This window comes from Mytilus galloprovincialis, chromosome 10 (genome assembly GCF_965363235.1).
Source record: "Mytilus galloprovincialis chromosome 10, xbMytGall1.hap1.1, whole genome shotgun sequence".
Classification (NCBI taxonomy): Eukaryota; Metazoa; Mollusca; class Bivalvia; order Mytilida; family Mytilidae; genus Mytilus; species Mytilus galloprovincialis.
Window position 1 is genome coordinate 83,439,107 of NC_134847.1, and position 72,089 is coordinate 83,511,195.

General features: G+C 31.7%; 2 protein-coding genes across 7 annotated transcripts; one reads left to right on the top strand and one right to left on the bottom strand.

The window, feature by feature from the left end:
• The first annotated feature begins 12,004 nt into the window (after window positions 1–12,004).
• On the top strand, window positions 12,005–19,115 carry LOC143048610 (2'-5'-oligoadenylate synthase 3-like). The gene is made up of 5 exons (XM_076222394.1): window positions 12,005–12,256; window positions 14,376–14,652; window positions 15,288–15,457; window positions 16,715–16,893; window positions 18,164–19,115. Exons 1-5 carry the CDS (start codon window positions 12,074–12,076, stop codon window positions 18,255–18,257), a joined length of 903 nt encoding a protein of 300 aa, XP_076078509.1. The 5' UTR covers window positions 12,005–12,073; the 3' UTR covers window positions 18,258–19,115.
• On the bottom strand, window positions 19,114–56,227 carry LOC143048607 (leukocyte tyrosine kinase receptor-like). 6 transcript variants are annotated; one of them, XM_076222387.1, is made up of 20 exons: window positions 55,605–56,222; window positions 49,026–49,151; window positions 47,391–47,589; window positions 42,789–42,913; window positions 42,392–42,523; window positions 40,906–41,052; window positions 40,520–40,629; window positions 40,057–40,214; window positions 39,666–39,763; window positions 38,395–38,502; window positions 37,680–37,887; window positions 29,507–29,597; window positions 28,726–28,790; window positions 27,660–27,792; window positions 26,914–26,999; window positions 24,968–25,060; window positions 24,674–24,775; window positions 21,516–21,650; window positions 20,372–20,462; window positions 19,125–19,380 (listed from the first exon to the last, which is right to left on the bottom strand). In XM_076222387.1, exons 1-20 carry the CDS (start codon window positions 56,107–56,109, stop codon window positions 19,333–19,335), a joined length of 2,760 nt encoding a protein of 919 aa, XP_076078502.1. In that variant the 5' UTR covers window positions 56,110–56,222; the 3' UTR covers window positions 19,125–19,332. The 6 variants fall into 6 exon arrangements, with proteins under 6 accessions (XP_076078507.1, XP_076078508.1, XP_076078506.1 ...); XM_076222389.1 differs by having other exon boundaries at window positions 19,126–19,380; window positions 42,789–42,910; window positions 55,605–56,218; XM_076222391.1 differs by lacking the exon at window positions 40,906–41,052 and having other exon boundaries at window positions 19,123–19,380; window positions 55,605–56,227.
• Window positions 56,228–72,089: the final 15,862 nt, after the last annotated feature.

The following is a 72,089-nucleotide window of genomic DNA, read 5'->3' on the forward strand; positions in this document are numbered from 1 at the left end:
TGTCCATCAAATTAATACGTAATCATATATCGTTATATGAACACTCGCAATAGGAATGATATGGCGGTACTTTGCTAGTTGCATTTAACAATTTGCAATTTTCTAATTTTACTGTCTGAAGTGTGCACTGTAAATTATAATTTTATCAACATTTTAAAATTCTGATATTTCCTCAAAGTATATTTAATTATATATTTCACTTCATGACCTAAGAACTTTTGTCAACTACAGATATAATGGAATGTGACTGGAAACCTTCAAAACAGGGCTTTAGTTCTAAACATACACGTACACATATACGAACATTTATAACATTGTAAATACTTTATAAAACAAAACAAAACGTATCAATGGAACAATGTCGTATTTTATATTGATTGTATGTCGTTTGTCTAACAACCAATGGCATATATACAATGAATATGATAACATCTTCAATCGGAAGTATCTAAATTTCAAATAAATGTATTTAAATTCAATCATATCATGATTAGTTTATCACATACTATGCATTCATTAAGTCCGACCTAATTGGTTCTGTCTTTGAATGATATACATATTGGTGCTGTTGTGTCAACAAGGGACTGACAAATGTGGATTAGAGGTACTGTTGTTGTAACACTGAAAGACACGTAAACCATTTTCAGGATCTTGATTTTCAGAAAACAAACATTTATATCAACAAAAAAAGGCAATTTGGTAAAATATAAGCTCTCCCTTGATAACTATAAAGATAAGAAGATGTGGTATGATTGCTAATAAGACCACTCTCATAGACCTTTAACAATGAGCAAAGCGCATACCGCAATGTCAGCTATAAAAGACTTAAAAATGACAAATGTAAAACAATTCGAACAAAAAAAAATTAACGGCCTAATTTATGAACACAAGAATGGACGAAAAACAAATATGTTACACATCCACAACCGAAAATCAATATTTTACACGCTTCTGACTTGGGACACGCACATACAGAATGTGGCGCGGTTCAACTAATAAGATAGTGCCAACAAAAACCATTCAATAACAGGCTTCTGACTTTGGACATGCAAACACTGAATGTGGTGTGGTAAAACTAGTATGTTTGAGCCAACCCTCCACCTACTTATAATCTTGGAAAGTGGTGTAACCATCTTATCTTAAAGCCAAAATAAAAATGAATTTTATATTTGGTGTATAGGTTTGTATGTCATCACATCTGATTTGTGTAGACTTCTATACACATACCCTTTATGAATAAGAATGTTTTGTCAATCGAATCTATTATATATCATATACATTAAATATACCTGTTCAATACTGGTTAATGTCTTTTTGATTGTTGTAAAATTTGGCCTAGAATCATCCGCTCAACAATTGGTCATTGTCACAGGGTGACTTTGGTTACTCACATATATGTTGTTATTTTGGTTGTTAAGTACACTTTAATTTTTTTAATAACTTTTTCAAATCAACTTGGATTTGCATCAAACTATGCAGCTATCTTACATATATATCAAGCTTACTGAATCCCATTTCATTTAGTTTTTTGTTGTACTGCTGTAAAATTTAAGAATTAAAGTAATCTTGGTAAAAAAAGCTAGGATTTGCAATTCGGACAAAATAGAGATAGTACACTTTAATTTTTTTAATAACTTTTTCAAATCAACTTGGATTTGCATAAAACTATGCAGCTATCTTACATATATATCAAGCTTACTGAATCCCATTTCATTTAGTTTTTTGTTGTACTGCTGTAAAATTTAAGAATTAAAGTAATCTTGGTAAAAAAAAGCTAGGATTTGCAATTCGGACAAAATAGAGATAGTACACTTTAATTTGTTTAAAAACTTTTTCAAATCAACTTGGATTTTCATCAAACTATGCAGCTATCTTACATATATATCAAGCTTACTGAATCCCATTTTATTTAGTTTTTTTGTTGTATTGCTGTAAAATTTAAGAATTTAAGTAATCTTGGTAAAAAAAAGCTAGAATTTGCAATTCGGACAAATTAGAGATAGTACACTTTAATTTTTTTATAACTTTTTCAAATCAACCTTTTCAAATCAAAGCTATTATCATCTTAAGGTTGTCATGCCTAAAATAGACCGAGATGAAAACATTCCATTAAAATACTTTCAATTTTCAGATATCAGCTTATGACTGTCACGGATAGACGAGAGCTGACTTAGGAGTTTGTACTTACAGATAATAAATGACTACTTCTTTAAACAAAATAACAATTTAATATTGTACAAATTTACAAATATAAATAAATGAAACAAAATGAAATAATAATGTCAAATGTTTAATTAACTGTTCCTTCTTTATATTTAGCTTTGAAATCTGGGTAACGATACTACGGAATGTTACGTATTTGGTTTTATGGTAACTACACAAAACTGGCCCATCATAAGCGGTGTACACATTACGGCTGCCCTATTGTCTAGACTCGACTCCAAATATTGTAGGTTGCCAAACTATTGATGAAATACATGGAACGTCGCACCGTCAACAGGTTTCACCACCATTTGTAATATATCTCCATACTTTACTAATCAAACTACATACATCTAGCCCGAAACTGGGACCTATTGAAATACATACTGTACGTTAAAATACAATACTATACTCAAGAAATATACATAATTATGTTTATGTATTACACATGTCGCATAAATAATGACAAATACTTAGTACGACTACTTATGTTCAATCTATAGAAGATTACAGCATATTGAATAATGCATTACTTATACTCAAATAATTACGGCATATCGTATAATGCCTTACTTTACACAATACAAGCTACGGCATATCTTATAATGCCTTACTTTACAAGTCACATAATTGACTTATTGTATACTATCATTATACAATTACTACACACAATATACAGCTTTTAACGCTGAGTATACATTTATGCTTATACGTTGCATATTACTTTACATACTTATGGAGTTACATACATCATTGCATTATCGTACACAAACGTTCCTAAAATACCAAACGATTTTGACACTCGAATATTTACTACAACCGAAAACATATAACCGTGTTAAACTTTCATTAAAATGAACATTAATTAACTTGTGACATTTACAAAATAGCAATGTCAAAAATTACAATTACAATTTAAATAATTATTCTATATTTGCGTTGTTGCAGAAAACTGAACACTTTAGAACGAATAATGATTAAATAAATAAGAATAAATTGAGTCCTACCTCAGAAATCCAGTGTGTGTGTCCACGCCACATTGTAAACTAACTTTATACAAAACATATATACACCTTGACTCGTTAAGGTGTTACCTGAGAGTGAATAGTCAGCTCATCAAATACAGGTATCACATGTTACTCAACCCGTTCGACAAGTTTACAGGTAAATGCCCAAGTAAATAGTGGACACTACCTAATTAATTAGATGTAAAATGTGGACATGTATTATACACTGAAGTCTGCAGAATATAGCATTTATAAGATACTGACGCTCTGCAAATCGAAATAGAATTAACAACCAAAATAACAACATATATGTGAGTAACCAAAGTCACCCTGTGACAATGACCAATTGTTGAGCGGATGATTCTAGGCCAAATTTTACAACAATCAAAAAGACATTAACCAGTATTGAACAGGTATATTTAATGTATATGATATATAATAGATTCGATTGACAAAACATTCTTATTCATAAAGGGTATGTGTATAGAAGTCTACACAAATCAGATGTGATGACATACAAACCTATACACCAAATATAAAATTCATTTTTATTTTGGCTTTAAGATAAGATGGTTACACCACTTTCCAAGATTATAAGTAGGTGGAGGGTTGGCTCAAACATACTAGTTTTACCACACCACATTCAGTGTTTGCATGTCCAAAGTCAGAAGCCTGTTATTGAATGGTTTTTGTTGGCACTATCTTATTAGTTGAACCGCGCCACATTCTGTATGTGCGTGTCCCAAGTCAGAAGCGTGTAAAATATTGATTTTCGGTTGTGGATGTGTAACATATTTGTTTTTCGTCCATTCTTGTGTTCATAAATTAGGCCGTTAATTTTTTTTTGTTCGAATTGTTTTACATTTGTCATTTTTAAGTCTTTTATAGCTGACATTGCGGTATGCGCTTTGCTCATTGTTAAAGGTCTATGAGAGTGGTCTTATTAGCAATCATACCACATCTTCTTATCTTTATAGTTATCAAGGGAGAGCTTATATTTTACCAAATTGCCTTTTTTTGTTGATATAAATGTTTGTTTTCTGAAAATCAAGATCCTGAAAATGGTTTACGTGTCTTTCAGTGTTACAACAACAGTACCTCTAATCCACATTTTTCAGTCCCTTGTTGACACAACAGCACCAATATGTATATCATTCAAAGACAGAACCAATTAGGTCGGACTTAATGAATGCATAGTATGTGATAAACTAATCATGATATGATTGAATTTAAATACATTTATTTGAAATTTAGATACTTCCGATTGAAGATGTTATCATATTCATTGTATATATGCCATTGGTTGTTAGACAAACGACATACAATCAATATAAAATACGACATTGTTCCATTGATACGTTTTGTTTTGTTTTATAAAGTATTTACAATGTTATAAATGTTCGTATATGTGTACGTGTATGTTTAGAACTAAAGCCCTGTTTTGAAGGTTTCCAGTCACATTCCATTATATCTGTAGTTGACAAAAGTTCTTAGGTCATGAAGTGAAATATATAATTAAATATACTTTGAGGAAATATCAGAATTTTAAAATGTTGATAAAATTATAATTTACAGTGCACACTTCAGACAGTAAAATTAGAAAATTGCAAATTGTTAAATGCAACTAGCAAAGTACCGCCATATCATTCCTATTGCGAGTGTTCATATAACGATATATGATTACGTATTAATTTGATGGACATAAAATTAAATATCGTTACCACAGTATTCACCACTTTAAAAGACTGCAATTTTAGCCATTTATCATAAGATAAAATTGAGAATGGAAATGGGGAATGTGCCAAAGAGACAACAACTCGACCATAGAAAAAAACAACAGCAGAAGGTCACCAACAGGTCTTAAATGTAGCGAGAAATTCCCGCACCCGGAGGCGTCCTTCAACTGGCCCCTAAACAAATATATACTAGTTCAGTGATAATGAACGCTATACTAATTTCCAAATTGTACACAAGAAACTAAAATTAAAATAATACAAGACTAACAAAGGCCAGAGGCTCCTGACTTGGGACAGGCGCAAAAATGCGGCGGGGTTAAACATGTTTGTGAGATCTCAACCCTCCCCTATACCTCTAGCCAATGTAGAAAAGTAAACGCATAACAATACGCACATTAAAATTCAGTTCAAGAGAAGTCCGAGTCTGATGTCAGAAGATGTAACCAAAGAAAATAAACAAAATGACAATAATACATAAATAACAACAGACTACTAGCAGTTAACTGACATGACAGCTCCAGACTTCAATTAAACTGACTGAAAGATTATGATTTCATCATATGAACATCAGGCACAATCCTTCCCGTTAGTGGTTTAGTATCATACCATTATAACATATATGAGCAGAACATAACCCGTGTCATGCCAACAACTGGCTTTTGAATAAATGTGTTTAGTTCCGATGCAAAGACCCTATAAGTGAATCAATATTAACGCCAAAATATGCAATCTTTAAAGACCTGACAACAGTATCGTAACTATATCCCTTCTTAATAAGTCTATTCAAAGGTTTTGTTAGTTTTTGAGGTGAATACGGATACCTTTGTGCTTTATAAAGAATATGTCTATAAAAAATTGGATGTGAAATACCTGAACGTATAAGAAGTCTGCATGTTGAGCTATATTTACGAATGGTGTCCTTATACCGATGATAGAATTTAATAAATGTTTTGACTAGTTTGTGATATCGAAAACCCTGGTGTAATAATTTTTCAGTAATACATAAATTTCTCTCGTTAAAATCAAGAGTTTTCATCACGGAATTTATCAACAAATATTGTCCTGATGCTAACCGAAGTCCTCTGTATATACATGTATAAAATTCAAAATGTTGCCAAATATCTTCTTGATTGTATATGTATATTTATGATTTTTCTAAATCAGGCAAAGATTTGCAACGATTGAATTATTACCAATCAGTACGGAGTTCTGTATTTTTGTAAGTTTTCTTTAAAACTCTCTGAACTATTTTTCTTATTAAATTCGACTATTATGCATGGAGCATGCATGCTATCGAAGATGTAAAAAAAGTGTTCGGAAAGTTTGTTTATTGATTTGATCAATTTGTTATCAATCTAAAGTGACTGTGGTGTTTTTTTTGTGTTTCTTAAAGAAATTGGACCTGTTTGTTCTGATTTTTATCTTTTCATTTTGTTTATTTCATAACATTATTTTTATTACTGTTTCGTGTATGTTATGCAAATACATTTTAATTTTGTCTTTATTCATTTCATTATTTTATGTATGTTGAATTTACTTTACTTTTGTTGTGTTTATTAAATTTATATTTGAATTTAGTTTTGTATAACATTGGCCACTTGACAATTCACATAATTAACTTCGTTACAATAGCCCGTATTTGTTTTTATACATTTAGAGAAATCATTTCTATAGCTAATTTGCAATGAATTCCATTTTTATGTCTAATATATCATGAACTGTGGTACAACTCTAGATTTTATTCTCGAGGAAATACCTGTTATATGGGTATACTTACTTATTTGGTTTTTTAACTGATTGTTTAAATGTAAATTTATTTCACTGGAGTAATTGAATGTTTGTTATATTTATATTCTATAAGCTGTATTGCTGACGAATAAAAGATTATTATTATTATTATGATTTAATATATCAAACGCGTGTTTCGTCTACTTATAAAGTATTAGTTAATTACAACAAAATTTAATAAGAAATTAAATTAGATATTTATATTTATAAGTTTGAATGTCATTTTCATATTTTTTGTCTCTTTTTTATTATTGGTTTTCATTATGCAAAGTCTTGTACTAATTAAGAAGAGTCAAACAAATTTAGAAGTAGTATTTCTCATCAAGGGTTTAGTTAGAAACATTAATGATTCTTGCCGTATTTCGTTCCAAGGACATTTTGCAGCCTCATTGGAATACGGATTTACAGGATCTATGATGTATGGCGGGAAATGCCTACAATAAAATAAAGAAATTTATTATATTCACCTAAGCCGGGTTTTTACTCAATACAATCATTGAAAAATGCTAAATGTTCCAATTAGAAATCTTAAATTAATGAACTGAGAATATCATCCTAAAAAGATCTCTCCGAAAGACACTATAACCTTAAAGACAGGTTCCCACCAAATCTAATAAAAAAAACCCATTTAAAAATGCTTTAAAGTAGTAACACTTCCTAAACCAGGACGTGTACAAGCTATCCTGAATTAATTATTTTATCTTTGTAGGAAGACATTAATAAAAGAAAATAAGATGTATATATTAGTCTATTGTAGGCAGGATGCAGAGGTGTAAGTTAGCTGTAGCATGAAATGATGTTAAACAGCAATAAGATCGTTTCATATAACAATATGATGTAAGCTTACTACACCAAACAATTGTTGATATGTTAAATAGGTTTTGCTTATCTGCCATGACACAATGTATTGATGTATTGATATTTTGATAAAGGTCTCAGTTAAAGTGTCTCTTCTTACCTGCCCGTGACACACGTTTAATTGGTCTTTGTACACATGTCTTTGCTTTTGAGTTTTCTTGCTTAGGTATAGGACTCCAATGTTATGTTTTCGGATTTAAATATATACATATATTTGTTTCTGAATCTTTTACCCGTTGTTCGATAGGCAATATATATGTGCCATTTGCAACAGAAAACAGTAAAGCCTTGTGACCGCATTAACAATATTCGGTGTAAATGATGTATTAATGAAATGCTTTCTTCATTCAAATGATCGCAAATGTCAAGGACAATACTTGTATTATTACCTTTAGTATATATTTTTTGAAATTACAATAGACCTGATTTTCATCAATAAAATATAAACATGTGTGTTCACCTTTGCTGGAAGTCCCTGTTGTAATACTCCCCGACGAATTCCACTTTTAGCGTATAAGGATGAGCAATTGCTTCCATTACTTTTTGCAATGCATTTGTCCGCTGGAAATGTATAGGAGAGCCGTCCTGACACCAAAGATAAATGATCAGTAGTTCAAGCGCAAAGAATGATGGAGATTTCTACAAAAATTAAAAGTATATTCACTTACCTTATTTATTGTATTTTAATTGACTGTTGGATACAACTATTTATTAGAACTGATACCTGTATTAAAACTACATGTGGGTGTCAGTGAATTTTCACATAAACTAATCTATAAAGGTTGTTATTTTATTATTTTTATGTTATAGGTAATGACTAATCACTTTTATTTGCTTTATGAATTTCAATTAAAAGAGGACAACATAAATTATGGCTTTTCTGTTCCGACCAAAGACATCAGATTAATCTGAAGAGCTCTGATCGAGTGATTGTATTCATAGAGTAATGCCCATTGATTTTCCCCTATTAGTCCTTATTGAATTTGGCTTCTAAAAAAGTGGTGCAGAATGTATCTTTGTTTTAAATGCAGAAATACTTTAGATGAGTAATGTTTTATCCTTTCCATTATTGAAGACAAAATTTCACATAATTTCATTGCATATAAGAAAATAACCATGACTGGAAGTTAACCAATCAAATGTTTATTTCTTTTCTTATCTGTGAACAAGCTTTGGTAACTATGTATCCTCAAGTTTTCAAAATTTTCTATAGAATCACCAAATAAACAAATAATTGTGCTTAGAAACACCCATGCTATATCTTTATGATCCAGAAATATTTTACTGGAATAAAATGTAGGATTAACTTTTGACAACTGTCAAATTCAGGAAAATATTTTTTCGACCATTTACCTATGCATCCGGATGTGACGTACGATTTGGTGGTTTTACACCTAGAGTGTTGAAACTTCGTGTAATAATGAAAATGTCATATTATATACACTTGATTGTATACATCAAGATATGTTTTCATGTGGCATGCCTCAATAACGGTTAAAGTTTTGTTGATGCGGTCAGCACCCATCATCTTCACTAGGCAAGGGTTACGATCAACTTCCCTCCTCTCCAATGTTAGCGGATTGAGATATAATTAGGATCCATATGGTAATGATTTTCAAAGCAAAGATGAGCATATGTTTTGGAGTTTAAAATGACGTCCATTTTCACTGACCTAGTACACATTTATTGTTTATGCGGTCATCTGAGGTCCGCCACCGGATGCAGGATTTTATGGGAAAAAAATTAATTACATTCTATTTTTATCAGAATCGATACACATATATTGTAATATTTGTTTATACATACCTGTGAATTGCTTATATTAATCATAAATCATTATTAAAACTGGTATTTCCAAACCAGGAAGAGATATCAATTCAATAATAGGAAACCGATAACGGCAAGTGTGAATTATTTCCGGAAACTTTTTATTTCTAAACAGACTAGATATACATATTGATAAATTAGAATTTCATATATAATTATTTATTTTACGGTTGAAAATGAATTATATAAACTATAGTCTAGATAAATTGTACTTTATCATTGTTACACAGAGAGAAATGATATTAAAATGCAGGTACTCTTCACTAGGAGGCTGGACTAGTGGAGTCAATTGTTAACAGCAAGCAATTTATTGTTGAATAAAAAAAAAAAAAGGATTTTCTGGCTACGTTGAAGACCCTTACGTGGCCTTCTGCTGTTATCTCCTTTTTGGTGGTGGTGATGTCTCATTCACATATTTCCCATTTCCATTTTCAATTCCATCTTGTACAAAAAAAAAATTGCCGTGGGTGGTCACAATTATTCTGTAGTTTTGACAAATTTAGGCGGTCAAAGCCAATGAAAGCATGCTGCTGCTTTTACATAAATTACAAACATATACAAAAATGAATTGCTTTATTTTTGCTGACAATAAAACACTTTAGTCAGTGCGAATTGGACATTTACATGTGTAAATAACCCTTCTTGCTCAAAGCAAGCAACTCCTTTACATGTCTTAAGAACAAGAAAATTTCGCCTTGAATACGATAATCCAATGCAATATTACCAATTAGATAAAGTAATTATTACATTTATTAAATGAATTGATCAACCAAAATCCTCTTACTATATCTTCCATAGAAGTGACATAACTGTAAATAAAGCGATTTGACATTTTGAATTAAAAAATTGTAATGATTTATGTAGGTTTGTCATCATGTTTTTAGGTTATCAATTGCATCTTGTAATTGTTCCTTGTAAAGAAAATGCTGTCTTTCGTCTGATCCCTTTTTTTCATTAAATAGATATATGAGGATGTGGTATGAGTGCCAATGAGACAACTTATCATCAAACCCGTTACCCTAACCTGAGACAGGGGTGTACCGATGTAACAAAAAAGGACACACTATAAAACATGAATTCAAAAAGGCTCAACACATTAAAGTATGAATAACAACAGATTTTCGACAACATTTAGACAATGAAAACCAAATTACCAAATAGTGAAATTATAAATCACAGAAAAAAATATCAAAGCCCACACCATTAAACACATTGAAAACCAAAAAATTGACAAAGATGTCGTAATTGTTTTTTTTTTTCAATGGTTATTATTATATGATGATTTCAAATTTCCCTTCTTATGCTTAAACATTAAATGAGGATACCTGAACATATAAATAAAGGCAACAGTAGTATACTGCTGTTCAAAACTCATAAATCCATGGACAAAAAACAAAATCGGGATAACAAACTAAAACCGAGGGAAACGCATTAAATATAAGAGGATAAAACGACATAACACTAAAATGTAACACACATAGACAAAATCCCACGAGAATAACAAATATAACATATATATAAGTAGAATTAATAATACTATTATGTTAATGCTCATCACAACTGGAAAGAGATTCGTGTGCATCTTAAAAGTACTGTCTATGTTTATTGATATTGTTATATATATAAATATTGATATACTTGTATTTTTTCGATTGTATTTGAATTATATCCCCTTGACTTTGGTTGACATGTATCATGTGATTCTGTCCAATATGTCATGTCTGACCCTTATCTGTTAATAATCTCTGGTGGCCTCTCATGTTCAACATCATTGTATAGTCAGTGGTGCATGTGGCTAGAGGAGAAGGCTGGTGCCATCTTTAACCTTATCAACATATTCAGGTTTTCTAATCCAGAGTGATAAAGGAGGTGTATGATCAAGTAGAAAATATTTAAAAATTCTAACTAGCATAACCAATTTTATAATTTTTGACTGTTATTGAAAAATTCTATATCAATAATGGCTAGAGGTATAGGGGGAGGGTTGAGATCTCATAAACATGTTTAACCCCGCCGCAATTTTGCGCCTGTCCCAAGTCAGGAGCCTCTGGCCTTTGTTAGTCTTGTATTATTTTAAATTTTAGTTTCTTGTGTATAATTCGGAGTTTAGTATGACGTCCATTATCACTGTACTATTATGCATATTTTAGGGGCCAGCTGAAGGACATCTACGGGTGCGGGAATTCTCGCTACATTGAAGACCCATTGGTTGCCTTCGGCTGTTGTTTGCTCTATGGTCGGGTGGTTGTCGCTTTGACATATTCACCATTTCCTTTCTCAATTTTATGTATTATAAATTATCTATATATTTATGTATCACAATGCTTGGTGAATTTTCAGATGAAATACAAATAAATAACAAAACTGTATTTACTCATCTTGTAAAAATTGGTTTATCTTATTCTGACTTGGACTAATTTATGTCTTTCTTTTTTCCCTTAAGCGCCTCGGGATGAACCTTTTTTTAACTTGTTAACATTTTACAGTAATATTAAACCAAATCGAAACTAAAACTTGAATTACATCTGCTTTACGAAAAATTCAATATCAAGGTTAGATAAGTGACACGTATCCACTTAAACTACTTTTGTGTATTATCAGTTGCTGTACTTGGTACATTGTATTGTAGATCTATCGAAAGAAATCACGTAAAAAATGGCAATGGCAAATGTTTCAATAAATTCTATCCGAAACGAACGTGACTTAGAAATCTTCATTAGAGAGCATATTCAAACGGATGATGCATATAGAACTGTCTGTAAACGGGTCATTAAGAGTATCAGTGAATTTTTAAAGCATAACATACAGGGAAAATACCGACCAGAGGAAGTTTTAAAGGTGAGATTAAAGAGTGATAAATGGCAAGATAAAAAAAAATGGTTGAGAACAATTACTTAAAAACATTCAAAATATGCTGTCAGTATATCTTTAACGTTTCAAACAAATATGTGTTTTTGCAAATGTCTTCCCGAATAATCTAGTCGTCATAATTTGATCACAATGAATAGTGCAGAATAATGCAATTATAAGTATTATTTAACTTTTTTATTATTCAACATTATTATGTCATATCTAGACTTACTATAGACCACTGAGTAGGACAGGGATAATAGATATAGCAAAAGAAGAACCTTCTTTCAGATAACATAATTTATTCATTGATAATATCTTATAAGTGTTCTTTGTCACATGGCTTTTAACTTGAAAATAATGAATAATATCAAAAATACACTACTGAAACATTTCACGCTTTTTGGCATCTGAGATAAACATCCGAACTTCAAGGAAAAAATTTAAAACGAGAGTCTAAAATCAAATGGTAAAATCAAAAGCTAAAGCACATCAGACAAATGAATAACATCTGTCCTATTCCTTAATTTTTTAAGGCAATTTCTTGTGTAGAAAATTGTGGTTCAACAGCTAGCTAATTCTTGTTTGAGAGTCGCATAACATTTCATGATATTGACGACAATTAGTTACAAATGAAGACAATGAATACAAAATATTACAATAAAACAATAACACAACATTGACGAGATGTATGAGTACAGTATCAAAGAAACACAAAACCATCAGCCGTTATGTTTTGGTTTTTTTGAAGATTTAAACCTGTTATGTGTTCGTATGTTAGATTCTGGTGTTTAGAACCTCTTAGACCTTTGTTGATATATTCTAAATATATAGCTAAATAAATACCTATTTTAAATTTAGCTACCAGTTCACAAGACTTCGTTATTTTTGTTTATCTTTATTCCTGATTATTGTATTTCATGAAGAATGAAATAAAACGTTTTCACAAGGACCTTCATACTTTATTGATCTGATGTGGTTGCATACAAGTATATTAAGCATTACATAAACAAATATAAAATCATAAACCCTAAATAAAAAATCATAAACCCTAAATAAAAAGAAATAAGAGGTAATATTGCTATATTTCAGAATAATTACATTAGATGTATGTTACATTATAATACGTTATTCTGATTGGCTAACTGCACATCACATGTTATTCCGTAAGCAATTACATTAGACAATAAAATTTACCATTCATGATGACACGAGGTCTCACAATAAAATCCACAGATGAATTAAATAAAACTTGATAAAAAACATCGTGTTTTCATGATCCTAGCTAAAACATGTAATTATAAGTATTGAATGCTTCTTTTTGTAACTTTATAGGGCTGTAAAAGCGTTGACCGTGCGTACATTTTTAGAATGAAGCGCTTCATACAAAATGTACTTCGGTCAACGCTTTTACACCCCAATAAATTTACAAAAAGAAGCATTCAATTCTTAAATAAAAAAAAAACACTTAAATACAGGTAAAATGGTTGCACGTTTAGCTACAAACTGTATTGTTTTAGGTATACACATTACATACAAAGGGAAAATGTCGAAACCGAAATCACACCACATAAATAGCATCCTTATCTATAGATTAAAACTGGTCGTGATTTACCTAAAAATTATAACGCAATCCTTATACTATGCACCTCGATATAATATTTGAACCTTACACCAACACGTACATGTACACCTCACAAAAGAACGCATACGTACCGGTACGTTAACCATTCACTTTCTTTACCGGATTTCTGGACATTAAACCTTACGTAAAACCTCAAGATTCATTTTCACAAAATACCTACCATATATCTGTTTTCTAACTGAATGTAGCGGGAAAATTCCTACATTTTGATATAGGATGGAAACATACTTAAAGTATGACTTCGAGGCATTCACAAGCAGTGAAACCATTCCGGAATTTAGCATTTTTTACTCTTTTAGAGTTAAACTTGTCAACATCTTACGCACAGAACATATTTCTGATCACAGGAATAGTATAATTACCGCTTAATATCTAAAACAGATGGATCACTCCCCTACCCCATGCGTAATTATAAAAATCACTGAGCTGCTGTCCACTATAACAAAATCCTTCTATATTCAGACTGGATCTACAGCAAAGGGAACGGCTATTAAAGGGAAGTCAGATGTGGATTTAGTGTTTTTGTTGTCAAGAAGCCGGTATCAGTCTGTGGATCATCTGAACAATGACTTAAAGGAAATCTTGGCTCATATAAAAGGTGTCATTATTGGAAAATACCAGAATGTGCAGGTACATCAAAGAGCTGTCTCTTTCGAAACTGTGTGTAGAGAATCAGGGACTGGTCATAGCCATGTTATTAGTGTTGACCTTTTACCAGCTGTTAACTTCGGAGATCTTGGTAAGGACAATCGTCTACATATAATGAGAAATAATTAGATTGTAAAAAGTTTTTACATTTCTTTAAAGAAATAATTATTCTAATATGACGTTCTTCTTTGCCTTTGGATACAAAGCAATGTTTTAATTTCAATAAAATCTGGGCTACAAGTGATTGACGTCACAATTGCAAATTCAATGTCAATAGAATTTTGAACAACACCGGATATTAACATTGACATTTTTGTTGGTGTTGATCGCTAGGAAATTAAATGAAACCATTCTAAAAGTAAGTTTAAATATATCTGTTAATTTTTTTGTCGTGAAACTGTTGATTTTCTATAACATTTTTTTCTACATCAAATCAAAATAGATGACTTTCGTGTGTATTATATGTTCCATCGAAGTGCAAATGTTAAAAAAATTGTCTTATTAAAATCAAAATAATTATATCATGTCATGAGCTATGCTCATTTTATTACGGGTAGGCATTGTATTTGTCAACATTTAACATCTCGCTTATGTTCGGTATTTAGTTATTGATATAGATCATACCTACCAAATTTGAAATGAGCATAAAGGAGGGCATAAAAGAATCATTTCTTAATTATTGAGTTACTATCACATTTGAAAATAATGTCAAGACTCGATTTTCAGTTAATTTGAGGAGTATCCACACACAAATGAGAATAGCATCAGAGGAAGTACGAAATATGTACACCCCTTCTTTGACCAAATGGCAGAGAGAATTTGTCAAGAGAGACAGAACTGAGCAACTGAAAAAGCTAATAAGATTCGTAAAGTATTGGAAGAATGAGTCTATTCAGGTATCGTCAATTAACTCTTTAGAATTGTATGGTTGTCTCTGCGAAATTGGCTCACCATAAAGTCCTAATTGCTTAGAATATGGAGCTCATATCTTCCAGTTGATACTACTTGTATATTCCAGAGTATCCTCTCATATTTTTCTTGACAGTGGGCTAAGCTTTTCAAAAGGTAAAGTCGAGGACGTCCCGTCAGTTTTTGGTTTTTGTCACTTATTATTTTGTGAAATGCAATTTCTTCTCTTAGTATTTTCGATTAATGATAAAAAAAAAAATTATTATGGCATTGCATTATTCGTGAGTTTTGAATGTTTTATTGGAATCCCTTTATAATAACAAATAATGACTTTGACATAAAGTATGAAATAAAAAGCAATATATGTTTAATTCTGAGTTTTCGTTGCCTACATTATTTTTGGTATACATATTATTTGTATCGCCAGTATAAAATGCCAAATATCCTTATCCACAATAAACCTTTTTGACCTATCATGGTTTACTTTTATAAAATGTGACTTCGATAGAGAGTTGTCTGGTTGGCACTGATTGGCACTCAAAGCCCATCTCCCTATATCTATATATTCAAAATATCTGATTTTTTTTTATATACGAGCAAACAAACACCAAGGAACATTTTATGCTTGATATAACTCGCTATCTGTCCGTAAATTGTTTGGTGTATGTTCACATTTTGTGACGTCATATGTGTATGTGTTGAGCATTAAATCTACATCAGTACGTTTAGCTAAAGTATGACTATTCTAATGTGGATGATTTACTTATGACAGCCTCGATAACTGTTTATAAATGATAGCATAAATATATTTCTTTAGGGTTTGTTTATGTGGTTCATAGGTTTTTATCGTTTCTTGTTTTTTTGTGTAGATTAGAACGTTCGTTTTCCTGTTTGAATGATTTCACACTTTACATTTTGATGCCTTTTATAGCTTATTTACTGTGCGTTGTGAGCCAAGGCTCCTTATTAAAAGCCATTCTTTAACATATAAAGGTTAACTTTTTACAAATTTTAACTTTGATGACGAGTTGCCTCAATGGCACTCATACCATATCTTCTTATATCTGTATATAAAAAGACGGGTGTTTGAAAATGTCAGGCAGTCCCAATTAGTCTATAAGTTCAATGATGTATGTAATAAGTTAGCCTATAACACGTTGAAATATTGAGAGAAATCAGAGTAAAGTAAAAAGAGAAATTCTGGTAATGGTAATGATATGGCTAAAACTGTTTTATCTTTGTAGAACTCTACATCATCTTTTGCTATTGAATTACTTGTCATTCGTCTGTGGAGTCAGGACGGTTCTCCTGTACATTTCAAGCTAACAAATGCATTGAAAAAAGTAATGGAAACAATCGCTGTTCCGAATCACATTAGAGTGGAATTCGTCGGGGAGTTTTACAACAGAGAGTTTCAAAAAAGGTATAGTTTGCTAAAAGAAAATCAAAGAGGTCTATTAAACCTTTCGAAAAAAGATTCATAAAGGAACAATGATCATCAAATATATGGTATATCTATTTAAGATTTGTTGAACAGAATTTTGATTACAACGTATATTTACAATGTACACGTTCATAGCAGTGGCGTATTAACCATCCTTTGTAGTAATAAAGTAGACTATACTGATCTCTGTGAACGTGCACAAGACCTGTTACCAATTGGGACTATTGTTTTTCTATTTTTCTATCTTAAACAGCTTTTAGGCAGAAAAAAATTCGTTCCTCCGTTTATCAGACTGAATAAAAAAATTAAAAAAAGTCGTTGATGCACATTTCAACTTTCGAAAGAAATATTTTTAAAAGTTAGGTTTTGCAACTATACAGATTCACTATGTGAGATTAATCTAAAAAGCTTTGAAAACGCTTTTACAACGAGCAAGATTTAACACAATTGTGTGAAGGATTTTGAATATCTTATTGATTCATACTTTGACATAATGATATTTGTGTTTCTTGTTGCATGGACATGTTACAGAGTTTCTTGCTTTCTTCCTACACTTTTACATCAATATACTAGTATACCGTTTACTTTACCAAATGATCAAATGACAAAATTTACCTATTTCCTATAATATATGAGCCATCCACTTTATAACGGGTTGAGATGTAATTTTACAATCAATTATTCTGAATAGATCATTAAATACTATATAATTTTGTATCTGCTTTTTTGCGCAAAATAAAGTCATGAAAAAAAGAAGACTAAAATTTAGCATTCACCTTACAAGATCTAAGTTGATACAATAAATTTCTTTGCATACATCTTAACAATACTTTGTGTCTTGCTTAAAGCAGTTCAGTAGAAATTTTGCCTGATTAGACTCCCACACCAACAATAAACATCTTATAGAACGTTTAATATCAACCCGCTGGAAATGTTTGAACCTGTGCTAAGTAAGAAATCTGATGTAAAGTGGTTTCCCTCTGTTTATGTAATTCATACGTGTATATTATTTCTCGTATTTATGTTGATTAAAAAGTTTGTTTCCCCGTTTGATTGGTTTTTCGCTAATACTTTTTTTGTGGCCCTTTATAGCTTGCTGTTTGGTGTGAGCCAATGCTCCATGTTGAAAGCCATAACTTGACATATAATGATTTACTTTTATGAATTTTTACATGGACGAATAGTTGTCTCATTGGCACTCATACCACATCTTCCAATATCGAACAAATGGTTTTTTATATATTTGTAGCTATGCTGCGCCATACATCATAGATCCTGTCAATCCGTATTCAAATGAAGCTGCAAAATGTCGGTGGAATGAAATAAGCAGAAACCCTGGATGATAAGTGCTATTTCTAAATTTGTTTAACTCTAATTTGAACATATGAAAACACATATGTCACTGCAATATACAAATCTGATTTGATTTTGTATCCAATTCTATTGTAATTTTATTGACTTTAATTGTCTATGTTGTATTACATCAACGGCTGGTATTTAATATAGTATCATGTTAAATCCATCAATGTTGTGTAAAAGGAATTAGGAATGACAACAGCAGTTAAGATTTCGATCCAACTGTCAGTTGTGATACAGGGGATCGTTGATACATGTAAGTACGAAAGTCGAGGAGGGTCATTTAAAATTCTGATTACAAACTTGATATCTATAATGGTTTACTTTTTTTTTAATTGTTATTTGGATGGAGAGTTATCCCATTGGCACTCACACCACATCTTCCTATATCTATTGATATCTTAAGACGTGTTCTAAGAAATGTCTTAAAATAAAATTTTGGACAGTCATACGTTATCATTCGATACGTATAAGACTGTAAATAAAAGATAGCCATATTTAGTATGGAATCATGACAATTTTAGTTGTATTTATAATCTATTTAAAAGCATCCATTCGTCTATTAAATTGTAAAATTTCTTTTATAATAACTCAATGATAATTATAGTAAGAATTATAACACTATACAAAGAAAAACATTCAAAATAAAAAGTTGTTGAATATATAGCTACAGACCTAGACTTATCACCAGTAATGTACTAACATGCGAAACAGATATAATGGAATATGATTGAAAACCTTCAATTCAGGCTTTTAGTAATAAACAGGCATATCATGTACAAATTTACTAACTTTTTTAATATTGTAAATACTTAAAATAAAACAAAATGTATTAATGGAACAAAGTCATAGTTTGTGTGTTGTTTGACTAACAACCAATGGCATATTTACACTGAATATGACAACATAGATATAGTCAATGGAAGTATCTACATTTCAAAAACTCAATCACACAATCAATCAAATCAATCATGACATGACTAGTTTATCACACAATGTACATTCATAGGTCCGACCTTATTGGTTCTGTTTTTGAATTTTATATATAATTGTGCTTCTGTGTCAACAGGGGACTGACAAATACGGATTAGAGGTACTGTTGTTATCACACTGAAAGATAAAACAAAGGTTAAATTATATAAGAAAATTCAAAAAATTGATTATATGTTTTCTTGTAGTTTACACGTAAACCATTTTTATGATCTTGATTTTCAGAAAACAAACATTTCCATCAACAAACAAAGACAATTCAGTAAAATGCATTATCACTTTACCTTGATATCTATAAAGATAATTCGTGTTATGATTGCCAAAAAGACCATTCTCACCGACTTTAAACAATAAACAAAGTCCATACCGTAATGTCAGCTATAAAAAACTTCTAAACGACAAATGTAAAACAATTCAAACGAATAAATTAGTGGCCTAATTTATTGACAAAATAATGAACAAAAAACAACATATTATACATCACCAACAGAAAACTATTATTTATTTACAGTCTCCTGACTTGGGAAAGGCCCATACATAATGTGGCGGGTTAAACGAGTTAGATAGCGCCGATCCATCCCTAACCTAGGACTGTTGTTTTACAGTACAAAACAAGAACACACCGAACACACCCTATAAAACCAAAACAAAAATGATATAAACTGCAACAAACAAACAACCCCTCAATAACAGACCTCTGACTTAGGGCATGCACAGAATGTGGTAGGGTTAAACTATTTTTCTGGATCCAAAACTTCCCCTAAGCTGGGACAGTGGTGTAACAATCTTATCGAAAAGCCAAAATCAGAATGAATTTTCAATCTTTATAAACTCATCATAGATACCAGGATTAAAATTTTATATTAACGCATGAAGCGCGTTTCGTCTACTAAAGACTCATCAGTGACGCTTGAATCAAAAAATATTGAAAAGGCCAAATGAAGTTGAAGAGTATTAAGGACCAACAAAAAGTTTTGCCTAATTCAGCGAGGGTTACTGAAAAGGTTTTATGTCACTTCACTTGATTTATGCAGATTTGTATACACATAACCCTCATGAATAAGACTTTGTTGTCGGTCGAATCTATTGAATTCATATACGTTCAATATACCTGTTCAATACTGGTTAATTTCTCTTTGATTGTTGTAAAATTTGGCCTCAACCTAGAATCATCTGCCCAGCAATTGGTCATAAGCTGATATCTGAAAATTGAGAGCATTTAAATGGCAGGGCTTACAATTATTTAATCTCAGTCTCATTTAAACATGACAACTTATAAATGATACAGTATTACGTTCCCTTATATGATTTATGTGTAGTCTATGTAATGATTAATGTTGTAAATAGTATGTCTCAACCGAGCGTCATCCATTCCGAGCTCCATTTAGACGTAAATGAGGGAGACTTGAACTATTGGTTACGTAGGTTCTGAAAATGTTCCTACCTTTTCCTAGAATCAATAGGAAGAGATTCTCTTTTCTACTCACACTTAAAACTGTTCACTAATTTCGTCGTGTTTTATTGTTAGTTTTTTGTTTATTAATTTCAGTCTTAATGTTTAAATACAACATCTGAAAACATTTGCAATCAAAATCACGCAATGTCATTGGGATTAATTATAAAAAGATCTAGACGGGAATTGAATATTTATGACTGGTTAATACAAGATAACATTAAATGATGTCACTTTATTCAGTGTTTAATACGATAATTGCAATCCTTAGATATCAAAGATGTGGTATGATTGGCAATGAGACAACTCTCCATCCAAGACAAAATTTTTAAAAGTAAACGATTATAGATCAATATACGGTCTTCAACACAGAGCATTGGCTGACACCGAACAAGCTATAAAGGGCAACAAAAATTGATAGAGACCATTCAAACGTAAAAACTGTCTTATCTATATACAAAATGAAAAACAAAAACAGTTATTACCCACACAACGCTTTGTGTGTAATGTTCTATTCAAGTAAAAAAATAATATTAAGAAGAACGAATTGATTTTCAAGGATCAACTTTCTTCACGCACACCACTTTATTTCTGACAAACAGAATCCCGTTAAATTTTTTCAACATTATTTTTATCAAGGTAATATTACAATGTATATGTATTATTTATTTTTATTGCTCAATCCAATTGTTAAGATTCAGATAATTTTACTATCAAACTAGAAGAGAAAAAATATATGCTGAAAAAATTTATACCAGTAAAGAAAAAAGTTCAACTTAAACTAGCATATTTAAATCATTACATTTTCTCGGTGCAAATTTCTGGTTTCGGCAGTCGTCCACCATGTTTCACAAATTGCATGACTTCTTCGTTTGATTTTCCAGGATAGGGAACATGCCCTAACGAAAACACTTCCCATAACAAAACACCGTAACTCCTAAACAAAACAAAATAACGAATCAATGACATAGCAATATCTATTTTTCAGTTTTATTAGAAAACTGTGTATTAGTATATATGCCTAAATTAATAATAGCAATGATTGAATTCGGCGAACTCATTGTTTTCCAACATTTCCTATTCGTCATCTGTCAAATATGATTTTTGCATGGTAACGTTAGCAATGTTCTTATATACTTATGATGTGTAGGCGAACACTTAACTTCTAATAACTAAGGCTGCAATCAAGAGTTTTTTTCTATGACGCCATATTTTGAGGGACCATATAAAAAACAAGATGTGGTATGATTGCCAATGAGACAACTATCCACAAAAGACCAAAATGACACAAACATTAACAATTATAGGTCACCGTACGGCCTCAACAATGATCAAAGCCCATACCGCATATAGTCAGCTACAAAAGGCCCCGATAAGACAATGTAAAACAATCAAGCGAGAAAACTAACGGCCTTATTTATGTAAAAAATGCATGAGTGACCCTTAGTGGTGGACTGATTAATAAAGATACTTGTATAAAACTAGATATCACTTAAATCAGAATGTTCTCTAGTTTCTAATAAAATAAATATAAAGTGTACTTTTATTATATTGAAAAAAATCCATCCAAAGTACATGGGGAAAAAAACTGAAATCATGTCATATTCATACCCATGAAGACATGATACGTGCACATTTTTCATAATCAAAACTGTATTAAATTTATAGGTTTAAACCCGGATTTTATGCCTAAATTAATATGCAAATGTATTTCAGTTGTTTCCTGTAATTAGTTAATACTTCAGCTTTATCATGTACATCTTTTGAATATTCATTTTATTAAATTTACTGTTTGCAAAAGTATAAATTACTCTAAATTATAGGGATTTTCTGGTAACTTAACAGAAAACCCTTGCCGTTTTTGGCACAACCTTTTTGATCTTTTGGTCCTCGATGCTGTTCAACTTTGTACTCGTTTCGGCTTTCAAACTTTTGTATCTGTGCGTCACACATAGGTCTTGTGTGGACAAAATACACTTCTGGCGTATTAAAATTTTGAACTTGTTGCCTTTTGTTGGCTGTTGTTCGTGTGATTCTTTGTCAATTGTGTTCTCCAATTTATTTATATTGTAGTCCTGTGTTGTCATTTTGATGTTATATTTCACATGGCCATAAAAGTGCGAGGTTTGGCATGCCACAAAACCAGGTTCAACCCACCATTTTTTCCTTTAAAAATGCCCTGTACCAAGTCAGGAATATGGTCATTGTTATATTATAGTTCGTTTCTGTGTGTATTACATTATAACGTTGTGTCGTTTGTTTTCTCTTATTTTTGAGTGTAAATTCACATTGCGATAGACGTGTCACGGTACTTGTCTATCCCAAATTCATGTATTTGGTTTTGATGTTATATATATATGTTATATTTGTTATTCTCGTGGGATTTTGTCTATATGTGTTACATTTTAGTGTTATGTCGTTGTTCTCCTCTTATATTTAATGCGTTTCCCTCGGTTTTAGTTTGTTATCCCGATTTTGTTTTTTGTCCATGGATTTATGAGTTTTGAACAGCGGTATACTACTGTTGCCTTTATTTATAGGTTTAAACCCGGATTTTCCAAAATATTTTGTTTCAGGGTACGGTCCCCTGCTCCGAATAGAGCTACAGTAGCTGCAAAAAAAAATTCATTTTTCATTGCCTATAAAACAGGATGTTTATAGTGTTATACTCAAAACAATAATATTCAATATAATTTTTAAACTATTTCAATCATTCAACCTGTTTAAATTGAAAGCTAAGTAACTATTTTTTACAATTTAATACAAAAAACATGATACCTTTTCACCAATTAAGTCAATAAACAAGGGTTTCCCTCCATGGTTATTTTTAGTCGGGGGATAACCCCTAGTTTTTTTATACGAAACTGTTTATAGCACCCAATACTACATGCATATTTAGGATGATAACTTGTTATTAAGCATCAGCTTCCTAATACTAGATGGATATTGATTTTCGTATGATAGCTTTCAATGCAAGACTGTGTTGGAACGCATGCAACTTTCACATGTTGCTGTTTTGCATTTTTAAATGTTTCATAGAAAGTCTTCTTCAATTCAATCATTAAATCATTCATTAAATCATTCGTAAAATGATTTTTCGAATTATGCTTGATGAATGATGTACTCTTATTGAATTATTCAAACCTGGATTTATGCCGGTTGAATTTATCCCGTTGAACTAGTAATAAAATAATTAAATTGAGACGGTTATGTTCATATCTTGATAGATATCAAGATTTAGACAGTGGAAACATAACTGTTCGACAAATCGGCTGATTTCGATTTTCCTATTGTATCCTATCCATTTATATGTAGGACACTTTCAAGCAGTCCTGGATAAGTGTATGACATACGTATACATGGATTATAAATGTTCCAGTTATTAAGATTGTTCACTGTTTCTGACTACTATAATGATTTGCCTAGCAATGATTTGCCTGAGGTTGTTGACCCATCGTTTTCTTTTTTGTTATATTGAAGCCATATATTTGACATTTTCAAGGACTATACATGTAACACCAATAAAACAATATATATGTATATATATGGATTATCCACATCATCAGGTTTATAGTAACACCATAAATTGGCTGACCAGTATAATGTAACACATAACTAGCGAGTGCATATCCTTAGATTCCGGTTAAGTCGAAAGATGTCGTTGATGTAGTGAAATTTCGATATCGGTATGACACTATCGCCTAAATGCACTTTATTTCCCTTAATTAAAAGAAACCAATTGAATATTAATTGCAACTAGTCCTAGGAGCGTAATCAATCAGGTTTTGAAAACAGTTATAAGACTTAGTATGTTTCTATCAGCATTGCAATTTAATCATAATTTAAATTGAGGGATATGGTGCTTCAATTCATCACTCGCGCACATACAAAAATGAAATAGAATAGCCAGACTGCAATCCTTAAACCTTTGTCTTCTAGTACTTTAAAACCAATACTTACCAAACATCGGTCTTTGATGTGAAAACTCCGTCGATGAAAGCCTCTGGAGACATCCATTTTACAGGAACTAAAGCCGTACCTTTCTTCCTGTAGTAATTTGTTCTGAAATAATCAATGGCTTCAAAGTTCAGTATGAGTATTTAGTACATGCTATCCATATTGACAGAAACTGATTGCTTGGAAATGTAACGTATTTTTAAAAGTTGTAACACAATACCAGGTTCACATAGTCAATCGACCTATGGAAAAACGACACCTTTTATTTAAACAATAAAGAAAATAATAATAATCTACCTTCCAGTTAATCGGCTCATCCCAAAATCGCCGACTTTTACTATTTTTCTGGACCCTTTCTCTGACAATAGACAATTTCTCGTTGCAAGGTCTCTGTAATTAAAATGCATTCAAAATACACATGCACATAAACTGAAATATAATCATTAAAATATCGGTTGTCAATATACAAATAAATAATATGTCGATTACAATTGAATTCTATCGATTGAGTTGTACAGTATAACATTGAGGATGGAATTCCATCTAGTACGATAAACCATAGACGGATGTTGGTTGTTTTGCTGGCTACTGTATTACAAAACACATGCAGAGAGTGCATAACAGAATATGTCAAGATGGTGTACATTTTAATTTACAAAAAGATCGCAGATTTTGAGAGGTTCTAATAAATCCACTTGCAACGTATCTAGACTACATTCGATTTAGATTTATATCAAAAATTAAGTTAGAATGTATAGTATTTGTACATAAATTAAGCTGATGAACTTGTATTTAGGTTTGTGTCCATCATTTTTTACATAAGGAAATGTCTGTACCAAATCAAGAATCTGACAGTTGTTAGCCATTCATTTATTGTGTATGAATTTTTAATTTTGTCATTTGATAAGGGACTTTCCGTTTTGAATTTCCTCAGAGTTTGGTTTGTTTGTGATTTTACTTTTGTCGAAATGGGTCAGATGCAGCGTTTTACATTACCGATACTCTAATTGACTCAACAAATAAAATCAATTGTATGCAACTTGTGAAAAAAACTTATATAATTAATAAAAAGTAAAATCACAAAAATGCTGAACTTAGAGGAAAATCAATTCGGAAAGTCCATAATCACATGGCAAAATCAAATAACAAAACGCATCAAAACCGAATGGACGAGAACTGTCATATTCCTGACTTGGTACAGGCATTTTCAAATGTAGAAAATGGTGGATTAAACCTGGTTCTATAGCGCTAACCCTCTCACTTTATAATGATAGTCTCATCAAAATCCGTGTATTTACACTGATGCGTTAAACAAACAGACACAATAAACAAAATAGTCAAAACATGCGTACATCAGTCATCATCGTATAACAATTTCAAAAGGAACAATTTAACAGAACACATCTACTATCTACGAATACTTTGAGTGTCTGACGTCAGAAATTTTTATACGTCACATAACTTTGTCGTTCAATGTGCATGCAAACAGTTTTATAATTTTACATAGGCAATGTTAGCCTACAGGGTTATTAAAAAAATCAAAAGTATGTAAGAATAAATTTCAGAGATAGACCGCGATTTAAGCTAGTCCATAAGTTATATATATAATTTATAAGAATCCAAAGTTAGTTGATTCCACTACGCGATAGAATGATATTGACGTTTGTGGTTCAACGTATATAGTACTTCATAATAGAAATATATCATAAATATATCATATATAAACGGTTGTAACAGAGATGTTCCGATTTAAATGTATCAATTACAGTAAAATGCAATTATTGTTAATATTAATATGGCACTACTTTTACTGTACTGTAAACAATACAAAAAACATCCAGTCAATGAATAGATATGGAAAATTGCCTTTCATTGGATACCGTTTTAACACCTTCATATTTATTTTTCGATCCAATTTAAGTTAGATACAGTGGCGAATAAAGCAACTTGTATAAGTAATTGGGGCCCACCGACTGCCACTTAAGTCAGTCATTCCTCAGTGATTCCCTATATACTTAACTTGTTTTCCTTCAGAAAAGGGAGGGGGCTTCCTTATTAGCAGCCTCTCAATCCAAGGTGTGCCGAATGGGATGAGATTTCTACAAGTCATAACTTTTTATTAATATTAGTTTAACTTTTTTGTGTAATTCGTTCGATTTTTCACAAGATAATTCTAAAGCCCGTCCTTGCTGACATTTGTGAGATGATGTTTTCGAAGAGTAAGACTATTTTCATACAATTACCTATGAATACACCCGTGTTCCTCTAAATATTGACAACCGGTGGCAACATCTATACAAAGAAGAACGAGCTCCTGGGTTGTTATGTCCTGGGATTAAAAACAGATTCGTATTACATGTCATGAAACAAAAACTGTTGTCTGTTTTAGCTTAAATAATGTATCACTAGCAAATTTTAACAAAAGCCTACAATGTTCATAGTATCGGAAAATGAATTTATCAATTACAAAAAAATATAGCAACAATTAATGAAAAGTTTCCATAAACTACAGAATTAGAATTAGTTTACAAAATAACCTGATGCTCATCAAATTTAATGCTGATACCAGTCAAATATATGCTTAGTTTTTTATAAGTAAACGTTCATTTTGCTATCGAAATTTAATTTGCAGAAATTTTATTATGATTGGTTTTTTTTATTGTAAGCCACCCTTCTGGTGCATCGTTTGGTTCAGTTACAGCTTTAAAAAGGATAAACATTCTTGTTTTAAATATCATTTTCATGTAACTAGACATCGCTTTTCCACATATTTTAACCGTTGCTCGCTGATATCAGAACATTTATTTCAATTTTTATTAACAAAAATCTCTATTTTGATATGTAAAACTACAAATTTAATTCGACATTTTGTTTAAATCCCAGTTTATGTATTCTGTGTCGTTATAGATTGTTAGTACTTAAATCGGTACACTATTTTATAAGACATAACTTATGCTAGACTATATCGGGTATTTTACTTATCACTTACGTTTAGCTTAGTTCGCAAACATCTAAGGTATGAACGTAAATCACCACCGTCCATCAGTTCGGTAACCAGTAATATAGACGACCCTTCGATGGAAATCCCGATAAATTTAACTATATTTGGATGCTTTAGTTTGCTGAAAATATATTTCATGTTCATTTATATTTCTTTCACTCTAAAGCTAATAATCAGTGTGGTTAATCATTATTTCAAAAATATTTTATCCATAATCAAGTTCTGTATCATTTTAAACACAAGTGTATAGGTGTCATGGGGGAATTAACTGTGGTTTGTTTTACGTCCAGTGGCAAATATCAATGACAACAAATAAATAAATTATACAAAAAGTAGGTCCTGTAAATGGAAGAGCAAAGATGATGGCGGGAATTGTGGAATGCCACTGGAAAACGAGGTCATGTTGGACAGAGACATGCATTCCTGGTCGACGAAAAAAGTAGTACTATATTATTTAATGAGAGTTGAATAATTCCTCGGTTTATAGAAAGACTACAAACAACTGAGTTACAGAAATGTGCAGATTATTTTAAAACTTTAATACGGAAGCTTTTAAGGGCAACAGTAAACAAAAGTGTGCCTTATTAACGACCTCATTAGTCGAAAAAACGAAATAGAGTTGATGTAACACAACTTCCGTTATATTGCTAGTTTATATCGTCTTTATTTTTTTCACTATTGCCCTAAAAGACTTTCGAAATGAAGAATTATTCTATTAAAGAACATTTCGATGTGCGCATAATTGTGTAATATATTGATTCAAGCTTAAAAAGCGTCCATGATTGAATGCAAAATGGGTTAATGAGAAACTCTTCATTATATTCCTTTTTGGATGCGTAGAAAGTAAACGAGAGGGGAAAAAATCAACGTATATTATGATGTTATGTCAGGGCGGTAATTAACACATTATAGAATGTCTTTTCTCAATATGTAAGATTTAGTTTTTCATGCAATTCAGTCTTTCAGGTGCACTTAGGATCCCGAACGATCATTATAAAGAAATTAAACACAAAGTAAAGTGTCTTTTAATTGAATAATTACGCGAACAACTTACCTTAACATGACGGCTTCCATAAAGAAATCCAACTTTGTTTGGTCTGAACATAATGTAGGTAATGTCTGAAATCACGAAAATGAAACACTGAAGTACACAATGCAGAACAAAAACATCTTGAGATGCGAAGATTTCAAAGTCTTACTTTCTTTGCTGCCATTTTTTCCGTTCGGTCTATTTTTATTCCTGGTTTGCAATGCATATTACCATTTTCCGGGGATTTTGGAATAAAGCAACAAAAAACAATAAATATAAATATGTATATATCGGATACAACTGTTTTGGATGGCAATAATATCGTTCGCAATGCAATTAGACTAACTATTTATCATTCGCATATACATATAATATTGTCATTTGCTTGTCTTTTCAAAAATCATAATTACGAATGTTTTCTAATAAGCGTGCTGAGGATAATCACAATGACATATACAAATTAGATAAAATGAATTGCGTCTTGATGCTTGATGTAAACACTTAAAAAAACTTCTAACATTTCCATATTTGTCATAAAAATCATAACTTTCCACCAAACACCAAGTGACATACATGTCGGTGTAAGAAAATTAACGACCTAAAGTTTAGTAATCTCGATACTACGTAGCTAGTTCTAAAAGGTGCAAAAAAAAACAATTAACAAAAACATATATCATATGGTATACATAAGTCAACAACAAACAACGAACACCACTTTTAATTGTCAACAATAACCGGTTGTATATCCACATGTATGTATATGTTTATGTATACGCTTACGTGTATTACAAGTTTTTGAACAAACCTTAACTGCTACTGGGGTTGGTACTTCTGAATGTGCAACATCTGCTAGTAGACCATAGTATACTTCACCAAATGCACCTTTACCAAGCAACCTGAAGTTATACAATTAAAGTTCGGTGAATACAACTTTTAGAAAACACAAGGTTTGGTGAAGAAGTTATAAACGCAGAAACAAAACGAATATCCTATTATATTACATATGGTGTAGCATTCTACAATTTTCGTTGAAAAGTACGATAAAAATGATTACAAACAACAGTTTACTGATAAGCTAGTATTTTATCCATTTTAAAATAATTTAATTTTGGATGTAACGCGTCTTCTGATTGGCTGACATTGTTGTTTATCAGCTAATAGACATAATTTAACCATGTGACAGTAACATCATCAACGTATTTACATTATTTACTCCGGTTTAAAATTGAATTTTGAATTTAATTATAAGAAATGGCTGTAATTTTTTTTGTCTATTCGAAATAACATAAAAAATGTGGTGCACACTTAATGGCCAACGTAGATACAAATATCTTGTCTCATGGAGGGATAAATCTTACTTTGTAAAGAATCACTCCGATTCAAACAAAAAATTCTCTCTGAAACCGATATTATCAAGATGCTTGATTTCTTGATTGACAACATATTTGTTACGTTCGGGGAACGTTTGTGTTTTTCAACAGACTGTCGGCATCCCAATGGGAACAAACTGTGCCCCTCTACTTGCCGACTTTTTTCTTTATTATTATGAGGCTGACTTAATGTAGGAACTTCTTAGGAAGAAAGATAAGAAGTTAACAGTATCCTTTAACTCTACTTTCCGCTATATAGATGACGTTCTTTCACTAAAAAATTCAAAATTTGGTGACTATGTGGAATGCATCAATCCCATCGAATTGGAGATAAAGGATACTACAGATACAGTTAAGACGGCTTCATATCTTGACTTACATCTAGAAATTGACAATGAGGGTCGGTTGAAAACAAAACTTTACGACAAAAGAGATGATTTCAGCTTTCTAATTGTGAACTTTCCATTTCTAACTAGCAACATTCCAGCAGCACCTACATACGGGGTATATCTCTCCCAATTGATACGATATACCCGTGCTTGCATTTCCTATCATACTTTTCTTGATAGAGGGTTACTGGTCACAAGGAAGCTATTAAACCACGAGTTCCAAATGGTGAAGTTGAAATCAACCCTTCGTAAATTTTACGGACGCCATCACGAGTTGGTTGGCCGTTATGGAATAACCGTTTCACAAATGATATCGGATATGTTCCTTGCGTCGTAAATACAATCCCCTCCCCTTTCATGAATGTGGCCTACCGAATTAGACTATTTACCGGATTTGTAATGACATAAGCAACACGACGGTTGCCACATGTGGAGCAAGATCTGCTCACCCTTCCGGAGTACCTGATATCACTCCTAGTTTTTGATGGGGTTCGTGTTGTTTTATATTTAGTTTTCTATGTTGTGTCATGTGTACTATTGTTTTTGTGTTTGTCTTTTTTATTTTTAGCCATGGCGATGTCAGTTTGTTTTAGATTTATGAGTTTGACTGTCCCTTTGGTATCTTTCGTCCCGCTTTTAAAATAACCCGCTACGCGCATTATTCAGTGTGCACCACATTTTTAATGTAATTTTCTTCATAGACAGAAAAATTAATACAGTCATGCCTTAAATAAATGTAAAAAAAATTCTAAGCTCACATCAGTCTGAGCATTTATAGTGGAAAGACAAGTTCCTGTTTTTAAATTAATATTTTCGTTTTGTCCTCAGAAGAAGTAGAAGAAGAAGAAGAAGAAGAAGAAGAAGAAGAAGAAGAAGAAGAAGAAGAAGAAGAAGAAGAAGAAGAAGAAGAAGAAGAAGAAGAAGAAGAAGAGCCTTTGTTTGAGGTCGATACAAAGATATATGGACCTGAAAGAAGTATATTGACTGAGGACAAAGTCCGAGATCGATATACTTCTTTGGGTCGATACATCTGTAAAGACCTCATAAATAGGCTATAATTGTTATATTACTAATTTCCGACCATATTTGTGTTCTTCAAACAATCAATCATATCCGTGCAATATGTGTTTTTGCTGTGCAATATGCTATTTGCTTTTCGCCGTTTTCTATCTACCTAAGATTATATAGTTTAACATGTGACTATCCCTGAACGAATCAAATTAGTTAAAATATACAAATTAATAATATGTTTGTATATTGCTGGTCAATATAAAAAAATCTTGATAAATTTATACTTATGACGTCATGACGTAACACAAAACAGTCATAACAACCACAGGACACAAAAATAAAATTTACAAGTGAGTCATTGGATAATTTAAGAATTTGTTCGGTTAAATGCATACGCTAAGAACACACGACAAGTTATGATTCTTGCAAAATACAATTTTACTAGAGGCTCTAAAGAGCCTGTATCGCTCACCTTGGTCTATGTGAATATTCAACTAAGGACACAGATGGATTTATGAAAAAATTGTGTTTTGGTGATGGTGATGAGTTTATAGATCTTACTTAACTAAACATTCTTGCTGCTTACAACTATTTCTATCTGTAATGATTAGCCCAGTAGTTTCAGTGGAAAATGTTAGTAAAAATTTACCAATTTTATGAAAATTGTTAAAAAATGACTATAAAGGGCAATAACTCCTTAAGGGGTCAATTGACCATTTTGGTCATGTTGATTTATTTTTAGGTCTTACTTTGCTGTAATTTTTGCTGTTTTAAGTCTATCTATAATAATATTCAAGATAATAACAAAAAACAACAAAATTTCCATAAAATTACCAAATCAGGGGCAGCAACCTAACACCAGTTGTCCAATTCATCTGAAAATTAAGAGCAGCTAGAAATTGACCTGATAAACAATTTCACCCTCTGTCAGATTTGCACTAAATGTTTTGTTTTTTAAGTTATAAGCCAAAAAACTGCATTTTACCCCTATGTTCTATTTTTAGCCATGGCAGCCATCATGGATGGTAAGCCTGGTCAACGGACACAAATTTTAAACTAGATACCCCAATGATGATTGTGGCCAAGTTTGATTTAATTTGGCCCAATAGTTTCAGAGGAGTAGATTTTTGTAAAAGATAACTTAGATTTACGAAAAATGGTTTAAAATTGACTATAAAGGGCAATAACTCCTAAAGGGGTCAACTGACCATTTTTGACATTTGACTTATTTGTAAATCTTACTTTGCTGAACATTTTTGCTATTTACAGTCTATCTCTATCTACATTAATATTCAAAACAATAACCAAAAATAGCAAAAATTTCCTTAAAATTACCAAATCAGGGGCAGAAACCTAACAACAGGTTGTCCGATTCATCTGAAAATTTCAGGGCAGATAGATCTTCACCTGATAAACAATTTATTTGGTAACAGATTTGCTCTATATGCTTTGGTTTTTGAGTTATAAGCCAAAAACTGCATTTTACCCCTAAGTTATATTTTTAGCTACGCCGGCCATCTTGATTGGTTGGCCGGGTCACCGGACACAATTTTTAAACTAGATACCCTAATATTAATTTTGGCCATGTTTGGTTAAATTTAGCCAAGTAGTTTCAGAGGAAAAGATTTTTGTAAAAGTTAACGACGACAGACGACGACGGACGACGGACGCCAATTGATGAGAAAAGCTCACTTGGCCCTTTGGGCCAGGTGAGCTAAAAATACACAGAAAGAACATTAAACGTCATTTTCCTAATACATAATCTAATAATGTACAATGTAATTTAAGGATTTTCGCTCAGACAATATGTTATATATGGACCTGTTAGATTATGTTGACACTCGGACGTCGTACAAAAAAGTAAAATCACAAAAATACTGAACTTCGAGGAAAAATTCAAAAAGAAAAATCGACAATCAAATGGCAAAATCAAAAGTTCAAACACATCAAACGAATGGACAACAACTGTCATATTCCTGACTTGTTACAGGCATTTTCTTATGTAGAAAATGGTGGTTTGAGCCTGGTTTTCTAGCTAGCTCAATCTCTCACTTATATGACAGTCGCATCTAATTCCATTATATTGCCAAAGATGCGTGAACAAAATAAACAGACACAATATGTAAAAATGTCAAAAATAGTCAAAGTATACTACCGCATTTGTATACATATATCTGTTCTCAGTACAAAGGAATGAATCATTAGAATACAAAATAATGTCCGCATTTAAAGGGTGACTTCAGAAATACTGTGACACTGTGTACTCAAGTTGTGATATTAACAATGTGGATTTTAAAAAACTCTTAAAGAACTTCTGAATAAATTCAAATCTCGATATTTCTCTGTAATGATTTCTATCAAAACGTTTGATTTTACAAACTGGCATACCACAGTGACTGTTCCTAATGTGAAATTGAAAATTGAAGAATTAATTCACAATGTTTTCCAATATTAAAAAAGTAGCATATGCTATACATTTCTTCCTTTTTTACCATACGGTATAGTTTGTTAATAGTAAATAGCATGTTTACCTTTTTGTTCACTATTAACAGAATATGCCGTATGGTATCCCAAAGCAATCAATCTATAGCGTATGATCAAAGTTTTATATTATCTAAGTGCTCATTTATTCCTTAGGGTAATACAAGACCGTCGTAGTTCATGAAGTACGATGTTCACACAAAAAACAATATTATTGAACCTTTGACAACAGACACAACACCATATTCATCCTACAGAGATGATAGAAATTGGATCACTTCTTTGTCTCTAATCTATTTGCCAATAATTATTTTGGGAAGAACGGAAGTTGCACAAGCAGTCATATGCTAATGATATAGTGTATTATAAAGATAAAATGTATGCAAAGATATCCGTAAGCGAGAAGGATGCAACAAGTAACGCTAGTTACTTGCACTTTAAAATCTCTTACATCCTCTCCTTGATTAAAATAGCTAGGTATTAGTTCGGCCAAATTGTCAATTATGGTAATGAGTTTGTTTTATTTTTAATGTCTTTGTTATTTCTGATCAGATTTTGATGTTCTCATTTTAAAAATTGGTACAGTCCATTAAACAATGTCTTAACATTTTGAAAATTTCATTTCAAAATAGGGAAATTCTCCATATTTGCACAAATTCAATTTACTGTGCGTGAATGTTGTGTAACATTAGGAAATTTTGACACTATTTTACGTTATCATATCATATTCTATCAAGCGAACGGTAATTTTTGTAACCTGAACGGAAGGCTTTGAGGAAAATATGAAGGGGGACCAGAATCATTTTGAGAAAGGGATGAGAGGTGTCCAATTCGTTTATACCTCAGATTAGGAGCATTGCATATTTGAACAATTTTAATATTTAATATTATTCAAACTGGCACATATCATATAAAATTGGGAATGGAAAAGGGGAATATATTAAAATACAATAAGCAGATCAAAAAGCAGTTTACAGCCGGAGGCCACTAATTGATCTTAAATGCAGCGGGAAAATTCGATCCACGGAGGTCTCTAAATAAAAATGTATACTAGTTCAGTGAACGTGGACATCATACTAAACTCCAGAACATATAAATGAACAATACCTTATTCGTTCAGGTATTTCACGTCCAATCTTATATGGTAATATTCTTTTCGTCTGGCGTATAAAAAAAATTTAGTCCTGGTATATATGATGAGTTTATTTACAAAGCACAAACTATCAGTATTTACATCAACAGCTAACTAAATCTTTAAATAAACTTATTAAAAAGGGATATAGTAACGATGCTGTTGTCAGGTCATAACAGATTGCCTATTTTTTTTATTAATATTGATTCAATTATTGCATCTGATTTAAACACATTTATTCTAAAACCAGTTGTTGGCATGACACAGGTTATGTTCTTCTCTGTATATTTTATGATGGCATAATACTACACCCATACCGGGAGGGATTGTGTTTGATATTCATATGATGAAAACTTAATCTTCAATCAGTTTTTGAGGTCTGGAGCTGGCAAGTAAGTAACTGCTAGTAGTCTTTTGTTAATTTCTGTTTTATTGTCATTTTGTTAACTTTTCTTTGTTTAGTTTTTTTGTTAACTATTCTGATATCGGACTCGGACTTCTCTTTAACTGAGTATTACTGTGCGAATTGTAATTTTGTTTTTCCTACATTGGCTGGAGGTATAGGGGAAGGGTTGAGATCTCAAAAACATTTTTTAACCCCGCCGCATTTTTACGTCTGTCCCAAGTCAGGAGCTTCTAGCCTTTTTAGTCGTGAATGGTTTTTAATTTTGGTTTCTTGTTCATTATTCAGAGTTTAGTATGACGTCCATTGTCACTTAACTAGTATACATATTTGATTAGGGTCCAGCTGAAGGACATCTACGGGTGCGGGATTTTCTCAATGAATTGCAGACCCATTGGTGGCATTTGGCTTTATGGTCGGGTTGTTGTCTCTTTGACACATTCCCTATTTCCATTCCGAATTTTAACAATTAAAAAACATACAAGACTTTTAAGGTCAGATGCTCCTGACTGGGGACAAGCCAAAAAATAAGGCGGTGTTAAACATATTTTGTGAGATCTCAAACCTCTCCCTACACAACAAGCTTATTGAATCAATACAAAATACGCTTGATCAAGGCATCGTATCTCTATCTCTTGTTTCGCCATTTTTGGCTTCAAATTTTATTTCGTGTGAGTCATAACCGTCTTCTCTTAGTATGTTGGACATGACGGACGACAATATCAGAGACAGATTGTTAAAAGTCTTAGTTGTTGCAGTTTTCTGATTATGTCCCTTTCCACATAGTAAGATCACTGATAATACATATTGCTGTTTTCGTATCATATTATTTAGAATTTATTTTTCTTCTTCAAGCTCGTACTTGATAAAACAAAAAGTCATATTCAAATGTTTTATCTCCCAGGTATCCGCTTTCAATGAAGGAAAATTACCAGTCCCTAATGAACGAAGATATTGTGCCTGACATTAGAAATAGAACATTTTAATATCAACATATGATGTGGATCACTCCATCTTAAACTAACTTCCAAATGTGTTGATGTTTAAGCGAAACAGTAATAGTCGTGGGTGAAACAATATGAATTAATTGGTTTTAAATTATATCTGTTTAAAGATCAAGGTAATATTGCATTAATAATTTACATACAAGAAGGCCGTCTATTCAAATAGGTTTTTACTCTAAGTTTAAATATTTGCGTTTTTTTAATGGTTGCCTTTTTTTAAAAACGAACTGCAATTGTTTGAATCATTCCTTGAGCAATTGTTGGAACAGAAGCATGTTTTTTACTAATATTTTATTATAGCTAATAACTTGATGATCGATTTAATTAATTCAACGTCTCTGTATGCAACATAATTGCAGTGATTTTTTGTATGTCTTTTTCCTGAATAATTTTACGTTGATGTACAATTGAGTGATGTATTTCAGGTATCATTGTTTTTCTTCTTATAAGTTTATTTCTACTTTAGAGGAGGCGGAGTCTACTTTCTTGTGTAACATACACTTTTCATTCAGGCTTGTTAATGACACTTGTATGTTGCCCTCAAGACGTCTTTTTTGTATTTGTTTTCGTCGGTTTACTGTCTAATTGGAATGTACCCCCCATCTGTTTTTGTAAATACCAATAATGCAGGCATACCAAATGAAAATGCAAATAAACAAAATAGATATACATGTAGTTCTTGCACTGCAAGTTTAATAATAATACCAATAAATGAAAACCATGCATATAAAATTATATGTGACTTATGTAGACAATAAAACGACATTAAAAAATAAAGAAGCAGTGTTCATAATAACAGTCAAGCAAAGAGTTTCTTACAATAGAGAATAATGAATACAGGAAGTCAGTCCTACACAGATCATAAAAAGAATACAGGAAGTTAGTCCTACACAGAGCATAAAAAGAATACATATATGACTGTATGGTTTGTTTTAAAAATTGCAATTTTATATTTTGTCAATTTACTTTTTAAAATCAATATATCTAAACTAAAAACTTATGTAGTGAATAAAAAACGTGATTTTGCATTAATAACTAGTCAATTATAAATTCCCATTACACTTGATAATTTACAATAACACGTGTACGAGGCAAAACGTTATTGCATGGGTTAAATTATCACGTGACAGGTATAAATAACAAACCATACAAGGCTGACAACATCAACAAAACGTTTATTAAACAGACCTCTGAACAGTTAACTTATGCCTGGCAATACTGTGTATATCGCTTTGGACTTTTTCATACTCCTCTATAGATGTATAAAGTGGAGAATTAACACTGTTTCCACCAATGAATGAAGACATTGTGTCAAGCGATTCGTCCGATCTCAATGATGCACAAAATAGTGGTAGTCCACATTGTGTTGATTTTTCATTACGACTCATCTGTCTTACTGAAACAATAAAGAAATATAAATATGAAATATATAGTCCTTTGACTACGAATCACATGCCGTAAAAATACATTCATCTTAGAGATGACCTAATATTCAATTATAATGGACGCCTGTGTACTGAGAATAACAACTTTCGAAACTTTATGAGGTCACTTTGTTAAACAAATGGATGTTTCCTATACACCACTGTAGACCTTCTTATTTGAGTAATGTATGAGTAAACTGTTATTCTAGCACCAATTGTGTATTAAATATAAGCTCCTAGACGTTACAAGTAACATATTCTTTTATCATATATTCGTATGAATAATATAATTCAAACCAATCTTGATATATAATTAACTTAGCTAGGAAGAATTGGTAGTTAACCTTACGACTGCCTTTGGTGTATTCCCTTTTTTTGTGATATTCTAATGTTATTCTTATGTAAGCAGAGGTAGAACATATCTCCTATGCAAAAGAATTACCCATTTCTTCGAAGTTTCACAATATCAAATAACAAACCTTTCAGAATGATTAATATAAGACACAGTCCTAAAATGCCAGCTAATATTGAAACTACTATAACTACAGAGTTGTCCGTTCTAGGCTTTTTTGAGATTCCTGGTAGTTCTGTGAAAAAAATAATACAAGATTCATATTACAAATATATCCCATAATGAAGTCAGCTACCTATGTACTAGAAGTCAGGGACGTATAGAATATTTTGGCACGTCTGATCGAACTTAAAACTCAAATTGTAAAGAAACAACTCTTCCAAATGACAAGTTGTATTATCAGAGATCAAATTTCAAAAGTATTACTTTTCAATAAAGGAAAAGAGGAATACAGACGTACACCCGTCTTTTAACCTTAGAAAACATCTTTTAGATGCGAGACCATCAAATAAAGATTTAGGATGCCAAATATACATGGTGCAACATTGAAATTCCCAATTAAAAGAAGCAGATATGACAAAACAGTTGACGATACCAGGCTTATAATTTGAGAAAACTAATCTCAAGTCGAACAAATAGAGTTGCAACCTTATTCTGAGTACAATTGCATAATTATGAATAGTTATTCCAATAAAGAAAAACTTGGCATTAAAAAGTTGCCATTACTTATGCAAAATATTCCATGTCAAAAGTAATTGATAAACAGACGATAGATGTGGAGTAACTACACATATTTCCAAGATGGTTTGACGACCACAAGATACCTCGCGCTAAAAAATAACACATAGTTTGAATTGTTCTCATATATGATAAGTTTAAGTAACGATTGTTACATCTTTTGACTTTAAACTATTGTCATTACAAAAGCAAGCTATGTTGGACAAAATATACGATACAATATGTTATAATAGTAGACCGGATACGTAGGACATAGGAGGCAAATCTTTGCAGCTGTTGTAATGTTTTGTTAGGTATGCTAGAACTGCATTAAAATTATTGCTCGTTTCTGGCCGCAATGACAGCACAGTGATTGTCCGTTTCTAGCCGAAATGACAGCACAATGATTGTCTGTTTCTGGCAGCAAGGACAGCACATAAACTTAAAATTTGAATACCGGTATGTAATCCTATACATGTACCAAATAATATGCTTAGTGACTTTTATTGAATTTAACTTTACGAATATGACAGTTGTTATCTATTCGTTTTATAAGTTTGAGCTTTTGATTTTGACGTTTGATAAGGAACTTTTCTTGGAGTTTTGTGATTTTACTTGTAATAGTAACGAAATGAAAAATATATCTCTGTAACTAAAACATATCTTAATATAAAAACTAACTATTTATGAAGCAATTCCCTTCAAAATATATTGCGTCAAGACCAATAAACAGATCCTCATGGTTCTCAAATATAATTCCTCTTATTCTTATTCTGTACCTGCAATATTCAACAATTGATTTTATAATCGTGTAGAAAAAATAATTTCGCATATTATTTTATCCATTAAAACTTGATACGGATTCCACCGTTAACATTGTTCAATTTGTTATATCAATTTCCCAATAACTACTGTTCATTTTATTATAAGGTTCTAACTACTAGTACTATAAAAATGTTGATACATGATCAACCGTCACACTACCTTAACTGTGATAAAATCCCCTTTAAATGTTAATGTGATTAATTTGGTTCTTTATGATTTTTTTTCAAGTAAACTTTGTGAGACTAACCTCGCTTTTTCTAATGGTAAATAAACATCTGTGGATAACCATTGTCTCTCGATGTTAAAGACTCCTATCCTCTTCGAACAATCTTCGGTGTCATTACTGCGTATTTCACATAGATCAACTCGCAATATACCAAAATTCATTATATACGAGAAGTTCATCTGAAATTGATCGTTCAGTTTTTATCATGAAGTTATAGAAAAGCCAAAACTGCTGAAATATCCCAAGACAAATATTGGTTTGACTGTTTTGTAGATATTTTTTTTTACATACCATTTTGTTTTTTTTTAAAGGTGGGAGATAATACACGTTAGCAAGGTTTAAAAGCCATATATGCATTTAAAAATCAAAGTAGCAAAATGAAAATAGCTGTCTAGATTTTAATTTAAATTTCACTTGACGTGTGTCAACATTCTTACACCACTTTCTGTGGTTATGAAAGAAAAGTAATAACATTATAAGTTACCTTGCAAATTCCATGGCCATCAGAGAGAAAAATTGGACTTTTCATATCTACATCTACATCTACATGACCTTTTTCGTTGCACTTTGATCCATTAATAAATAAGATTTCACCTGTCATTAAAAAAAAGTAATGAAGTTAGACTATTGCAGGCATCAAATCAATATGTTTTATATTCAATCCATGGAAATATTTTAAATTTTATGCTTCTGTTTTTCTTTCATTTTTGTGAGAGTAAAAATTCATGGTAAACGATTTTAAACACTTTGCTGAACTACAAAAGTTTTATCAAGCAACTCTTCCTTGAAGTCAATGGAATATAGTCTTAATTTATTTCAATATTTGCTTTGTTGATTCAAATTAAGACATTACAAGAAAAAGCAATATACCTCTCGGTTGGAACGTAAATTTTAAGTGGCTAATTATAATGTTCGATATCTGTACTTTCTCCCATCTACAGCTATGTGAATGATTTTGAATTTTCCAACCGCATAGTCCATGGTCAAAATCACATCTGGTAAAATCTGATGCTATGCCTACAATGCATTGTATACCAGTTTTGTATAATCCGATAAATGTGAAGCCGAAAAACTTAAATCAAAAAAATACTAAACTCCGAGGAAAATTAGAAATGGAAAGCTTCTTATTATTACATATTTTGATATGAACTTTCAATTAGTATTTTAGTCGTGCAACAGTACAAACTGTCTATACTAATGGGTAAAGGTAACAGTTTTAGTGTGTCGCAATATACTTTTACCTAGACTTACAGAGACGAATTAGTAGATATAAAAGTTCTGTTCAAAACCCAAATCAAACAGAATCAAACACTGGGGAATATGTTTTTTCCTTCAGATTGTTAATTTTGTTTTGATGATTTGTTAAAAACTTTAAAATAAAATTAGAAAAAGAAAAAGAAAAGAATTGAGCTATATGACAAAATGATACAAAAATGATACGATTTTTCTATAGTGTGGACTCTATGCCATCCCATATCATCTCACTACGATTTGGATGTATTGTGGACTCTGTGTCATCTCAGGTCATTGCCCGTCATCTAGTTTCTTTCTCAAATAGTAATTCGTCCATAACAAGAATGTGTCCAAAGTACACGAGCACTATAGTTTTCCATGTTCAATGGACCATGAAATTGGATAAAAATTATAATTAGGCATTAAAATTAGAACGATAATATCATAAGGAACATGTGTACTAAGTTTCAAGTTGATTGGACTTCAACTTCATCAAAAACTACTTTGACCAAAAACTTTAACCTGAAGCGGGACAGACGGACGAACGGACGGACGAACGAACGGACGCATAGACCATAAAACATATTGCCCCTCTACTATCGTAGGTGGGGTATAAAAAAGGAGATAGGGTACGGTTGCCAATGAGAAATTCATATGAAGTGAATGTCAATAATGATAGGCAACTGGACCGTCTTTAACAATGCGAAAACCCCATACTATATAGTCAACTATAATAGTTCCTAATTAAAAAATTATGAAACAATTCATTTGAGAAATCATAAAAACCTAATTTATTTAACAAGAAAGTAAACAAAATCTAATTTTAAGACATTCATGAACAAACGACAATCCCTTAACCACAGGCTTTGACTTGGGACATGCACATATGAAATGTGGTGGAGTTAATATTAGTTACATAGTGTGCTAGTGACCTAATACGGTATAAATGGGGTCAGTAAATTCCACCTGGGGTGAGAGCACTGTACCTAAAATATCATTTGATGTCCACCAAAATGTTGTTGATATTGCCTGCTGAGGGACACAGTGACAAGTTCTGTGACATAAGACACTTGTATTTCTCTTGCAAAAACACAGCTTTCAAAATTCTTAAAGTTTTAATTACCATTGCATAATTCTTTAGCTTCGTCATCTCCATGGAAACAGTCTTGGATCATGTCACATTTCCTATGGTTGTTTATACACTGCCCAGAATGACATTGATATTCGGTTTTTGTGCAGACCTTTGGGGGTATATCTAAAGATAAAAAAATAGTTCATCAAAGATATCAGGCTTTCAATTTTTTTCGAAAATTCATCTTCTTATCTAAAGTTTATGACTAAGCACTAATCTATTGAATATTATCACATCTTAATTAAATTTACCAAATCCTTTCTTTTTAAGAATGATTTTGCAGCATTGACGAAAGGATAAACATATCAAATAAATATTACAAAAAAACACCTTTAAGTTTTAACGTATACCGTTACTGTTAAGACTATATATCATATACATCTCTTACCCGTTTCACAGTTTGATAACACAATGTCGTCAACAGCGACAAGATACTCAGAGCGGAATCCTATACTTAGATAAAATGGTTCAGGTATTCGTCCTATCGAAATCCGTGTTTGATTCCAGTATCTGCTAAGGTAAGAAATAATAATAACACCGTAATATATCGACAATGATACATGTTTATTGCATACTCCATATACATGTATATATATAAAATATATATATCTGAACCATTGACAACTCTATTACCAGACTTAGGGTAATTGTAATTGTAATCGTTAATCAGCTGTAATTGATTACAATTTTTAAGTAATCATTGTAATCATTAATCAGCCAAAAATATGATTACATGTAATTTAATTTAATCAATTACTTTTCAAAATACCCTGTAATCCTGATTACATTTTGATTACATTCTGATTACAATGAATTTTATTTTACTGTTTATGGTCAAGAAATTATCCTTTTTGTTATTCTTATTTGATAAATAGTTTTAACATGTTAAGATAGTTTGGTTTACTTTATAAAAGAGGGACGAAAGATACCAAAGGGGCAGTCAAACTCATAAATCTAAAACAAACGGACAACGCCATGGCTACAAATGAAAAAGACAAACAGAAAAACAATAGTACACATGACACAACATAGAAAACTTATTATAAGAATAAACAACACGAACCCCACCAAAAACTAGGGGTGATCTTAGGTGCTCCGGAAGGGTAAGCAGATCCTGCTCCACATGCGGCACCCGTCGTGTTGCTTATGTGATTACAAACCATGTTGATTGATTTGTATACTTCAGTAAAAAATAAACTGTTACAGTCTTGAAAAGTCATCATTTTCCTAAGAAGAGACATATGAACACAAATATATGTCTTTGGCCTTAGTAAAAGATATTGTTCATATATTGACAATTAAAAGATGTACATGTATATATTTGATAATAACTGTTAAATTCTAGTAATACATCTCTTTAACTCTGAATTTTTATCTTTTTTTAATATTTTAATTTTTGTCAACTTTAAATTGACAGGAAGATAACCAATTAAGGTTTGTTTTTATTACAGTTACCAATTGAGTATAGCTGTAGGACAATATATATGATAAAAGATTAATCAGACATTCAAATTATTTCTCTAATTAATACAATTTAATTAAAAGTTTGAAAATTTCTTGTTTAAAATAAGCAAAATTTGTGTATGTATTTGGACTGGACATGTAACATGCAATGATTTTTAGTACTTGCATTTTGTTTACAATTCAACTAAAGAATTATATAGAAATTTTACATAGATTTTTTTTTACTTTATCATGTTTATATCATCCATATTTTAACTTCCATAAACTTCACCTTGAAATACATATAAAGTCTGGAAGAGGTTAGAAGACAAACAGTAAACTCTTTATAAAGCTAATAAAGTATATTCAAAATAATTCAGAGATCATTAATGATAAAGTGTAATGGGTCAAACCAGTGACACAATGTTCATGTATGTATGTAGTGAACTTTCATGGTTTATTAGATAGATGAGGTTTGAAGTTATATGTTTCATTTTATATATCAAACCTAATCCTTTCTAAAAATGCTACAGTTATAAACTTTTATTTATTCACATCATTCAAAATGTTTTTTTTATAATTCATTGTTATCAGATGTAATCATGATTACTTTGCCAATGTAATCATTAATTTAATTAGAAACTTTTAGAAATGCTGTAATCGTTAATTTAATTTAATCATACAAATGACAAAGTAATTGTAATTTAATCAATTACATTGAAAGTAATCGGACCCATCTCTCTGTCTATTACAGAAGTTATCCATCAGTTATTGAATGATGTGGTGATTCAAGGCTGAAAACACATTATATATATGTAAGATTTGTCAATTTGGGGAATTTTTGTTCTTCCCTGGCCGGGATCCGAACTACAGTAGAGCCTAGGTAGTCGAGTGGTCTAGTGCGTCGGGCACAGTGCAAGGCGATTTGGTGCCACGATATCTCAGTAACAGGGGTACGAATCCAGGAAGAATAAAAAAGTTGCTTCCGCAAATTTACAGATCTTACTTTAGTGGCCGTGGGCTGCCCTTTAGACGAATTGTGTATATAAAGTATTGCATTAGTTCAGTATTATGCAATGTGTAATGTTTTATTGATTATGATTCTGAAACATGAAAAAGAAACACATATTTTAATAGCAAACACTTTTTAAAAAAAAATGGAAAAATGTGGCAGGTGTTCATGCGACAAAGGTTAACTTCCTGTTATCAACTTGGCACCTGTTGAGCAGTTTCTATAAACCGTCCTGAGCACATGTTGAACATTCATGCATGCCATGTGTTGAGCAGTAACTATAAATCTTCCAGATCACTTGTTGTGAAGTAATATTAAACCGTCTAGTGCAATTGTCGAGCAGTAACTATTAACAACCTAGAGCTGAGCAGTAAGTATAACCCGTCTATAGCACTTGTTGAACATAACTATTAACCTTTATATCGTTTGTTGGCAGTTGTCGTTCAGAAACTTTTAAATGTTCAAAGCACTTGTTGGGCAGTTACGTATTATCGTTCGGAGTACTTGTTGAGCATTAACTAATAACCGTTTAGAGCACTTGTAGAGTAGTAACTATTGACCGTCCTGAGTCCTTTGGAAAGGTGGTATTTTTTTTATCTTTTATAGTTTTTTAATAGTTATTTATGTGTATGTCAAAGTAGCAAAGTTTTTTTCATATCTTTTCTTGCTTTGTGCTGTTGCTATTAGGGGTTTTGAGTAGCAAAGTTTTTTTCATATCTTTTCTTGCTTTGTGTTGTTGCTATATGGGGTTTTAAGTAGCAAAGTTTCTTTCATATTTTTTCATTCCAGATATTACAACTTATTATTTGTTAATTGATTAAAAAGAAGCAACTTTTGTAAAGAATTCAGATCTACAGTTTATTAAAGAAAACCATTTAAGGTCAATGTACGACCCATATTGAAACTGATAAAGACAAAGGATGTTATTACGACATTAATGTGTTATAAATTCAATGTGGACTAACTGCCTACTCTATAATGATGTTATAGTTCATTTTTAAGGACGACGATATATCGATATTTGTTGAATACTGATATTACAGTGATGTGAATCAGGGTTGTTTTTTGCAATCATTCCCACTCCATAATAAGTGGATTAGCAACGTCATAATGAGACGATCTATTCAATTTTTCTCTCTTGGGATTATACTTATTGATTTTCAGTCGTGCAAAAGGCGTTTAACAATTGTATAAAATGTATCCAGAAATTGTATGCGTTAATATTTCATGTGATCAGAGAGAATCATGATATACAATAAACAGTGGTGAATCATAAATAGCATAAATCTTTAATGATAGTTAGTCTTTTGTTAAATGCTTTTATTTTTTTAGTACCGGGAATGATTTGATGTATGTTTCACACGTGAAACAATGTTAAACTTTGCCATCATTGTTAGTAATACTTTAACACTAAAATATTTAAGATTGTTTAGTTTACCGATTCGATGTTTTGATATAAATACAAAAGATAAAATGTAAGTCTCAAAATTATTTTCGATTAAACCTACAACATTAAGCATACTGTTGCGATAAGCAATCCTTACATAAACAAATATAAATACATATCGTTGGAGCGCTATTGTATAGAAAAGAGATTGAAAGCTCTGATTTCTGTTGCTTAGTTTAGTAGATGAATTATACTTAAAAACAATATCAATATTGCAAGAAAAAAAGGAGTATTCGGTTCTACTATAGGAATACAAGGAAGAACTAGTAAAAAGCTTTCATGTACAAGATGGAACACTAAGTTGTGAGTTTGAACCCCGCAGGTGTGCTCAACTGCAATCTTAATTGACTATGATTGTCAGTTTTCCTGTCGTAGGTCAGTGATCTTTTCCGCTCACTCCGGTTTCCTCCACCAATTAAAACTGAACTTAAGATTGGTTCGAATCTTCACTCGGTAAAGAAACGTTTCTGCTATATAAAATATCTACTATTATAGGAAGAGGTTCCCTTAGAGACATTTTAAAATAAAAACCGAATAATGTTGGAAGTCTATTACCTTTTATAAGTTAATCCAATCATTTTGGTTAGAGATGTGCTTCCGAGTATAGTGTCAATTTTTTTGTTTAGAAAATTTGTGACGTCAAATAACATTGTGATTTTATGTACAAAAACAAAATATTTTAAGTGTATGATACTAACTGTTCAATCTACACATTACAGCAGGAATTTACAATTTAAAGATATTGAGTGTGTGATTTAACTAAATGTAGTTGAAGTCGGTCCTCTCTATTAAGAATTATCACGCATTGTACCTTACCTGTAATCAAAACGCACTCTTTTATATTACAAAAAGCAACGTTTATATACCAATATGCGAGATTAATGGTTTTTTTTGGGGTATACTTTATTTCTAGATTTGATGAATTCTAAAAAAAAATTATAGTGAAATTGTATCAATAAAACACTTAAGTTCATATTTATCTAGAATCCACTAAACCCATGATAAATGGTAGACCACAACCAACAATGTATATACAGATTCTGAAAATAATCAACGTTATCTTCGAAACGGTTACGTAATTTACATACCGCTTGTAATGCTCCCGAAGAAGCGTCTTTATTACACGGAACCTGTTAATCGTTGTTATAGTAACAATAAGTACTGCTTTAGTATACTGCCATTCGGAAAGTTTCAACTCACAACCATAAGAACTGCCGTATATGATTTTTGATTTCATCCAGGCCATCGAATTGTTTGATTCATTTTTCATCGTGTGAGCATATCGTCCTGAAAAATAAATTTAAAGATAACGATTTAATTTTTTTTAACTAAAAGAGTATATCGCAATGTAATTCAGATTTATTAACATTAGTTTTATTTTATCGATTATACATGGTGTACTAATTGTTGAGTTTTAAAATGAAAACATATTAAATAGATATATATCTAATTATATAATATATAAAGCAGACATAAAGAATTATAGTTTGCCTTCTTTGTAAAATGTTTCGCTCACCTAGTAATTTTGCATAAAACTGATACAATGCAAAATGAATATTTGCGTCACTATATACTGTGATGACCAATTTTTTTTGTCTATCTGATTTCGTTTTCCAAAATGGAAAAATGTTTGAGATTTGTTGAAATCATGGGCCAGGCATATACAGAATGTGATTGAGCTAACATGTTTGTGAGAGCTAAACCCCCTTTCGCTTAAACTGGAACAGGTACGAAATAAGAGAGTAAACCGAAAAATTTTATGGTAAAAGTCATCGAATTTCAGACGAACGCATTGCAGTTAGTTCAGTTCTGTTTGCACACTTCTTATGAGTTTGTGTCCTGCAGGTGAATGACTGTTAATAAACGCATCATAGATACCAGGAGATAATTTTGTATATACGCTGGACACGCGTTTCGTCTACAAAATTCTCATCAGTGACGCTCGAATCCAAAACAGTAAAAAAGCCAAATAAAGTACGAAGTTGATAAGCATAAGCACATCACGTATTCCAATGTTTAAATGACTTCAATCATACGTTTGCCAAACATGGGTACCTCATATACAACCGAATCTGTGTTTTCGTGAATTTCAAACGATTATAATAACTCTTGTTCGTAATTTTTTCCAACAGCCTTGACAATGCGATAAATTTTGAAATCTGGTCCAAATTTTTGTCTGTTTAACTTGTCAATCTACCGTAGCGATATCGGTGAATCGGGTGGACTATTTGTGTTAAGATATTTCATATGAAGTTACAAATTATGCCATATTTGGTACAATTTTTTGGAATTTCGGATCCTCAATGCTCTTAAACTTTGAACTTGTTTGGCTTTATAAATATTTCGATTTTGAGCGTCACTGAGGAGTTATATGAGACGAAACGCGCGTCTGGCGTACTAAATTATAATCCTGGTACTTTTGATAACTATTATAACACAGTTTTGACTAATGCTTGACCAATTTGAATTATTTACGGAATCTTGCTTTTGACTTCCACGAATGTAGACCTCTAAACGTATTGTTTGTAGCTTGGTCGTGGTCTCGTTGTCGTCTTTCCGTTTGTATGACCCTGTCTGTCGCTATAGGTCTAGATTTTTTACTTATCCAACTAAATATTGAACGTCGTGTAATATTTTTAACACTGCTACAGACAAAAAACCTTCCAATTGGGCAATATCAGCATAATCAAGTAATGTTTGACATGGAACGTTTTTTTTATTACCTGAGATATGTTCTGTTCTGGGTAAAGTCATACAAATGTTACATCTTCCTTCAGTTCCATTATCGCTCATATAAAATTGTCCTTCATATTCAAGAAAGCATTGGTTGTCAAAGTCACAAAATGGTTCTGCAAAAACGAAGTAAACATGTAAGTTGACAGTTAAGACAAAAAAAAACTTTCTAGCATTGACAATTTTATTGATTTATTAATGTATTGGTGATAAACGCAACTTTTACCACTAATGTCTTATTTCCTTGTGGTCAGATTTTATCGGAGGAGGACGCCGAAGTAAATAGAGAAACCCATCTACTTCTATAGGAATAGTTATCAAAGGTACCAGGATTATAATTTAGTACGCCAGACGCGCGTTTCGTCTACATAAGACTCATCAGTGACGCTCATATCAAAATAGTTAAAAATCCAAACAAGTACAAAGTTGAAGAGCATTGAGGAACTATAATTAAAAAAAAGGTGGTGCCAAATACGAATAAGGTTATCTATTCATGGGATAAGAAAAATCCTTAGTTTTAACGAAAACTGACAATCAGTCAAAATTGATTATTCGTGTATTGGTTTCACACATAGTTGGGGTTGGGTTTTTTTGGGAGGGGGGGGTAGATTTTAAAAACTCCGGGACAACAATTGTCACCTTTATTTTTTGTCAACGTAATGTAATCTTAATGTCGTCTTAAATTTTTCTGGCTCTAGCACCACTGATAAAAATTACGTGATATCCCTTTTTCAACCATTTCCTCAGAGGAAAAGTTGTTTTCCTCGAAGGAATTTTATTACCCTAATGGAAAAAGATTTAAAAATATTTTCCTTAAGAAATTTGCTACATAATTATTTCCTGCGGTAAATATATTCTTTGAGGAAATTCTATTTCCTTTGGGGAAATTCTATTTCCTTTGAGGAAATTCTATTTCCTTTAAGGAAATTCTATTTCCCTTGGGGAAATTCTATTTCCCTTGAGGAAATTCTATTTCCTTTGAGGAAATTCTATTTCCTGCGGTAAATATATTCTTTGAGGAAATTCTATTTCCTTTGATGAAATTCTATTTCCTTTAAGGAAATTCTATTTCCCTTGGGGAAATTATATTTCCATTGAGGAAATTCTATTTCCCTTGAGGAAATTCTATTTCCTTTGAGGAAATTCTATTTCCTTTTAGAAAATTATATTTCCTGTTAGGAAATTATATTTCCTGTAAATTCATATGAAACGAATGAATGATGAAAAATAATGTTTATCCAATTCTTGAACCAATACATGTATATATCGTAAACTTAGTCCTCTGTGCACGATTTTATCATTTGTTACTCAAATATATCGTATAATCATCATTTTTTTCTCTCTTTCTGTTGTGATATAACAAATATGGCTGCTCATTAAATGCCGTGTTATAAAGCCGAAGTTTAGCGATTGTCACCTTATAGTAAACAAATAACAAAAAGCATGGGTATTGAGCACGTGTTTAACATGTATGATCAAATAATTGTTTATTTTAATGACAGATCCATGCCTATTGCGATCACCGGATTTTTACGAGGAGGGTCACGCTCAGGTCACAATGCATACGGAAAATATGTCGGTGAATTGCTTGCTTCCAGCAAGCAATGAAGTATAAGTAAACTTCTTTTAAATGTGGAAAAATTAAAGAATTTTCCTCAGAAAAAAGTATATGTACATAAGTTGTATAATGAAAGCTATCCATTTAGTTATAAAAACACATATGCCTATATTTTTTTTTAATTTGAGGTTTCTTATGACTTTAAGGACGTTATATTCCTGTGAGGAAATTTACGGCTTCAAATTTTCCTTTGAAGAATACTTTTACTTTGAGTAATTTTTTGACAAACATTTTTACTTGAGGCAAAATTCAAGACAGCAAATTTCCTCTACGGAAAATATTGATCTCCTTATTTCTTTTATTGAAATTTGTGTACATCAAACTTCCCTTAAGGAAATATTTTTCCTCCATGGAAACAGTAAAAGCAGCTATGATAATCATGATAATATAAACTTTAAGTCCTCTTAATACTTCTTGTGGGGTATTTTTTCTCTGGTTTTTGTTGCTGGTTTATTGCCGGTTTATTGACGAACAACTTTTGTTTCTTCAAAATAATAATATTAATGTTTATTTCTTTTTATCACTATATTGACATTTCTACAAATGTAACGTTATATTTCAAACTAAGTGCATAGTTATAAACTCATTCATTATATATTCAGACTGAGAAAATATGTCGGTCAATAGAACGGAGCGTTTTCTGTTGTTTGTGAGGTAAGAAGTAAATCAATAATGACAAGCTAAGTTTTTGTTAACGTCATCACCATTGCACGATATGATGACACAGTCTTGTATGTTGTCTAACAACCTTATGTAATAACAATTGTGTACACATGTTACGTGATTAAATGAATCGATACGTTCTCGTATCATTCTCAAAAACATAGAATGATCAAATATTTCTGCAATATAACTTCTAACGTTCCTGACTGCGAATATATTTGTTAACTCACCACAAGCTTGTAACTAGCTAAAAACATCAGTCTTCATCATATTCCAATTTAACCAAATCAATTTGAAAATAATTTTTACTTTAAAATTCTGCACATTTCCTGAAAACTTTCTTTTTTGAAGCAAACCTGCAGTAGAACATCTACAGCCGATCTGCTGCAAACGTTTTTAAAGTTCTGAAACCGTTGTTTAAAAAATTGGAATTTACCATAGACTTTTATATATCTCCAACTTGGTGCGATATCCCCTGCATTCTCATAAGAACGCTAGCAACTTGATTGTAGAAATATTTGATCATTTTATATGTTCACATGAAATCTTTTGTTATATCGTGTTGAGGGCGGTTGAATAGCATAACCTATGAAAAATCAGCAATGTTTGGTTTCTACATGTAACGATAAATTCAAAGTTGAATTATGTATATCGTGTTGAGGGCGGGTGAATAATATTACCTATGAAAAATCAGGTATTTCGGTTTCCTACGAGAAATTTAGTGTTTAAATATGTAGAACAGTTATTCATAGAACTGTACACTTCTGAACGTATTACCTTTCCAGCTCTAAAAATTCTTTAAGGTATGTACAATGTAAACTCATGTTTAAAATACTCTCTTATCTGGATAAAATTTTGGATATCCAACTGAATAAAGCGAAATTAAGTAAGGCGATTTGGTACCACGATATCTTAGTAGCATGAGTTTGAATCCCGTCCAAGAAAGAACCAAAAATTTGCTTTCGCAAATTTATAGATCTAACATTATTAGGCTGATATTTAAACGAATTATATATGTAAATATATAAACATTGTTTATATGTATATTATTTTGATTGCGTTATTAAATTATCTGCTTTTGACATAAATGAGAAATGACTGCTAAGTATTTTTGGTACAAAATAAAAGTACTTGTGAAAGAACGAAAGTCAAAATATATAGTGCAAATCCTGCATATAACTGAACTGGTTTAAATTTGCAATCAATTTAAATTTTACGCTTGTGAACACTGTCAGAAACAAAAAATGGTATTTCGTCTTTATTCAATAATAAAGGGAGTGCATGTTTACTGTGGTTAAAGGTTCACTTGTACCGAATTAAATGCGATGTTATGAAACTATACTACATATACTAAGTACCATTACAAAATTTAAATACATGCACTGAAATAAACAATTTGTTTACCGTTATGACCGATTAACTTGTCTTAAGGTTCAATAACCGCATACGAACTTTTTGTACTTGATGTTTTGAATTATTTCACACTCCTCTTGGTTCAATTGTAGGCATGCTGAAATTGTATATCACTTGACTATCCCTTTGGTATCTTTCGTCCCTCTTTTACAGTATACTTGATAGATATCATTTCCAAATTTTCGTTTTACATTTTTTTCTTTTCAATTTTTTCCTGTTTAACAGTGTTACTGCTATAACTAAGAGATGGGGATTAATTCTAATAATCCTACATGTTCCTTTCTAATTTGGTCATTTTGTAGTTTTACCCCTTTCAAAACTATTACTAAAGGGATTGCCATAATATTTACAGATTAATGTCCCTTCCTAATTCGTTTGGTTTTTTTCTTCAGTTTTAACACTTTAACCATTTTACTGCTATACCTAAGAGATTGTCATTATATTGACACCTCCTGAGGGCAACCGGTACAATCAGTATAATGACAGTTATCGGTTAATATATTAATTAGTAAGAAAGACAAGAAAGGGAATTGTATCAATTATAAACTTACAGCAAATTTATTTCTAGTCATTAATCATATTCTCAACATTATTTTTTGTTTATATTTACAATGAAACGTTATTTATTGACGTTAAACATAAAATCTGGAATTTACAGAGCGAAATGGTACTATAAAACTAACTGAGAAGAAAAACGGTTAATTTTTATTTGAATGGTATCTGTTTTATGTCTACGTGAATTGATGAAAACAAATTCCTAATTAAAAAATTTGTTGGCACTGCATGAGGATCAAAGTTGTTGTTGTACACTAATTTTTCTTTCAGCAGCCGGAAACATTCTTTATGCGGTCTATATAATATAAATTTTAATTATAACCCATAATTTGTGATAGCAATAGATTTTTATTTATTTCATAGTTTGGTCACGTTTGTCCTTGGCATTACAACCCATCATCATGTCCTTATGCCTATACAAATGTCTACAGTATATCATCATGGTTACCACCCACTATAATATGCTTTATTAATTAAGTGTTAATGTCAGCTATTGTCATTATAGTAAATGATAACTCCTACATCGCCTACAATTAGGCAATTAAGAGTTGAGATAATGTCGCTTGATAATCCTTGAAAACCAACAAGTACTAACAATCACGGTATAAATTGTATTTCACAAGATGCACATTTCGACATTGCATATCTCTTCGGTAAAGCTCGAATTTTCTATGCTAAACCGAACACGACGGTGGCCACATGTGAAGCAGGATCTGCTTACCCTTCCGCAGCGCCTAAGATCACCCCTAGTTTTTGGTGTGGTTCGTGTTGCTTATTCTTTAGTTTTCTATGTTGTGTCATGTGTACTATTGTCTGTTCTTCTTTTTTCATTTTTATCCATGGCGTTGTCAGTTTATTTTCAATGTATGATTTTGACTGACCCTCTGGTTACTTTCTTCTCTCTTTTTGATCTGAACAGCTCTTTCAAAAGACTGACAAATTAAAGTCAGGTTCAATCTTTCGGTATATTTTTTTCAAACTTATCAACTACGGTTCACTAAGTACTGTTCAGACAATTTCCTTGCAGTCGATTAAAATCTGTTCAGATCATTGGTATACTGTTCAGCGCCTTTTCAGTACCTTTACAAAACTACAACATACTGAATAGTGGCTGAAAAGCTACTGTTCTGCTTAGATTGAGTAAAAAATTTGAAAAGAGGCTCAATTTGAATAAATGAAAAGTAATCTAAGTTCTTCACAAAAACTTTTTAAGTTAACTGTATTATGGGCAGATTTTTCAGATGTCGTTAAGGTTCATCATAACCTTTTGGCTAAAATGGCCGTATTTACACCCCAAATTTTACTCTGAGTACAGACTAACCTATACACCTGCAACAGTTTTAAGGGATGGCAGGAACTAGATATATAAATTTTAAATGCATTTTATGTTTCAGAAAATTATAAACTTTTCTAGATTTTGCTATCCATTTTTTTTCGTTCCTGCAGAAGGTGCAAAAATTAACTAAGTAGAGAAAACGATTGAGAAGCTCCCCTCATATAATCAATGTTGTGAGTAGTATTGATTTAAATGGACAATAGATGGACAATAGACACCTGTAAACAATAGGTTATTTAACAGGTTTAAACTGTGTAACTGAGTGGACCGTATCAAATGAAACTTGGGTGTTTGTTTATTTTGCTATCTTCTGCAGACTGGAAAAAAATGAACATCAAAATCCAGGTAAGTTTTTAATTTTCTGAAACGTAGACTTCATATAACTTTTATATATCTAGTTCCTGCCATGCCTTAAAACTTTCCTGGATGTACCAGTTTGTCTGTACTCAGAGAAAAATTTGGGGTGTAAATACGGCCATTTTAGCCAAAAGGTTATGATGAACCTTAAGATCAAAATGACCGTTTCGGAATATAATTCATTTATTAGACAAAAAACAAATGATACAACGAACTAATAGACATATGAACTGGCTTATTGTCGTTAATTTTACAAAAAAAATTGTAAGAAAAAAAATATGGCGAAGTATGTAAACCTCTAATTTCCCTATTTTTTTAATTATATATAAATATATAGACAAATATTATATGTGTATACATATTAACATACATAATTGTTTTTTATGGTAAAAATGGGGGGTAGTTTTGGTGCCGTTGCGCTCCTATGGCATTGATGTATCTCGTTATATCAATATTGTATATATATTGTATTCATATACAAAATAATGTTTTTTAAAAGACTATTTATAATAGCAATAAAGTTAAATTCACTTTCATAAATAAATAGTATATATGCCTGGAATGTATTGCAGATTATTGTATAGTATACTACATTGACAAAAGATGGTTTGATTAATAAATGTGTACCTGTCCAAGAAGTGCTGAGTATCGCTGACATTGCTGACGTATCCATATCCTCTGATTGTATTCGACATGTTAAGTTCAAGGTCAAACAATAAGTCATATTAGAACATTTCAATTCACAAAGATCATTTATCAATAAATACTGTTCCGATGAATTTAGATATATATGAATGCGTTCCGTCAGATCAGTTAGTACCATATTCGTCTTGTGATTGACTACATGTTGTGAGAAAGATTTTTCAAAATCAATTCGACTGACATTTTCAAATGATATGGAAACATTAATATCTTCAATGATTTTTCCAACAGGAATGATGTTCAGGAAGGCAAAACTGATTTCAGAAATCCCATTAGTGGTTCTTGATAAAGTTTTCTCAATAGGTCGAACTCCATGCCTATAACTGGTAGCATCTTTCACATTTGTAATGGTTACATTGTATGAAGAAGAAAAGTTTGGTATTATGCCGCACAGGAGAAAACTAATGCCCAATGTAGGTAGTAAGCTCATCTTTGAAAATGTACAAAAGCAAAGTTAGGAGAACGTGTCGCACGAGTAATTCGTCAACATGAACTAACAAATAAACGTGGGTGTCTATCTACACATAAACCATGATATCATACGATGACGATATATATATATATGAATGTATAGTATCTCTTTTCGTAATAAAAGAAAATAAACTTCATGCACTGCTAAATATAAAACCATATATTTTTGTTCAAGGAGTAAAATTACCCTTATATAACAACTGTTAATATTACTATAGTATTATTGATAATAATCACACGTACAAAATATAAACATTTACTAAATTATATTGTACTGAAACCATTCTTACATTTTTATATGATTTATTTCAGTTTAAACTGCATTAAACCGTCCTGCGGGAATTCATCGTTAAGAGTGTTCTAAGCTATTCTATGATAGCAGTCGATCGGATCATAAATAAATGATATTTTTATTCCTAACTGAACTATTCATGTCAGATGAGCTGGAAACATATGCTATATGGCTAAACAGCAATGGGTGTTTTTTAATATTGTGAAACTTGAATCCGCATAATGGTTTTTAATCATCATTGTTATTGTAACGCCAAGTGATTCTTAATGATTGTTAACCGATAGCCATGATTTCTCTTTTAGGACTAGTTAATATTTTATACAATGTATATGTCAGTAACGTAACAACGAACTCCAAAGAAAATTATAAACTGAAAGTCCTAAGCAAATGTCAAAATTAAAAGCTCAAACACATTAAAGGAATGGATAACAACTCTGATCTTTCTGACTTTGTACAGGCATTTTCTTATGTATAAATATGGTGGTTTAAACATGGTATTATAGCCAGCTAAACCACTCACTTGTATGACAGTCGCAACAAATTCCTTTATATTGATAACGATGTGTGAACAAAACAAACAAACATGATATGTAAAAATGTGAAAAATACGGGTTTAGTAGTTACCATTGTATTATAATCTGAATTACAATAAAACAAATATGCCAACGAAAAACTAGGCGTATAGACAAAGCACACTAGCAAAACTCTAAGACAAGGATACAAACATTTATAACAGATTATAATAACACAATGACGGGCTGTAAAAGTACCGAGTAACGTCAAATGGATATTACCAAAAAGTTTCTACAGTAAAAGTAATAGTTAACACGTTATATTAAGATGATAAACAAGTGAATACCTAGAATCTATACTTCAATTTATAAATCATTGTCAATGTTAAGGGGTTTTTTTGTGACATCGAACAATCTTCTTTTAAACAGATTTGTACTGTGCGTATTGCTGTGTGTTTGATTTTTGTACATTGGCTAGAAGTATAGGGGGAGGGTTTGGATCTCCAAAAAAAGATGTTTAACCTCGCCGCATTGTTTAGCCTGTTCCAAGTCAGGCGCCTCTGGCCTTTGTTAGTATGCTTTTTATTTTCACTGAACTAGTACATATTTTTGTTTTGGGCCAGCAAAAGCACGCCTTCGGGTGCGGGATTTTCTCGCTGTATTGGAAACCCATTTGTTGTCTTTGGCTGTTTCCTGCTCTTGGTCGGAGTGTTGTCTCTTTGGCACATTCCTTGTTCCATTCTCAACTGTATTCAAGACCATCTTGCATTATTTGTGAAGTTGATACGGAATATTGATAAACATTTTTAGAAAGAGGAAGCAACCCTGGTTCATCAATTTTCAGCTTAAACACTATTGACGTTTTATAAAGTCTGATTAGTTGCTGAAAACTCTTGAATACCGAATGAGTTGGGAAATAGTTCTAATGGATCGACAACTGTCATTATTTTCAATAATTTCAATCAAAGTTGAGAGTATCCATTGGAATCACCTCCACTTAATTGTGAGTCTGAATTGACCACAGTTAATAGTTATTGTTTTACATATTTGAAAAACACGCTCTATTACACATCTCAATACATATCTTCATTCACAATTATATACCTCAATAGTATACCTTTAATCACTTTTGATCTTCGTAGAATTATTCTGTCAATTATGTCTCCAAGATGAAGGCTAAAGGATTTAAGTGATGCTTTTTGTTTCAAAGAGAAGACAAAAACAAAAGCAAATAAACTCAGCATAGATACCAAAATTAAATTTTGTATTTACGCCAAACGCGCGTTTTGCTTATAAAAGACTCATCATTGACGCTCGAATCCAAAAAAGTTAAAAAGATCAAATAAATGCCGATGTTTTTGTCCAGGCGACTAACCCTGGCCTCACAACTTTTTGGAACTTTTGGTCCTCGGCGATCTTCAACTTTGTAGTTGTTATGGCTTTCAAACTTTCTACATCTTAGCATAGTTTTGTGTGAACGTAGCGCGCGTCTGGCGTATATAAATGTTTTTTTTTAAGCTGTTACCTTTTGGTGGCTATTATTCGTTTGTTTCTCTGTCCTATTTTCTCCCATTTATCTGTTTATTTATTGTAACCCTGTCGTGTAATGTTGTAATTAACACTGCCATTAAAGCGGGGGGTTTGGCATGCCACAAAACCAGGTTCAACCCACCATTTTTTTATAAAATGCCTTGTACTAAGTCAGGAAAATGGCCATTGTTACATTATAGTTAGTTTCTGTGTGTGTTACATTTCGATGTTGTGTCTCTGTTGTGTCGTAGTTCTCTTGTATTTGATACGTTTCACTCAGTTTTAGTTTGTAACCCGGATTTGTTTTTTCTCTATCGTTTTATGAATTTTGAACAGCGGTATACTACTGTTGCCTTTATTGAAGAGTATTGTGGACCAAAATTCCTAAAAGTTTAGTCAACTACAGCTAAGGTAATCTATTGCTGAGGTAGAAAAGCCTTAGTATTTTAAAAATTCAAAAGTTTTGTAAACAGTTAATTTGTTAAATATGACCATATCAATGATAACTCCTATCAGCACAGCTGACTACTGGCACCAAGTTCTGTTCTACTTATAGAATCAGTGTTATGTTCATCCGATGTCAGTAAATTGTCTAGGTTGGTTTAATGTACAATTATCATTAACTTGCTTGAAACAATGAGCAAAACGGCATGTCTGGGAATCTTCTTTTTGCAACCAAATTTATTTGTTTATTCGCTTTATTATAAAATAATTGTTATTAAACCGTGTTAGATATTAGTTGTAAATGAATATAGGATAAATAGTTTTATAATAAAGACTTAAATACAAATAAAGATCAGTAATTTATGGTTGAATAATGCATATTGTTGATGCCTCATTCTTAAAATCAATAAGTCAAACTTCAATAAAAACAGTTTTAAAACTTCAATTTAAGATTAAATTTTCAATTTCCATTCATGGCAAAAAAAAATTAAGTGATTCATTTAATTGAATCGTAGACGTGGCTGTTAGCATGTTACAAGGTATCATTTCTTGAGTTTTCTCAAACAAATATAGATTCTGAATAATTCTCTAATATTGAGAAGTATATTTACATTGTGATTACGTTGTTCAAATTGTGATCTATTATGCTGTTTAAACTTAATTTCCGAGTAAATGCAAAGTTACTACCTACAGTATTCAAAACGCTTATTGCAATTAGGCGAGACAAAAGAAGCACATTATCTTAATTACTACAGTCAGTTTTGTTAATTATGTTATTTGTTATATAAAGAAAATCAATGGAAATTTATGTCCTCAGAGTATTTCTTTAAATACTTTAATGAACATTCTGCTTAATGAAATAAAAATATCTGGGCAGATCATTCTTCATTCCGTTTTTTTTTTTTTTTTAAATTTTGTAACTTTGCTTAACCTATCAGATTGTAAAACTCTAAAACAAAGTTAACATTACAATATTATGTGGGCAGTGTTGGCTTTCTTACACTCAAAAGCTTCATTTGTTCGTGCTTCTCGATCCCAATTTCCTCTGTATATGTATTACGTGTATCAACGACGACTTAACACAAGGTTGGCTTTCTTGCACTCAAAAGCTTCATTTGTTCGTGCTTCCCGATCCCAATTTCCTCTGTATATGTATTACGTGTATCAACGACGACTTAACACAAGGTTGGCTTTCTTGCACTCAAAAGCTTCATTTGTTCGTGCTTCCCGATCCCAATTTCCTCTGTATATGTATTACGTGTATCAACGACGAATTAACACAAGCAAATAGAATAACACATTTAAAAAAATATTCTGTATGCAACAATTCTTAGATATTAAAAATTATATGAATATACGAAAATGTGGTTTAAACGACAATAAACAACAACCAATTTGTACAAATATATATATATTTATACAATTCAACGCTGAACATCGAGTCTTTAACAAGAGACAATATCAATTAGTAAGGTCAATGATGCATCCACTAACTACAACCAGATCACACCTACAGGTCAAAATACAATATTCAAATTAAGAAAAAACATATGCTGGGATAACGTCAACGATGCAGCTAACCAATACACAGGTTACCCAATGATATCTACAAATAAAAATGATGTCTACAAGATGAGAAACTAGTTACTAAATGATATCTGAAAATCAACAAGCTGTCTTTACGATAAGATACAAGTAACCCAATGATATTTACAAATCAACATGCAGGTTTCAGACCAACAAGTAAATATCCCTATCTGCTATTTTCACAGCTTTCTAAATATTTTACCTTAACTTTAACTTCATAGAAACCGGGTATATCCTGAATTGTACATGTAGTGCGGTGACTGAAGGCAGATTTTTTTGAATTTAATCTCCCCACCGAACACACACCTACATAATATATCATTGGAAAGAGAAAATCGTGTACTATAATAATATGCCTGTCGTCAGGACTTGATATGGTCACATTTTTTTTAAATTGAGGTCAAAAGTCATATGTAAAAATCTGTGAAAATTTGGGAGGGTTTCAATTTTGGCATTTTGTTCTATTTCTAAACTCTACCTAAATACAAATGATACTGTTTTGTCTTTAGTAATGTTTGTTATTATACATAAACCTTAATCATTGAGATTTGTTTATCAAAAAAATTCCTAAAACGACGTTTTATAAATAAAACTTCAAAAATCAAGTTTTCAAACCTATAAAATGTTTAGAGCACCTTAACCTTATGAAAAATATCAATTTCAGGTAAAAATCAAGTGTCATGCAGGACAATACTTTTAAAATTATTTTTTAAACTGTCATAGTGGGTGAGGTATCAAACCAAAGCCATTGAACACTACAGTCAAATATGACCTCATATTGAATTTGCGAATACTTCAGTTTTTTTTTATAGACTACTCGTTGCTTTTGGTTTTTTCACAATTATTACTGCTACCATAGTGTTATCTTTTGTAATCGTGTATTTAACTCTGGTTAATATCGAATACATTATAGGTTTTGTAACTATATCCCCCCTCCTTTTTTCCCTTGCAACGTACTACAAACTTCAAAAGTATTCCATATAAAAAAAAAAGATGTCATATAATTGCAAATGAGGCAACTCTCCAAATGAGACCAAATGAGACATAAAACAATTATAGGTCCCGTACGAGCTTCAACAATGAGTAAAATTCATACTGCATAGTCTTTAATTCCCGAAATGAATAATGTAAAACAAACAAAAATCTAACGGCCTAATTAACATGATTAATGTACAAAATAAATAAGAAAGAAAGAAATATAGTATAGAGAAACAAACGACAAACACTGCAGTACCGTTTCGTGACTTGAAACAGACACATACAGAAAGTGGCGGGGTTTAACTTTTTTAAGGGCACGCCAACCCTCCCCTAATCTCGGGGCTTGAACCATGTGTACCAGTGCAACAAGCTTTATACCAAATCAACCGTTATCTCCATCATCTTCATTTTCATCAACCGTCACAAGACGTGTTTTAATATTTCTACACATTTCACTCATGGCAAAAGGTCTGCAAATGAAAGGTTCTGCTGAAAGCGAACACGTTATTTTGAGTTTTTCTTTACAAGTACAGACAAGATATTGTAGGAAGTCCAAAGACATTTGTTCCTAAAAAATACCACCTTCAAACCATCCCTAGGCTATCAATTCATCCAAGATTTAACAGAGATCTATAAGGGGGGTTAGGAAGGTGTGATGACATCCATATGCTTGTCTGCAAAGATGCTGCGGAAACATTATACGAGACGTACACACTATCTTGAATTCGCTCAATTGCATGGTTGGCAACACATTGGATAGCGTCGCACTTTACTTTAAGAAGCATAAAATCCTTTGGCACTCAATGTTTCAACAAGGTGTTTTGAACCAAACTCATGGTACATTTGTAAAGCCAATCCTAAATGAAAAAGAGAAAAACAAAAACAAAAACGATTGCCTCAACAATTGCATTTCCACAATTTCTCTGGTGCCATTTCCTGAGAAAAATCTTGGCTGTATACAGTTTCACTGAGTAACCATAGAATGAATTGCAATAACTACGAAGGCATTGACTTAATTAAGAAGGAAGAGACAATTCATCCGAAGTTGTGTAGTCTCTTTAGAGTTTCGATGTCTTTTCTAAGTAAACTTGCAGCGGAATGAAATTAATATCTGTCCGTTATTTGTATCTATTACAGTTGACATTGAGATTTTGGGGTCAGTTTTCAATTGACTAGAAGCTTATATGGCATCATAAATAGTTATTTTGCTACTAAATATTACGTTATATTTGCCTTGAACTTGTTAAAGTTGTTGTGACAACTGAATTTCTATAGAAATGAATGAGCTTAGACTGCATTTTACATTTAGAATATTTTAAATTAGAATCAGCGGGAAGAAGTGATCTATATGTATCAAGTAACGGTGTCATGAGGAATGACCAATAAATCGTTGTCAATAGCCAAATTAAAATTAGTAAAAGTAGTATCGTGTTCTGAGATATCTGCTTCCACGAGTTTGGATTTTTTTATTTCGTTTTTAGCAAATAATTTGTAATGCAACCAAAATGACAGAGTGCTTGAAGTTTAAAAGATTGACGGGAAACTATTTCAACTTTAACTTTATCTGACACGGATGAAACATTTTTAATACGCTCATCTGATTCAAACTTGAATAACTTTTTATCTTTCTAAAATGTTTTGTTGCAACAAAATATACATGCGCTCTAGTTGAACGACTGCATTCTAGAACGTGTACAAATACCCGAAACTGAGGGACAATTAACGGTCAGATAATTGTATGTCGTCATTAAATATCAGACTAGAAGCCTCTAAAAGGAGGAACACATATGTTTACTTGTTTAAGTTTTGTAGTATGAACGATGATAAACTGCCTGCACGGAGTTCTTCAAATTAACAGATATGGCATGAAACATCTTGATGTTCACCTCATCCAATCTTTTATGCAATGCAGATACACAAATCGACTTCCCTAAACTGGTAAATTGACTCAAAATTTCAATCGAGTTTTTTTTTTTTTTTTTTTGCATATTATGCACTGCATAAAATTTAAAGACTTTTGTCTTTTCTTTCAGTGGACTTAATGGAGCGAAGTTGCAAAGGACTTTGCATATCACGGAATATTTACTGAAACTATCCGTCAATTATTTTGATTTTACAATAAGACTTTTCTGACAAAGTATATTTGATGTTTTATAACGAAAAAACATAGAATATAAACATATACAAACAAATTATGTGGCATATATCATTGCACTTTCATTGAAAATATGTGTATATAATAGCGAAAAAGGTAGTTATTTCATATATCATTTGAGAGCAAATTATTGACTAATACACAAAATGTGACGGAAGGCAAGTGATTGAGTTCCGTGTTGAAATTGAAGATTTTTACTCCATTCTTTTTCCATTGATTTCTTAATTTTTTTTTCATATTTTGGTTCCGAAATTTTTATCACTTATTAGTTTTATTTAATACTGTATGCTTAAAATATTATTGGATAATTTTTATTCATACTATGAAGAAGAAACGTAAGTTTGAGTCTGAATTTGCAATTAAAATTACCTCAATTTTAAATAGTCTAAACTTCGCAAATTTTATTGATTAGAAGGAAATAAAATACCGAATAGAATATTTTGACATATAAGAATAGCTTCAGGAAAAACTATTTCAATTAAATGTAAGCAAACATACACATTTTTTCATTTTGAAAAAAGGGGGGTTGAAACTCTCCAATATACTACCAGTCATAAAAACGACTTTTTAGAAAAATGTGACCGTACAAAATTCTGACGACAGGGCAAAAACTAAAGAAGACATATTTGTCTTTAAGTTCAGACCATTTTTAGCCGTGTGTTATTTGGGGAGATTAAACTCGCGATCTAGACGACTTTTTACACTTCTGTCACCGCACTAATGTATCACCTTTTACATGCCCATTTTCAACTCATGTTTAAATCTTCTAAGAAAGAATTGCCTTTCGGAAAATAACTACTCCAAATAAAGGCAACAGTAGTATACCGATGTTCAAAACTCATAAATCGATAGAAAGAATCAAATCCGGGTCACAAACCAAAACCGAGGGAAACGCATTAAATATAAGAGGAGAATGACGACACAACATTAAAATGTAACACACACAAAAACGAACTAAAACGAAACCCCTGGTTTTTCTGGAAATCTTAAATTAGTATACTATGTAGCGCATTAATCATGAAATTTTAATGCTAACTCAAAATGAAGTGCATTTTGGTTCAAAATGGTCCAAATATATTTCTCGTTCACCAAAAGTTTCATTTCTGCAAATTTTTTGGTTAGTTTAAGTAAACAATGACACAAAAAGCACTATTTTGTGTCAGAGTAGGGCTACTTTTACATACGTTCTAAATTGGAGGGAGGAATTGGTGGTCTGACACCTTCCGGATCAGACACAAGGTGGCACAGTAGTATTTCCTGGCCCATAAGGGATAATGATAGCATTTTTAGAATTTTCACCACTTGCGAACACTGCCAAAAATTCTACATGCAAAGTTAATTAAAGTACTTTTGTTTAACTATTTCAGGAATGACTGTAATATTTTTTCTGTCTATGAATAAATAACATAAAACATGTGGTGAATACTTTTGAATACTTTTATTAAGTGTGCACCACATTTTTTTTTTCTGTTATTTCTTCATAGACAGAAAAATTGAAGAGCCGACCATACGGAATGGATATTTTTCATTGTTGAAAGCCGTACGGTTGCCTTAGTAATTGCTAACACCCACTTCGTTTGATTTTTTGTGAATAGCTGTCTCATTGCCTATCATATCGCATCTCTTTTTTTGATATTATTAGTATAAGGTCCTTTTTAAACATTATTTCATGAAGGTTAATGGTGTCCTATTATACAAAATTTTACAAAAAACATTTAAAATTTGTAATTTTGTTTCGAAATGGCTTTAACAGAAACATGCAGAGTAGGATAAGAATTTGATTTTGTAAAACTTGCTGAACAATGTGAAAACATAATTAAGATACATATTCTTAAAAATTTCCAACTTCCTGGTGTTGATTGAAAGAAATATAGAGAAATATGTCTCTCTCTTTCTTCCTGGTGCCTCGGTGGTCGAGTGGTCTAAGTAGTTATTACACTGTTTACTACAGTAATCACTAACCCGTCAGCACTGAGGTTGTAAGTTCGAACCCCGCTCGTATGGGTACACTCAACTCCAATCTTTATTGACTTGGATTGTCAGTGTTCATATCGAAGGTCTGTAGTTTTCTCCGGGCACTCCAATTTCCTCCACTACGATGCCCAAAAGCGGTGATTAAAAGTTAAAACATCAAAAATCAATCAATCAATCCTTCTATTTCTTTAAAGTCAGGTTTGATGCGCAATCTTTCAAACAATCTGAAAGAATCCTAGATGAGCTAAATGAGCCATGTTGTTTATTATCATATTGCTATGTCATATGAAATTATATGATTAATAATTGATACTAACTCAACATTAAAGTATAAATTCAAAACAACTTCTTTAATCTAAAAATATAGCATTTCATGCAAAAAAAAACACATTGTGGGCATTCAAATTAATCAAAAGAATTAATGATTTAAACTAATTGATAATATATTTATCTCACTCATAAAAGATCGTTTTAATGTTGTTTTATGCTAAATATTTTATTCTAATGTGTTTTTGTAAAGTACACATTTCTTTACCTGCAATGAAATCATTTGAACAGCTGCGGAGTATACATTTGTTTGTTGAGTGTACCTTTACTTTGTTGACACGATACATACACCAATGCACAAGTACTCAAACGGAAAACGAAAAAAGCTTAAAAACAATAACATAATTAAGAAATAATTCATGGGAGCTTGAATACATTGAGGCAAATATTTGCCGTTCCCATAAATAAACGCACTATTAAATTGGCGTAAAAGAACGGAGCAAACTGAATACGTGACATGATTTAAACTGTTTACAATACCGTATTAAGATAGTTTTGGATAAATTTAAATGATAATTTACTTATATGTCTTATATGTATAAAAAAAACTTTGCTTATATGGGGACGAAGTCCCCAATTACGGTAGAAAAATCAATAATAAAAAAAAAAATCAGGAACATTTCCCGAATTTTTCATTCTACTAATGAACTTTGTCAAAATCGTTAACTTTTTTTTTTCAGATCTAGTTCCTGTTCCGGTTTTCCCCGCATTTGCGCAGAAATCTGTCTTGTTTGCATGAGACTTTGAAAAGAAAATTATATGTATCAGTCTAGTAAAATATAAGATTGGAACTCAATACAATTTCATTTTTAATATGAGGCAGGCATAACCTGTGAATGGGGACGAAGTCTGTATGTATTATTTTCTTAATTCAATCATGTTGATAAAAGAAACCGAAATACCGTACGTAACGTTCCCGATTTTGGTTCTGTTGTTAGGGAATTAGCTGTGACGTTCTTTAAGTTATGACGTCATATTCGATGTAAACAAAAGAAATGCTTTCATCAGGAAACGTAACGTTTTTTTCATATCAAACAATTATTAAAATTGAATTTGTATTGAGATCCAATCTTATGTTTTACTAGACTGGTAAATATAAAAAAAAAATCAAAGTCTCATGCAAACAAGATAGATTTCTGCGCAAATGCGGGAAAACCGGAACAGGAACTAGATCTGAAAAAAAACGTTAACGATTTTGAGTTCATTAGTACAATGAAAAATTCGGGAAATTTTCCCAGATTTTTTTTCTTTTTTTTTTTTCATTGATTTTTCTACCGTAATTGGGGACTTCGTCCCCATAATAATTGTTTGATTTGAAAAAAACGTTACCTGATGGAAGCGTTTCTTTTGTTTACATTGAATTTGACGTCATAATTTAAACAACGTCACAGCTAAATCCCTAACCACAGAACCGAAATCGGGAACGCTACGGTATTTCCGTTTCCTTTATTAACATGTTTGAGCTAGGTAAGAAAATAATACATACAGACTTCGTCCCCATTCACAGGTTATGCCTGCCTCATATTACCTCATTTTAGCGTCGTTTGTTTACGTTTCCTTGTGAGGATTTTCGGGTTCAAAAGCATGTTTTACCTTAAATGCTTCTATTTTAACGTCATCGTTCTATGACGTCGATTACCTCATTCCTAAAAAAAGCATATGACGTGGGAGAACAATTGGAAAAGCCCAAGCAATATATTCATATTTTACCACGGGTGTGTACTCAAAGCGTTTGAAGGACGTCATGTTAGAATGGAAAATAATAACTGTATTTTACAATTATCAATGATAGGTTGTTTGGCAGAACGACGATGCTTAATATAAATACAGCTTCATGCCAGGTTTATCGCAACTAGAAAGTAACTTGCAAAAAATTAACTTTTGATGTGAAGCTGTTTAAATTGTTGCATGCATGTATAAAATAATTGAGAATGGAAATGGGGAATGTGTCAAAGAGACAACAACCCGACCAAAGAGCAGAAAACAGCCGAAGGCCACCAATGGGTCTTAGATACAGTGAGAAAATACTACATCCGGAGGGGTGCTTCAGCTGGCCCACAAACAAAAATGTGTACTAGTTCAGTGATAATGGACGTCATACTAAACTCCAAAATATATAAAATAAACTAGAATTAAAATCATACAAGACTTTGGATTTACGCAAAAATGCGGCGAGGTTATCAATGTATGTATATATATTTGTATGCATTTAACAAGTACTCAATGCTCAGTAAGCGTTCAAGAATCCCTACACAATTTTTGGGGAATGTCCGTTCTGTCGGAATATCATAAGAGCCGGAATATCATTTAAGAGCCGATGATAATTCTTCTGTCATGCCGTCTTAAGCCGATGGAAGACTCGTATATCTGTTTACGTTTTCCAAATTGGGCACATGACATCGTGAACTGTAGGGCGCTTTACTGTGGAATCTTTAACAGTATTTAAAATTGCCAAACGGAAGCTGAAATCGTACCACGTGACATGAAAAGATTTTTATCTTACCTACTATACATTTCCAGGAATATGATTGATTAAAAGCGTCCGCGTGCAAACCGTGTATATTTGATATTAGGTTAGTAGGGAGGCGGGACTTATCTCATACACGGTTAGTAGTGGAGTTACGTCCCTTTATATTCCTTATTAGGTAAGAAGGGGCGGGGCTTATTTCATACACGGTTAGTAATGGTGTTATGTTCCTTTGTAAAAAACAAAACGGTACTGAGAAAAAATCTTAAAAGTTCCAACAGACGAAGAAATTGATGATTAAGATTGAAACAAATGCATAAAACACATTTAAACCTTACAAGTCGTTATTGTTGGCATCTGTTTTTGTAGGATCAATGGAAGTATTTTCTTAGCGCTAACAGTATTAAAGACTTGCTCGTTTTGAGAATCACTAGTCTTAATTTCACACGTTAAGATAGTCGGTAAGATAAATTCGTTACATAGTATGCTAGTGACCTAATACGGTATATATGGGGTCAGTAAATTCCATATGGGATTTACTGACCCCATATATACCGTATTAGGTCACTAGCACACTATGTAACTAATAATCTACGACACCTATACTATTGTCCCTCATCTAGTGTAACAGTTTCTTTGGGTTTCTGTATACGTGTATTGAAACTTTGAGTGTTGTATTATACTGATAAAGTTGACACGATAAGTCTTAGAGAAATACAATACATGTGAATAAACTCATCATAGATACCAGGATTATAATTTTATATTAACGCAAGACGCGCGTTTTGTCTACAAAAGATTCATCAGTGATGCTCGAATCAAAAATTGTGAAAAAGGCCAAATAAAGTACGAAGTTAAAGAGAATTGAGGATCAAAAATTCATAAAAGTGTTGCCAAATACAACAAAGGAAATCTAATCCTGATGAAGAAAAGCCTTAGTTTTTCAAAAATTCAAAATTTTGTTAACAGCTTATTTATAATTATGAACATATCAATTATAACTCAAGTCAACACAGAAGTGATGACTAATGGGCTTGTGATACCCTCGGGGAAATAAATCTCCACCAGCAGTGGCATCAAACCTTTGGTGGTAAATAAACTCATCATAGATACCAGGATTAAAATTTCATATTTACGCCAGACGCGCGTTTTGTCTGCAAAGGACTCATCAGTGACGCTCAAATCAAAAATTGTTAAAAAAAGGACAAATAAAGTACGAAGTTGAAGAATATTGAGGACCAAAAATTCTTAAAAGTGTTGCCAAATACAACTAAGGTAATCTATTCCTGTAGAAAAGCCTTAGTATTTCAAAAATTCAAAATTTTGTCAACAGCTCATTTATAAACGTATGTACGACCATAACGAGGATTCGTATAATATTCATCCTAAATATTTGCTAAATGACCCTTTGGGGAAAACAAGGATTTTATAAATCATTGGGTAAAATCAATACGTCGTGACAATTATATCGACCCTCGCAGATTTTCACCTTTCAATTAGATAAAAATGCATACTAAATTGCAATGTTGGCGTTCTACATAATTTAGTATTAGCTGCTATATCATGTATATATCAAATTAAATATTTCATATCTGAAAGCTTGACTGGAATCGGTAAATTCATAAAAAAATCAAGCACGTTTTTACCATTCAATAGATTTTCATCAACAGTTTTGAAATAACAATCATGAATTATTGACAAGCCTCATCTACAATTTCAATCAGATGTTATTGTGGGATGTACGAAATACTTTATACCAACTGCATGAATTGCTAAATGATTCCCTTGTGTAAAATTTTCAACAAAATGTATAATATTTGAAGTTATTTTTGTACTTTAAATCTGTCAAAACACCTAAACAAAATTAATTTCGCTATACTTGTATACTAAAACATCGAATTCGCTATATTTATATACTAAAACATCGAATTCGGTATTTTTAGAAGTATTAAATGATATTTGATATTAGTTTTGGTTTGTATGGTCTATTCTTCTATTTTAATTAATAATGATCTGTTACGTAAATGTTCTGTACATGTAGGTGTGCTTTATCTAGTGGATGTATGTGTGGTACCATGCTGTTCTCTCGCTCGCTTTTGTCCCATATATGGTATATACTGATATGTCGTATTAGGCCACTTCATGCACACGTGTTTGTGTAAATTCAATCAGTTTCTCATGGTCATTAAAAGAGAGGCGAAAGATGCCAAAGTAAATTTCAAAACTCATATTAAGTAGAAAACATGGATTATTAATAAACAATTATAGATATAAGAAGAGGTTGTATGAGTGCCTATTAGACAACTCTACATCCAAGTCACACTTTATAAAAGTAAACCATTATAGGTCAAAGTACGGTCTTTAACATGGAGCATTGGCTCACATCGTACAGCAAGCTATGAAGGGCCCCAAAATACTATAGCGTAAAACCCTTCAAACGGGAAAACTAACGGTCTAGTCTATATAAAAAAAAACGACTAACACTTATGTACTACATCAACAAACGACAACTACTGAACATCAGATTCCAGTGACTTAGGACATGTGCAAACAATTACAGCGGGTTTAAAGTTCTTTTGAAGAGTGCCATGAATCAACGTGAGTATCAGTTTTAAGGTTAAACGAGAATATTACCAGAAACCTCAATTTGATAAACAGAAAAGTCCCAACTATATAGAATTTTACCGAAACCATATGTTAAATCATGTTTTTGCAGTTCGGAATTAATAAACACTATATATATATTGTTAATGTAGTTTCAAATTGTTTCTTCTATTTGATACTTAAGATGGGGTTTTTTTTCGCCATATCAAATCTGTTACAAGCATGCATGTATGGTATCTCCTACTTGTTTTGAAAGCACGTACTAGGAACATGCAGTTTTTTCCGCAGTTCTTGATTTTTGTTTGACAGGATATATGATTTTTTAGAATCTATTCGGTGTTGCTACATTGTACTGATGTATTCGACTCCATAAAGTTTGAATTGTTGGATATGAAAATTTATGACTCTCTCGCTATTTCACGTGATATATCTCTATTTGGCCACCCATTTTGCCTTTTGTACAAATTATCAATGTCTTATAAACGAGTCTAGCCTTATTATGAATTTTTTTAAACAAAAACACAAAACAATTGTCGGTCAAATATTTTCTTATTTTCTAGATAGTGGTTAAAACACAATCCCCAAATCGTTTTGTTCTTACCATACGAACGATTTTGAAAGTATCAAGTTACGTTAATTTCATTCAACATATTTACGATGCAACTGTTTAAATGGATTCTTATATCACATTGAAATGAAAAGATTCATCAAGATAAACTTTTACAATATTCATTGCGCGACGATTAAACGCAATGTGTATAGATTTAAGGAAAATGTGTGGTATGAGTGCCAATGAGACAACTATCCATCCAAGTCCCAATTTGTAAAAGTAAACCATTACAGGTCAAAGTACGGTCTTCTACACGGTAACTTGACTCATAACAAATAGCAAGCTATAAAGGGGCCCAAAATGACAAGTGTTAAACTATTCAAACAGGAAACATCAGGTTCCTGACGTGTAATAGTTTCCACTGAACGTTAACCCAAACAAAAAAGAAACTTGAAATCAACCAAGTAAATTGACCAATCGCATAATACTTAAAACGTCAGAACCACCTTCTATATATAG

What these genes read in the sequence shown, in the direction of transcription:
- LOC143048610 (XM_076222394.1), top strand. Translation starts at nt 12,074, where the DNA reads ATGGCAATGGCAAATGTTTCAATAAATTCTATCCGAAACGAACGTGAC. An exon ending in GACCAGAGGAAGTTTTAAAG is followed by an intron (nt 12,257 to 14,375) that starts GTGAGATTAAAG and finishes TTCTATATTCAG; the next exon opens with ACTGGATCTACAGCAAAGGG. An exon ending in GGAAGAATGAGTCTATTCAG is followed by an intron (nt 15,458 to 16,714) that starts GTATCGTCAATT and finishes TTATCTTTGTAG; the next exon opens with AACTCTACATCATCTTTTGC.
- LOC143048607 (XM_076222387.1), bottom strand. Translation starts at nt 56,109, where the DNA reads ATGAGCTTACTACCTACATTGGGCATTAGTTTTCTCCTGTGCGGCATA. An exon ending in CAGAACAGAACATATCTCAG is followed by an intron (nt 47,590 to 49,025) that starts GTAATAAAAAAA and finishes TTTATTTTTCAG; the next exon opens with GACGATATGCTCACACGATG. An exon ending in ATGAGCCGATTAACTGGAAG is followed by an intron (nt 24,776 to 24,967) that starts GTAGATTATTAT and finishes TGATTATTTCAG; the next exon opens with AACAAATTACTACAGGAAGA.